Source organism: Leiobunum rupestre, chromosome 4, assembly GCF_980474605.1.
Source record: "Leiobunum rupestre chromosome 4, qqLeiRupe1.1.hap1, whole genome shotgun sequence".
In the NCBI taxonomy this organism is placed as follows: domain Eukaryota; kingdom Metazoa; phylum Arthropoda; class Arachnida; order Opiliones; family Sclerosomatidae; genus Leiobunum; species Leiobunum rupestre.
In genome coordinates, this window is record NC_143387.1 from 29,044,645 (window position 1) to 29,105,592 (window position 60,948).

Below are 60,948 nucleotides of genomic sequence, written 5' to 3' on the forward strand. Positions count from 1 at the left end.
GAGGAATTGTAAATGAACCGAGAAAAACTTGGAGCGAGCCAGGCCAATAAAGCAATTTGTTTTCCATAATTTCACGAAGGTGGCTTTGGAACTGCAGTGGGTGTCGAGCAAATATTTCGGGGAGAATCTTCTTATTGGGAAAACGGGGTCGCGACTCGAAACTAAAACCACCCTCGAATTTAAAAACAAATCGCAGCCCACGCGCGCTACAACAACGGAAAGGGAAGAACTCATTTTTTGCAGCTTTTTTATATTACTATCGCCGGAACCTACGTCAATATTACGACGCTGTGTTGATACGTTGAGAATGACTTAAATGAAAATGCAAAATCCTTGTTCCTGATACTTACACGCTAAAAAACACGCCCTTGGATTTCTATATAACTTTTTAATAATAAAATTGATTTTTCTGAATTATCTTTTTAGTAACCTTACTCTTCGCCAAAAGAATTTAATAGTTATGGTTTAGTATTCCCCCCCCCCCCTCTCCCGGTTTGGCGGTTACGTCACCGCCAAAGTCTGCATTTGTTTCTTCTCCTTTTTAGGTTTTTTCAGAGCGACTTTACAATAGGACTATATAAAATATTTCCCCTAAATTGTTTCTTTCCCGCACCACTAGAGATTTCGGAAAGAGAGTACGAAGGGGATACATTGATCCAGCACCGGCGCCATCTAGGGCCATACTTAGGAAATAATATTTGGTCTGCTACAATAATATTTTGGGAAGTGTTGGTGTAAGTCTATAATTACATACCTTTAGCGTGTCAATTAGCCATGTTTTGACAGACGTAGATTATGTTATAGCCATAATATAAGTGCCTCTAGCTGATCCTACACCTCATAGTGACGAGGTAAAATTCCAAGTGGATATTCTATAAATGGCTCCCAGTAAATACTTTACTTGCAGGATGTAATAAACTAACACGTATATGTGAAACATAATTAAAATCTCATGGTTTTAGGCTTTTGTAAACGCTTTCTTTTGCATTTAAATTAAAATATTTGAAAAACAAATGCACTTTAGTTTCAAATATTATAAAAAAATTTACTTTTTAAGTTGTCTTGATATTTGGCGAGATTTTTACTGCAAAATATTTGGCCGTACATTCTGGTCAATCAGAGTTTGAAAAGCGTTTGCAATTTGGGACCAGCAACTCTCAACGTGAACCTGTTGCCCACCGGCTCTTTATTTTAGGAAGACAAATCTATCGCGATCAGACGAGTCGATCATATTGAAAAATTGTCACCATTTCGACTATTTTAGGGGTTTTTTTTACAATTACTCAAATTTGGTTGGTGGTACCACTTTTGGGATTTAGACCAAGTTTGTTTAACGACATCTAACGGAAATTCTAGTTTGTAGTACTACGAAATTTCAAAAACTTAGTAGTTTCGTCAATTACTCTAAACTAGTTCAACATAACGCTTCTGTGATTCGAACCTAAGTTGTAAAGCGCCATCTAATGGTATGTAAAAAATGGCGAAAAACGGTTTCTTGTGTTCAATAGATACAGTAAGACTCTGGTGAATTTTTTTTTAAGTGCAATTTTGCCCTTTTTCGTTTGTACAAGCTGAAGCTTTTGTCAAAACTAGGTTTTAAATTTGTTGCCTCAAATTTATATTTGAGCTTATCTGTATTATACAACGTTTAAAAGCCGTAACAGCTTGAAAATACTGTTCTAAATTTATTTTGGTTTAGATTTTAAATGAGCAGTAAACTAAATCTCTAGTTATTTAAATGAATTTTCGTGGATAAATTTAGCTTTCAATTAAAATTACATTAATTATTTTGGTCAATGTGTGGTTGCTACCCAACAAAATTATCGGAAACAGCGTATCCAAATTTGATCAATATTGTAATAATTTTTTATCCAGATTTAATCAAAAGTTGGGCTTGTCAAACGGTGATCGATCAAAACGGGGTTTAAAATTTTGAGCAAGATTTGATTCAGATCTGATCCAATTTCTATAAAGTTTCGATATAGATATAAGAATTACGTTAAATAAGCTAAAGTAAGATTTAATTAATTTTTTCGGTTGTTATCTACAATAGCTCCAATATTATCTATTAATCGAGATATCAACCATAGCTACAACAAATTTACCACCGCATCGCCTGTAAAGCCGAGTTAATTAAAAGAAGTAGAGTATCAGTATGGTAAGGTAGAGTATATCAAAGAAAGTAATATGATGAATTTATTTTTGAATTTCAATATCAAGTGAGAAGCACTTGGCGAAATTAAACCAAATTAATAATGAGACGTAAAAAACGGAGGAACTGTTCCATCGTCGGATATTTTAAGCTTCAAACAAACTTTAATTAATTCCGACTTAGAGAAAATACAACTTAAGTTAATTAAATTTCGAATTATTTAGATTTAGTGTTATAAATTCACAGCTAAACCTCCACCAATTTAATAAAGTTAAAATGACAATTTGATCAAATTAAGATATAATTTTAATTATTAAAATATACAATGTTAAAGTAAGAGTAGGAGGATTTAGAGGTATAATGTAGCAATTGACGTTATTATTGATTAAGTTTCGTTTTATTTTTTTTATCACTGTAAAAACCTAAACTGCTATTAAGCATTTTTTCTTAAAATATGGAACCATTTAGTTAAAGATAAAACAATACTTAAAAATATTTTCAAGTAATTTGAATTGTTTACGTGGTTTCTGGAAATAAAAGTTAGTACATATTCCGATGAAAACAATGGTTTCTAATGGAAAATTAAGTAAAAATATCTAATATTCATATTGAGCATGCTTAAATTGGATCCCAATTAGACCTACTTCTGAGCATTTAGAAAAGAATAAAGAGATGATATCAAGAAGCATTTTATTTTAAGACACATCCCCCAACCTTGCACCTTAGTCTGTATTCTACCAAAAGACAGTGTTGCACTGTAACTCCGCACAAATTAAGGTATCTCCGAAACCCTTCCTCTATCTCCGAACGCCGTAAAATTATTGAGAAACCTGAACTCATTAGCTCTATCGTCAGCTACAATCATTGCGACGACGCAAAAAAATATCCTTTAGGCCTAGGCTTAGCCTAATATAGTTCTTTTGCGTCAACGGTCTTCGAATTTTGAAAGGAGTTGGTGAACGAGTTTAGGAGTTTTGGTCTAATTGTAAATATTAATTAAAATCAAGCTGGAATATTTGTGTACCTGGGTGTTCGGAGTTCCAAAATTAACTTTAAAATATTTTTTCAATCTTGAAGCTATTCGAGGCTTGAAGAATTGATATTGTAGATACACATTTTACTTTTCTCGTGAATAAAAGTTTTATCTATCTAACATTGGTGAAAGCTTATTTACGAGGTCCCTCCAAAATTTGTATTCGCTTAAGTCGTTTATTTAAGGGTGTGTGCGACAGTGTGCCCGTAACTTTTGTGGACTGAATCCTGCGACTTTGAGGAGTTTTTCTTCAAATTTTTCGATATCAAAGCTATCAAATGAGGTCTTTCTTGTTGCATTTGACTAATCCAATATTAAAATATGATTGTTAAAACGAAAGTGTTCAGACTTACCCTTGTAGCCATTATACCCGAATCACGTCTAAAAGCCCCGGTTTTTTTTTTGCCAACGAAGGGGCGTTTCAGGAGTACCATTCAAACGGGGATTGTGCAAAAAGTCATGATAATTTTACACAGCACCTTTTTCGTAGGAAATAGTTTGGCTTTTATTTGTAAAATAGGTTGTATATTTCGAAATTTAATACGAATAACCATTTTTGGGCACCAATTTCCCGCCATAAACATAACCACAACCAAATGTTGGAGACTTTTAACACATTATGTTAAAATTAGGCACTTTCGCAATTTTTCCCAAGTGAAATCTCAAAGCTACGGTGCTAGTCGGGTTAATATTTTTATCGGATTATTGATGTTAATTTCAAAAATTAATATAGTTTTCGGTACGATTATAAATTTGTTTTACATTTACGATATACATTTCAGATTGTCAATCCTCGTCTTCAATTAGACTTTGAATAAGTAAAATAAGAAGGTGCTTAAAGTTCGTAACACGGACATTTTCATTTATAGTTTTACCATGGTGCAGCGGATCCAGATTCCACAAAAGGTGTGACCTTGATTATACCGTACCATTTGCAGCGTGGCACCATACAACAAGCTGTTGAATTTTAATTAAGTGTCAACATATTTTAGGTGCTTGAGTCACCCTACCCTTGTCAGTTTGTTTGCCGGATTTTCGAATTTATTCTAAAGACGAAGAATGCGTAATGCGAAATTATTTATGGGCCTTGAAATTTGATTACTTGACGCGTCGGCAATATTATATAGGTTGATTTAAAAGGCGATAAGTAGTGACGGCGTAACGCAAATTTCATAGTATAATCTGCTGTCGCAAAAGTCACTTATCAAATTATTTAAATTGTTGGCCACACATATTTCCATCCTTGGCTTTAGAGAACTATGTCTATTGAGAGGATTACATTTATATTACATACCTACTAGCTTGACATAAATTAGAAGGAAATAATCTATTTACCTAAGAATCCAAAATTGATATTAGCAGGCGAGAATCTGCATAGCTAAGTACCTAAAATTGAGTCGAAAGTAGCCACTATTAAAGGGCTGGTTCATACTTCGCGGTAGCAAATTCCATTCAACTGAGAGCTCTCTGTAGAGCGATTTCCCAAAATACCTGACAGGGCTTCTACCGTATATATATTAGCGCTTCAGTGATAACAGCGAGAGTTTTTCAACTGTATCCAAATCAGATTAAATCCTTTTTGAAACCATCTGCAGATCACAATTACCTAGTTTACAGTAATTTGAATAAGCAGATAATAATAAAAAAAATCTTCCATTTACTTTAACCGACTTTATAATCGGTTTCTTATCCGAGATATCATATCAGAAAGTTTTACTAAAGGTAATGCTTTAAAAAATAAATAAGATAAGAAGAACATATATTATCAGATCATATTAAGAAAGGGCTGACTTATGGGAATCTAAAAAGACTGCTATGTAGTTTTGTTAACATTATCCCATTGACTTTAAATGGTAAATTTCACCTAAAATATCTCGATGTTTCGTGATAATTATACCAAGACTTGTATTTTCACAATTTGAGTGGGTGATATATCACTTCGTTTCAATAGTTGGCTCGCGGGGCATGAAGGGCTTGCCACCACCCTCCTACCTATTCAATTTAACCCGGCCACCTAAATTAATGGCATTAAAAGTCGCCAGCTGACTTGGGCTTAGAGTGGTGCCTTGGGTATCAGCCTAACTGATTATTTAAATAATAAATATATATATATATATATATATATATATATATATATATATATATATATATATATATATTAACTAATGAGTGGCGTATTAATATTCAAAATTGGATCATTTTCTTTCCGATTTCAATACTACATTCAGGAGCTTTCCCAAAGTTACATTTCGGGGATAATGAGCATTTTTCCGAGTCACCTATTTAGGTATTAACTAATTCTTAGGGATAATAACTTTAGCGTTGCTTACAGCTTCTTAACGCTGGAAAAGCAAGCGAGAAAATCAAATCAACCCAGAATCTCATAGGTTCCCTAAAACTTGCAACGCGATTGAAGGGCACGCCTGTGACAGTTTCCTTGCCCCTCTCGTGCCGGAAGGGTAAATCGATCATGATGACTGCCGACAGTTTAAAGGGGAACGGCCAAGCTTTTCCAAATATGGCCTTATTTCCGTTTCAAAAGATTAACGAGACGTTCAATATACTAACACGTACCTTTTTCTGTCTTGAAAATATAGCTTTTGGCCCAAAAAGTTGAAACGAAAAATAACGCCAGGTGTTTGGGTTTGAATTTTCGCCGCCATCTTAGGGGCTGCCGCGAAACAAATTTTTGGCGTCTCACCGACTTCTCACCAGGTGTCGCGGCCAGGCCCGTAGCCAGCGAGGGGGCCTGGCCCCCTCCAAATGTTTCTGTGCCCCCTTACAATATCGTTGTGCCCCGATTAATATCGGAAAAGATTGGGAGAAGCCAATGTAAATGCTTCTAAATCCACTAAATTTATCATGTTTAAATCATTTCTATTTCAATATTTAGGAATATTTGTTCCTAATTTTCTTTAGTTATGACATATATTAAGGCGATATATACACATTTCGAACCGGACAAACTCTCTGTAAGGCACTGAACGTGCCCCCTTAGGAATTATCTGGGCCCCCTCAACTGAAAAATCCTGGCTACGGGCCTGGTCGCAGCGGACGCACGCTTTTCGATTTCCCGAAATTTCTTTATTTTATTAAAAATTAACCACTCAATATTTTTTGATGCGGCTTTCGACATAAATTTTAGTTTTTAATGGGCTATAGGGCTATCTTACTGGTTAAAGCTTGACCGTTCCCCTTTAAATAAATATATTCTTACTTTTAATATACCGCGTAAATGTCAACACAAAAGTGGGATAAATTTCCGAGATCGAGGACAAACGCGACACCTTGTACATGGATAAATGAATGAATTTCAACAGCACGTCAAATGAATACCTATTTATTGCACGTATCCCCGCGGCATGTAAATAGTGGGTAACGGGAACGAGCGGTTACGTGTCTCGCGAAATGTTTGCGCGAAAGCGACAACCGTTAAAAGTCTAATCTCAGTAACGTATGCCGCCTTAGTGTGATTTTTTGGGTTTCTAATAATTACTACCTGATTCTTGGCGTTTCAAGCTCATTACGGCCTAGTTCTTCATTTGTTAGAAAGTGAAGCCCCTTCATGACGCAACCCCCGGGCAGGGACGGGGCATTGACGCCAACAAAAAACGAAAGGCAAATTACTTTTGAACGGAAAAAGGACGGCGAGTATAATACGAGGCTTTTGTAATGGTGTGTGTAAACAAAGTTAGAACATTTCCGAATTATATCGTGCGCCCTGAGCATGCTAATTCAGCGCACGCGAGCCGACTACAATCAAATCCAGCTGTAGCCCCCAGAGCTACCGCCGTTGGGGGGGGGGGGGGGGGGGGGGGGGGGTGGTGAAGTCGATACACCCCCCCCCCTTCCACCTCACACGTGACAATTTATGCATGAAACGTATGACAAAGCGGGTGATTGAGTCGTTTGGTTTGCACTGTTAATTTTAAATTATTTATTAATAATGCAAACAAATTAATTAAATTATTAATCATGAAAACAAATTAATTAAATTATTAATCATGAAAACAAATTAATTACATTATTAATCATGAAAACAGATTAATTAAATTATTAATCATGAAAACAGATTCATTAAATTATTAAGTGCCAACAAATTAATTAATTTCTTAATAGTGCCAACAAATTAATTAATTTCTTAATAGTGCAAACAAATTAATTAATTTCTCAATAGTACAAACAAACAATTTAATTAATTTCTAAATAGTGCAAACAAACAAATTAATTAATTTCTTAATAGTGAAAACAAACAAACAAATTAATTAATTTCTTACTAGTGCAAACAAGCAAATTAATTAATTTTTTAATAGTGCAATCAAACAAATTAATTAATTTCTTAATAGTGCAAACAAACAAATTAATTAATTTCTTACTAGTGCAAACAAATTAATTAATTTCGTATTAGTGCAAACGAATTAATTAATTTCTTAATAATGCAAACAAATTAATTAATTTCTCAATAGTGCAAACAACATAATTAATTTCTTAATAGTGCAAACAAATAAATTAATTAATTTTAGTAAAACACAGCAGGTGGCCGAGTAATTTTGTTTGTACTATCAATTAATTTTAAATTAATTAAATTATTAATATTGCAAACATTTTAATTAATTTATTAATATTGCAAACAGGTTAATTAATTTATTAATTATACCAACAGGTTAATTAATTTATTAATTATACCAACAGGTTAATTAATTTATTAATTATACCAACAGGTTAATTAATTTATTAATTATACCAACAGGTTAATTAATTTATTAATTATACCAACAGGTTAATTAATTTATTAATTATACCAACAGGTTAATTAATTTATTAATTATACCAACAGGTTAATTAATTTATTAATTATACCAACAGGTTAATTAATTTATTAATTATACCAACAGGTTAATTTATTTATTAATCATACCCACAGGTTATTTAATTTGTTAATTACTAGCTTTAATACCCGGCATCACCCACGGTCTTAAGTTTAATGAATTTGATCTGATTTGCAAAAACGCAAAACGCGTAGCAAAAACGTAACACACGTAACACGCTTAGCAAAAAGTCCTGAACTACTTAAAAATTCCAACTAAACCTCCCCTTTAAGAAATCCATTTCTTTCACACTAACTCCCCTTCTACGAATTTCACACTAACCCGTGAAAAAAGTGTAAAGGTCGGGATGGGCGCAAGGAACTCAAGAGAGGAAAACAAACCGGGCGACGCGACGTTTTAAAACCAATAACGGCGCGACCACGCTACATATTTCAAGAAATATATATCCAAATAATAAATAAGGGAAGTAAAGAGGTGCAATTCGGAACCAGCGGGGAGTCTAGCATCCACTCCTAACTTTGGTTCAGCCTGATGGCAGAAATATGAAATTCGTTGATCCATCATAAATATTGAACGAGGAGGATAATCTGGTTTACATATAGAACAAATCGATTACTCAATTACATAAAATCAGTAAAAATTCTAAATCTTAAGAAATCCATGAAATTCAAAAATTCATAAAAATCAAAAATATCAATAAAATTTTCCGAAAACATTTTTAATCTTAAAAATTCCGTAAAATTAAAAAAATAAGCGAAACTAATATTTAAAAATAAATCTTAAAGAATCCATAAATATAAAAATTTAAAAATATATCAGCAAAATCCTAAATTACTAATTGAAAATCGGGCAATGAAGAATATTTTGGATAGAATGACGGGAAAACCGAAGAAATCAGCAGAAATAAAAAACTTAAAATGTGCCAAAATAACGAAGTTTGGTATTTAATGTTTTTCGTCTAAGAATTATAAAATCCAAGTAAGCACTTAATGGTAATTGTATGTAATCGCCAACGCTGTAAGTTATAAATATGAGGAAAATGAACGTAATCGGTATATAATTATAATCATAAACATAAAAATAATCTAGGAAATCATGAGTATCAAAAAAAAATATTTAATTGATATCTAAAATTTTTAGATAAGTTTCTGAATCCTTAGAAATCGTGAAAAATCTTTTTTAATCAGCGAAACTCTTGTGAAGTCATGTTTTCAACAATGGAAAATCTTAAAGGAAAAGTCCAGGTTTGGTAAAACTTGGGTCTATTTGAAAGATCATGTAATAAACTCAAAAATATCAGTCGTAAAATTGTATCTTTTTTTAATGACGAGAAATTAATTTTTAAACGAGCCAAATTTACCGCCAAGCGATCTGCCATTTTTTGTTTCGGGGTGACGTTTTAGGACTTTAATCACGCGCTGTTCGCGCTATAACAGGCTTTAACAGCGCTCTGATCCCCGCGCGTGCTTGCTCCGCGTGCGGTCTGCGGAGGGAAGGCGAAAGAAAATGGCAGCTCGCTTGGTGGTAAATTTCGATCGTTTAAAAATTAATTTCTCGTCATTAAAAAAAGATACAATTTTACGACTGATATTTTTGAGTATATTTAAACATGATCTTTGAAATAGACCCAAGTTTTACCCAACCTGGACTTTTCCTTTAAATATTAAAGACAAAACAAAATATAAATTTGATTAAGTGTCTTTTTGAATAAACCTTTTCAGTGAACATTGAGCCACCTAAGAGAAAACTCCAGAAGTTCATTTATAACCTGGAATTTCGGCAGCTAATCAAACGATTAGCATATGAAAACCCAGTTGTTAAGTACCAGTAATGTGGCTCTATATTCACCGAAAACGCTACTTGATGAAAAACCAAGTCATAAAAATTATATCATAGGAAAAGCGATATAGCCGCGATTAAAAGGTTGATCGTTATTTAATTAATATTTAATGTTGATTAAATCCACGTTATAAGGGCAAAGCTGCGTATGAAAATTAACCTTAATAGGTCTCAACAACTCTGTCTAAACACCATTAAGCTTTGTTTTCCACGAGGAGCTGACCACTATCCGTAATCGGTGTACAAGCCAGTAGCTTTGACTGTACTCAAGTTATTACGTAATCGATTACAGATTTAGCACTAGCAAAAGCTGTACTCGCTGAAATCGGTGTACAGAATTTGAAGAAGTGGTTAGCCATGATGAACATATCAACACTTTTCATTCCAAGAATGAAATGCATCAAAGTCTAAATAGGACGCAACACTGTAAAGATAGATTTTTGTCTACATTAACCATAAATCGTCCTAAGCGTTTAAAGTAAAAAAAAATCTAACTACATAAATAGATTATACTAAAAGTGTTTCAAACTAAGTGGCGATCAATAGAACGCTAACTTCAACAACGCTCTTCTCGGCCTTTGGAGTGTCGGGTTGAAGAGCTCCGAGAAAACCTGAAGGTTAATGTTAGGTATAATTTGAAAATAACTTGAAAGAAGGACGACCTATCCGGAAACTGCCGGCTTATTCATATTTAAGTACACCACGAATCGATAAAACATTTTCATAATGAAACTAGATTTTTAATGTAGACAGCGGTATTACGGGACACTTTGCAGAAACATCGATTGATCAAAAATGAGGAGGTGTTTTTAAGGCCCGCTATGTCGGCTTGTATAATACATTGTAGCCTTTTTGTTATTTTCTCTTCTCTCGAGTTCTAGCGTGATTCGGTCGACTTATCGCGGAAATATATTTTTCCACATCATCCGGCAAACGCGGTTCGTTGAAAAAGTGTCCCCCGTATCGTCCGTGACGTTTTGGCACGCCGTTCAATAATTTTCTATGTCATTCGCGTCGAGCCACCACGCGGATATTTCGTTTCCTGTGTTTTGTTTTTTTTTGACACGAGGGGTGTGTTTTCATTTTTCGTGCGCGAACATGATTTTAAGCCGTTCGTGATTCGCGCACGATCTGGTCTACGATCTACTGACGCGTTTTGTTTCCAAGCGCTATTTCTCGCGTGCTCGATTGAAGAGACGTCTCTTCTTTCTTGGAAGCGATTTAACATTATATCGTTTCCCCGCAAATCCATTTGAATAAACCTTTAAATTCTCCGTCTGCTATTATCTATTAGAAAGACGGGGGAAAATGTCAATCGCGTGTTGACAGAAACTGTTGACGTTAGCGTGACTGTATGTAAGGAAAAATAACTCTTTCAAACAGCGAGAAATGAATTCCGTTTTTTAAATAGGCCTAATTGAAAATTAATTAATTTCTTTTAGAATATACGCGTTTATTGTTTTAGTTAAGGTTTCGGATGGCTTTCGACAGTAGATGAACCCACGAATCGCCAGGAACCGCCCTGGTTTTGTCTTTACACACGGGGCACGCGCGGTAAATCTCACCCATGACGGTGACACGGGTTTCTTATTGAACGCTTTTTCGTGTTTACGGTTTGACGTCAGGCTGCACTCAGCAATTGCCCATCGAAGTCATCGACGAGTAGGCTTTACCGATGATTGAATGTACTGAACTAGGGCTATTTTTTTCTTCAATACAGCGCTAATTGCGATACCGGTAGTTACGTTTTAAAATCTTTTCGGTGATTTTTTAAATTAAAACATAAAATCATCATTAGCAAGTTCATAAATTAGTTGAAGTAATGATTATTTTTCTGGTTGTTTGTCCCAGATCGTTTAACAGAACACTAAAAAAGCAAATTCCAAGCAATTAGTACAGTAACTTCATACGTCACGTAGCTCATCGATGACTGTTAAATGACGAGTGTTTCTATTGCCACCATTAAGTTGAAAACCAACAATTCCTTAATTCTGCGTTGCGCCATAGCTTGTACGAGATGGTAATAGTAAGAATCAGCTCCCGCAGTAGGCTCGGTAACTTTCATCGATGAAACCGATTAGTAATCACTGATACCGGTTTCTTTCTCAACACATTTTCTCCTTTCCCGTTTTGACATCATCCTACTAATCGAAGTCATCGGCTATAATGAAAGACGCCACTGTGACGTACTGTAGCGTTATCGGAAAAACATTCACGTAATAAATAAACTGTATAAAAAGTAATCTTTAGACCTGCAATAGGTTACTTCCTTCCTTAATACTGTAATATTGACCAGAGTGTTTTGTGCAGTCGAAGAATAAACATTATCTAGATCTACTCAGTGTCTACACTCTTAAAAACGTTGGGTTAAATGATTTTGGTTATTTCATTTTTTACTACTTTTTGAGTAAAAATAACCCAAATGTAATTGAAAATCTTGAAACGCAAAATTTGGGTTAAACAATATTAGGTTGTTCTAAAGATAATATAATAGCAACCCAAAATTGGGTCATACCATCAAATTTAAAGTTCCCACGCGCCAAAGACGATATGAGCATCGAAAATGTGTCCATCGATCTTGTAGTCTTTGGAAGACTGGAAATAAAAAATTTTGCGCCATTCTTGCATCGTTTCCATGAGTGCCTGAAAGGATTCTTAATTTTTGATTCTAAAGGTATAGAATATTTTTAAATTTAATTACTATTTATAATATAAATTTTACCAATACTTAATTTATTTTTATGTTGTGTTGATATTTCAGCGGAAGAACGTAATGAGCTCCCATGTTTAAATGTATTGCAAATGGCCAAGGCCTTACGATATTCTTTCAATTGTGATCAAATTTATAAATGGATGTTTTTGTGGAAACAAAATTTAATGAGTGGTCAATTTATAGGCATCTTTATATCCCCATATATAAAAAAATCTTATCAGGACATGCAGGTACAAAGAATAAAATTGGTAGGCCTATAATTTCATACTATTATACAACCAAATTTATTGTTAATTTATAACCCAAAATTTAGTCATATATTAACCATATTTTAGGAAACTTATAAATTTAACCCAAAATATCGTTATTAAAATAACCCATTTTGGGTGAAAACGAAAACCACCCAATATTTTGTTTGGTTAAATACTGACCCAATAAATGTGTAAAAAAACAACCCAATTAATTGTTAAATTATAACAAAAAATTTAGTCATATATTAACCATATTTTGGGCTAATGTTCAATCCATATTTGGGTAATTTATAAATTTAACCTAAATAGCGTTATGAAAATAACCCTTTTTGGGTGAAAACTGAAACAACCCAATATTTTGTTGGGTTAAATACTGACCCAACAATGGGTAAAAAAACAACCCAATATTTTTAAGAGTGTAATCATTATGTCGAACTAAGCTCAGTTAACTGGTTAAGCTAGAAACAATACATGGTGTCAGAATCGTGCACCCGTTTTTTCAAGTCAACGAGGTCCTGAATTTATCAAGCTATGGATGGATTAAAAGCTCCGCCAGAACTACACTTCTCCGGGAATGCCGAACAATCATGGAAGGTCTTTCTTCACCGGTTCGAGTTGTTCGAAGTGGCTACAGCATCGGGAGAAGGCAGAGCCGACGCGCAGAAACTCTCATTGCTCCTACACGCTGCTGGACAATAACTACAAATATATGCTTTTATCAACTGATAGAATAATAAGACCAGAGGCCTAGTTAGAAAAGATAGCCCCACCAAATTCATCCAGAATTGGCTAACTTTTCCTGAGTTGGGGATATTGAAACAACTTTTAGTATGAATTTTGGAAAAGCTTCACTAGCATCCTGCTCCTTTGAGCTCCAAACTCGGGAAGCTTCCACCAGCACCCTGCCCCCTTGAGTTCCCAACTCAGGAAGTCTCCGGCAGCACCCAGCCCACTTTTAGCTCCTAACTCAGGAAGTTTCCGGCCTCACCCATTCCCCTTTTAGTTCCCAACTCAAGAAATCTCTGATAACACCCTGCCCCTCGAGTTCCCAACTCAGGAAGTCTCCGGCAGCACCCAACCACCTTGAGTTCCCAACTCAGGAATTTACCGCCATCACTAAAAACCCTTGAGTTCCCAGCTCAGGAAGTTTCCGGCATCACCTAGTTTGTTTTTAGTTCCCAACTCAGAAAGTCTCCGGCAGCTCCCAGTTCCCTTTTAGTTCCCAACTAAGGAAGTTTCCGGCAGCACCCTGCTTCCTCGAGTTCCCAACTCAGAAAGTCTCCGGCAGCTCCCAGTTCCCTTTTAGTTCCCAACTAAGGAAGTTTCCGGCAGCACCCTGCTTTCTCGAGTTCCCAACTCAGGAAGTTTCCGCCATCACTAAAAACCCTTGAGTTCCCAGCTCAGGAAGTTTCCGGCATCACCTAGTTTGTTTTAAGTTCCCAACTCAGAAAGTCTCCGGCAGCTCCCAGTTCCCTTTTAGTTCCCAACTCAGTTAGTTTCCGGCATCACCCTGCTTCCTCGAGTTCCCAGCTCAGGAAGTTTCCGGCAGCACCCAACCACCTTGAGTTCCCAACTCAGGAATATCCCACCATCACTAAAAACCCCGAGTTCCCAGCTCAGGAAGTTTCCGGCATCACCTAGTTTGTTTTTAGTTCCCAACTCAGAAAGTCTCCGGCAGCTCCCAGTTCCCTTTTAGTTCCCAACTCAGGAAGTTTCCGGCAGCACCCTGCTTCCTCGAGTTCCCAACTCAGGAAGTTTACGGCAGCACCCAACCACCTTGAGTTCCCAACTCAGGAATATCCCACCATCACTAAAAACCATTGAGTTCCCAGCTCAGGAAATTTCCACCATCATTCAAACCCATTGAGTTCCCAGCTCAGGAATTTTCCGACATCACTAAAAACCCTTGAGTTCCCAGCTCAGGAAGTTTCCGGAATCACTCAATCCGTTTTGGTTCTCAACTCAAGAAATCTCTGATAACACCCTGCCCCTCGAGTTCCCAACTCAGGAAGTCTCCGGCAGCACCCAACCACCTTGAGTTCCCAACTCAGGAATTTACCGCCATCACTAAAAACCCTTGAGTTCCCAGCTCAGGAAGTTTCCGGCATCACCTAGTTTGTTTTAAGTTCCCAACTCAGAAAGTCTCCGGCAGCTCCCAGTTCCCTTTTAGTTCCCAACTCAGTTAGTTTCCGGCAGCACCCTGCTTCCTCGAGTTCCCAGCTCAGGAAGTTTACGGCAGCACCCAACCACCTTGAGTTCCCAACTCAGGAATATCCCACCATCACTAAAAACCATTGAGTTCCCAGCTCAGGAAGTTTCCGGCATCACCCAGTCCCCTTTTAGTTACCAACTCAAGAAGTTTCCGGCAGCACCCTGCTCCCTCGAGTTCCCAGCTCAGGAAATTTCCACCATCATTCAAACCCATTGAGTTCCCAGCTCAGGAATTTTCCGACATCACTAAAAACCCTTGAGTTCCCAGCTCAGGAAGTTTCCGGAATCACCCAATCCGTTTTGGTTCTCAACTCAAGAAATCTCTGATAACACCCTGCCCCTCGAGTTCCCAACTCAGGAAGTCTCCGGCAGCACCCAACCACCTTGAGTTCCCAACTCAGGAATTTACCACCATCACTAAAAACCCTTGAGTTCCCAGCTCAGGAAGTTTCCGGCATCACCTAGTTTGTTTTAAGTTCCCAACTCAGAAAGTCTCCGGCAGCTCCCAGTTCCCTTTTAGTTCCCAACTCAGTTAGTTTCCGGCAGCACCCTGCTTCCTCGAGTTCCCAACTCAGGAAGTTTACGGCAGCACCCAACCACCTTGAGTTCCCAACTCAGGAATATCCCACCATCACTAAAAACCCCGAGTTCCCAGCTCAGGAAGTCTCCGGCAGCTCCCAGTTCCCTTTTAGTTCCCAACTCAGTTAGTTTCCGGCAGCACCCTGCTTCCTCGAGTTCCCAGCTCAGGAAGTTTCCGGCAGCACCCTGCTTCCTCGAGTTCCCAACTCAGGAAGTTTACGGCAGCACCCAACCACCTTGAGTTCCCAACTCAGGAATATCCCACCATCACTAAAAACCATTGAGTTCCCAGCTCAGGAAGTTTCCGGCATCACCCAGTCCCCTTTTAGTTACCAACTCAAGAAGTTTCCGGCAGCACCCTGCTCCCTCGAGTTCCCAGCTCAGGAAATTTCCACCATCATTCAAACCCATTGAGTTCCCAGCTCAGGAATTTTCCGACATCACTAAAAACCCTTGAGTTCCCAGCTCAGGAAGTTTCCGGAATCACCCAATCCGTTTTGGTTCTCAACTCAAGAAATCTCTGATAACACCCTGCCCCTCGAGTTCCCAACTCAGGAAGTCTCCGGCAGCACCCAACCACCTTGAGTTCCCAACTCAGGAATTTACCACCATCACTAAAAACCCTTGAGTTCCCAGCTCAGGAAGTTTCCGGCATCACCTAGTTTGTTTTAAGTTCCCAACTCAGAAAGTCTCCGGCAGCTCCCAGTTCCCTTTTAGTTCCCAACTCAGTTAGTTTCCGGCAGCACCCTGCTTCCTCGAGTTCCCAACTCAGGAAGTTTACGGCAGCACCCAACCACCTTGAGTTCCCAACTCAGGAATATCCCACCATCACTAAAAACCCCGAGTTCCCAGCTCAGGAAGTTTCCGGCATCACCCTGCTTCCTCGAGTTCCCAGCTCAGGAAGTCTCCGGCAGCTCCCAGTTCCCTTTTAGTTCCCAACTCAGTTAGTTTCCGGCAGCACCCTGCTTCCTCGAGTTCCCAGCTCAGGAAGTTTCCGGCAGCACCCAACCACCTTGAGTTCCCAACTCAGGAATATCCCACCATCACTAAAAACCCCGAGTTCCCAGCTCAGGAAGTTTCCGGCATCACCTAGTTTGTTTTTAGTTCCCAACTCAGAAAGTCTCCGGCAGCTCCCAGTTCCCTTTTAGTTCCCAACTCAGGAAGTTTCCGGCAGCACCCTGCTTCCTCGAGTTCCCAACTCAGGAAGTTTACGGCAGCACCCAACCACCTTGAGTTCCCAACTCAGGAATATCCCACCATCACTAAAAACCATGGAGTTCCCAGCTCAGGAAGTTTCCGGCATCACCCAGTCCCCTTTTAGTTACCAAATCAAGAAGTTTCCGGCAGCACCCTGCTCCCTCGAGTTCCCAGCTCAGGAAATTTCCACCATCATTCAAACCCATTGAGTTCCCAGCTCAGGAATTTTCCGACATCACTAAAAACCCTTGAGTTCCCAGCTCAGGAAGTTTCCGGAATCACCCAATCCGTTTTGGTTCTCAACTCAGAAAGTCTACGGTAACACCCTGCCCCCTCGAGTTCCCAACTCAGGAAGTTTCCGGCAGCACCCAACCACCTTGAGTTCTCAACTCAAGAATCTACGGTAACACCCAACCCCCTTGAGTTCCCAGCTCAGGAATTTTCCGCCATCACTAAAAACCCTTGAGTTCCCAGCTCAGGAAGTTTCCGGCAGTTCCGAGTTCCCTTTTAGTTCCAAACTCAGGAAGTTTCCGGTAGCACCCAACCACCTTGAGTTCCCAACTCAGGAATATCCCACCATCACTAAAAACCCTTGAGTTCCCAGCTCAGGAATTTTCCGTCAACACTCTGCCCACATGATTTCTCCACTCAGGAAATTTCCAGCAGCACCCAACCCTCTTGAGTTGTCCAGTAGTGGCATTCGTTGTGTATAGGAACAGTGTAGAAGTCTATAAGGTGGTCAGTCGCATTAATGAAATGTGGACGCGTTTTCTCTGGAGCTCTTAGCAATACATGAAAGTATTTGCTGGTTTAGGACGCAAGGTCAACGTCCAGGTGATGGCTCAACGGTTTTTACGGATTGTCTTTTTCTATTTACGCAATAAGCAATCATAAAAAGAATCATGGATTATGCCAAAAAATCCGTAAGGTGTTGAAACGGATGGGGACGCAGGTCACGTTTACTTGGATAAAGTCACACACTGGGTATGTAGGGAATGAAAGGGCTGACTTTCTCGCAAAGTCAGCAACCGATCTTCCAGAGGAGAAGGAGATGAAGCCAACTAAGTTGGTGATTAAAAGGTGACTAAATGAGGTGACGACTCGAAGGTGGCAGGAGTCGTGGGAGGAAAGTGAGAAAGGTAAAGTAACTAAAAAGTACTTTCCTAAGGTTAAAAATAGTTTCAACACGAACTACTATTTGACCCAAATCCTAAGTGGACACGGTAAATTCTACTTTACCTGTACAACTTAGGGCATATTTCATCGCCCAAATGCATACGCGGTGCTCTGGAAGCAGATAAAGAGCACTATGTTCGTAATTGTCCCAAAACAAACCATTTGATAAGAAGACCACTCCAAATTCTGGATAACGAAACGATGAACGAGTTCGAACGTGTAATGCGTTACGTCGTTGTAAATTTTGACGAACTCACGAGTGAGTCACGAGTAGGTGTTGTAAGTATACGGGTGTATACTTAATTGTGTATGTTTCTTAGGAAGTGATTCCTAACTTCGTATACAGGTCGGCGGCTCAGCCGGGACAAATGATGCTAAACCCCTGTAATGCTTAGGCGGTGCACGAGGTATATAAATACTATAGTCTGATGTAGCACCGTGCCCCCTTGAGTTCCCAACTCAGGAAGTCTCCGGCAGCACCCAGTCCCATTTAGTTCCCAACTCAGGAAGTCTCCGCCAGCACCCAGTCCCATTTAGTTCCCAACTCAGGAAGTCTCCGGCAGCACCAGCCCTCATTTAGTTCCCAACTCAGGAAGTCTCCGGCAGCTTTTCTTGGTCGATTTTGGACGTCAGATCAAACCTGTTAAACCTAATGATTTTATCTTCCCACTAAAGGATTGCCCTGAATACAGAAATAATGTTTGGTTAATTATTTTTAGTTTGGTTTGATTTTTTTACGTATATCGAAGATTTATATTAATATTTCGGATAGAAATGACTGTTTCGTCCTTTACGAAAGTTCTATATTCTGGTGAACTGCAAATATTAATGAGATAGGTCTATCGTTATAATGAAGTAAAATTTTCTCGGAATTTTCAGGATTATAAGTACCTGATAGCGTACACAATTGACTCGTTTTTCACGAAATTCTGGCCTTTGAGGGTGTGCGAAGAAAACTTGACAAGTTTTGAGGGGAGTTTTAAGAACATTTATTTTTGTTATCCCCTTCGAATCTACACGCATAAATTTGGTCCTTTTAACTCAACCACTCGGAGAAGAAGGATCTGCCGGCGGCCCGTTCTTATTTTTGTCGTACTTTTAAGCTCGCGCCGCTGAAAAATCGAGGATTACAGTTAAAACTCTTTTAATTAAAAGTATCACAAAAGAGTCGCGAAACTTCCTTTTGTCGTGACTGACGAAATTTTCGCAGCCTCGCCGCTCCGATATTATAATAGCCGTCGAGGCGACCGAGAAGAAGAACCTTTTTAAAACTATCTACAACCAACCCCGCAGCGGGGGCGCGTGTAAAGGGCGGTACAGGGGCTCGCTGTCTTCCGAGGTTCGTACGGAAGCGCTTATCGCCAACGTCGCCCGTCTTCCACTTTTAATAGGCTCCGCGCTCTAGTAGCCTCGCTTTGAATACTCTAGGAGTCTCGATACCGTGACCGGGTTATTGTTGAGCCGAAGTTAGCGTACGCGCATTACCATAATAATGAGTGCAATTGGTCGCCTAACTCTCGGGGCTTATATCGAAGATACCTCGGAGCGTGTTTCTGTCCCTTTTGAGGAAAGGACGGCCGCCGTTGCTTAGTTACGGCATAAAACGCTCATATATATAGGCCTACTCTCTTCCAGCTTTATAAAACAATTCTGTTTTTCAAAGATTATCTCTCGGCAGCGTGCGTGTTACGAGAAAAGCGTGTTCGGAGCGTAATTGACAGATTATAAATCAATTGGTATATATAGTTCTTAGGTACTGGTCCGAGCTTTCCGTCGATGTGTCAACTCCTTTGTGTCTCTTTCTCTCCGTTTCTTCCCCTCGAGTTGCTCGGGTTAGAAGCGGAAAAACCGGAAGTTGAATCATAAAATGTAAGGAAACTTAATTACATCATCAATATACCTCTAAAGTTGATTCACTGGAAATGTTCGTAGTTAAAGGGTACGCCTACCTCTCTCGCGATATTAACTCGATATTGGGTCGATGAAAGAAAAAATCTATCGTAGTCGAATTATATTCATTGTGCAATCTTCGCGGCACAACAAGCTCTAAGTAGTACAGCGCTACAAGGATATGACCACGCCTCTTTTATAATAGGAAAAACGTTCTATGTTGTATAGGATAGTCACGCTCCTTGTACAATTTCCTATGATAGTCACGCGCCTTGTACAATTTCCTATGATAGTCACGCGCCCTTTGTACATTTTCATAGGATAGTCACGCCCCATTGTAAAATCTCATAGGATAGTCACGCCCAATTCTACAATTTCATAGGATAGTCTCGCCCCATTCTACAATTCCATAGGATAGTCACGCCCCATTCCACAATTTCATAGGATAGTCTCGTCCCATTGTAAAATCTCATGATAGTCACGCCCCATTCCAAAATCTCGTTATTGTAGGTTCGTTCGCTTGACTTTTCTAGGGAGGCGAATTTAATACCGAGAACATACCTGCGTAACAGATAGTCAGCACTTGCTGAGGCGCCAAAACGGTAAAAGCTAAATATAATCAATAACATAGAATAGGAAGCACTATTTCAGAATAGAAACCTTTAATAGAATAGAAAAGAAAAAATTTATAGAATAGAAACGAAAACATTTATAGAATACTAAGAATAGAAACTAAAACATTTATGGTATATAAAGTAAAACATTTTTGGAACAGAAACTAAAATATTTATGGAATAGAAACGAAAACATTTATGGAATAGAAACGAAAACATTTATGGAATAGAAACGAAAACATTTATGGAATAGAAACGAAAACATTTTTGGAATAGAAACTAAAACATTTTTGGAATAGAAACGAAAACATTTATGGAATAGAAACGAAAACATTTATGGAATAGAAACGAAAACATTTATGGAATAGAAACGAAAACATTTATGGAATAGAAACGAAAACATTTATGGAATAGAAACGAAAACATTTATGGAATAGAAACGAAAACATTTATGGAATAGAAACGAAAACATTTTTGGAATAGAAACTAAAACATTTTTGGAATAGAAACGAAAACATTTATGGAATAGAAACGAAAACATTTATGGAATAGAAACGAAAACATTTATGGAATAGAAACGAAAACATTTATGGAATAGAAACTAAAACATTTTTGGAATAGAAACGAAAACATTTTTGGAATAGAAACGAAAACATTTTTGGAATAGAAACTAAAACATTTATGGAATAGAAGCGAAAACATTTTTGGAATAGAATCAAAACATTTATGGAATAGAAACTAAAACATTTATGGAATAGAAGCGAAAACATTTTTGGAATAGAAGCGAAAACATTTTTGGAATAGAATCAAAACATTTATGGAATAGAAACTAAAATTTTTATTTATAAGAACGAAAACTTTTGAAAAATAGAAACAAAAACTTTCTTTAAGTGAGTCGAGGTCTAGAGCGAGTGAGAGAAAGATGAAGTTAGGAAGAAAGATTTCTAATCTAGCTATCAAAGTTTTCTTCCCTATTCTCTACAGGTTTTCGTTTCTATTCAATAAAATTTTAGTTCCTATTCTATAAACGTTTTCGTTATGATTATACAGAAGCTTTCGTTCTTATTAAACGAAAGTTTTAATGCTATAATTTTTGTCTTCCCTATTCTATAATTGTGCTCCCTATTCTATAATTGTGCTCCCTATTCTATAATTGTGCTCCCTATTCTATAATTGAGCTTTATATTCTATTAAGCCCTTTCTATTCTCTAATAGTGCTTTTAATTCTACAAAAGTGCTTTATATTCCACAAGAGTGCTTTATATTACACAAAAGTGCTTTATATTACACAAAAGTGCTTTATATTACACAAAAGTGCTTTCTATTCTACAAAAGTGCTTTATATTCCATAAAAGTGCTTTCTATTCTATATTATTGGTTATATTTAGTTTTTTCCCGGTTTGGCACATTATATGTTATATTTATAATTTTTCCGCTTTGGCATCTCAAAGATTATATTTAGTTTTTTCCAGTTTGGAGCCTCAAAGATTATATTTAGTTTTTTCCCCGGTTTGACACCTTATATGTTATATTTAAATTTTTCCGCTTTGGCATCTCAAAGATTATATTTAGTTTTTTCCCCGGTTTGACACCTTATATGTTATATTTAAATTTTTCCGCTTTGGCATCTCAAAGATTATATTTAGTTTTTTCCGGTTTGGCGCCTCATAATTAACGCTTGACATTATAGTATTCGCATTTATAACAGTGTGTAACCTGTTGTTTAGCCGATGCTTCAATTTCGTACAAATGGAGGGTCATGTACGTGTCGTGACAAGGGGATGTCGACGGGGCTATTAGATAAAGGATTAAGAATGTGAAATGCTTATAATCTGAAATCCCGCGAGGCTATATACCTTTTTGGGGTGTTTGAAACAGGAACTTTTAAATATATAATGGCCTTTCCTTAATGGCACCGACGCTGATTACTTAAAAGAGGTGAGAGGAAACTTAAGAATTTGTTCGACAGAAACCCCTGAATATTTCACGCTTTCGCTGGGAGCTGCGCACCGCCAAACACTCTACGGGCTACTTCCGGTAATCTTTTTCCACTTTCTTCCTGTTGTTTCCGAGTTTACCCTCTCTCTCACGTTGCTCGTTGTTTTCGCCAGAGGTGCTTTGACTTATTTAGAGTCGCTACGGCGACTTTCAGCGCCTTTAAGATGCTTTTCTATAGAAACGAATGAATTTTTAATTCGAATTCGACTAATGTTGGCCAGTTTTCAAAGACTCGCGCTAAAAGGGATAGAAAACACTTTCGTAAATAGCTTTTATAGATTTATTTCCTTATAAAATGTTTGATATTTTTGATGTACGCGAAATTTTTCTAAGTAATAAATGGAATGGGCGGTTCATTTTCTCCAACGACTGATTGCCAAATGGAACGCTAAAGTGGTGACCAATTTGGGACAGTTATTTTCTAAAATATTATCGTTACAATTTAATTTAAGAGTCATTTCTTTACAAGGATTACTATTAATTGTCCACGATTTAAATTTAAAATATGGTCGAAGCCCACATACGATTTCGGTTGAGAGGGTCGCTTTTCGATCTCCGTGTAATTAATAGTCTTAAAAATTGGGTATAAAACCCTTTTAAGGCCGACCAACATCCAGTTCGCAATTTGGAGCAAATGAATTCATCGGCAGAGGTCGTCGGCGTCCGCTATGATAAAAGGCAACTTCACGGGGGTATTTGCATATTAATTAGTCTTAATAGGCGGAAGAATTAATCCAACATGATTTTTTCCTCTCTTTTCTCTTTTAATCATTTTCTGGCATTTTGCGGCAGAATAAAGGATTTCCAGCCTGGCACGCCGGCCCCGCGAAATGGGAAGTAATTACATTATGAAACCCTATTCTTTCTCTCTATCTTAATCGCCTCAACTAAACAGGCACAGCGCTCGACCTGACTCGCGCGCGCTATTCGTCCCTTGATACTTCAGCTTCTTACTCCCCGGCGCGGTTCAGATTAACTTGATAGCGAAGGATTAAGCTTAGCGCACGCGGCTTCGAGTCGCGCCGAGATCAACTGCGAAGTGACGTCGTGTTTCTTTTCGCTTCACTCATTTCGAGAGATTGCCTCTTTTATAGGATCCGTATTTTCACCCATCGATTTTATTAGCCGGCTAATTCCAGTCGCTGAGCGCTTACTTTGATCCGTTCGACGACGTTTCGAGGGATTCGTCAATTCGAGTCGGTATCGAGGAGCGAAGCTCGGGCGTACTTCCCGAGTCGCTTCGATAACGGACTGATTCGATCGATTGTCGGAAAAGCGTGAAGAATTCGATAGAAAGGTTAATTGCGGCTACCGCCATTTGAAATTGTACTAATTCTTGGTGGTTGGCTAGGTTCTCGCGACCGTCCTTCGATCAAATGCCACCGGATGGCGCTATTAAAGGACGGGGAAAGGGTGCGACCCGCGCCCCGTTATCCACGAGAGACATCTAGCGGGCAGTCCTACCTTCCACTTTCTGATGAGTTTCCCCGCCAAAGATTGATGAAGTATTAAGAGTCTTTTAAGCCAGCGAAACTTTTAATCTTTTTTTTCCCGTCCCTCATTCCGCGCATTCCCGCTTCAAAAACTTCTCTTATCTGTCCTAGTTAAATTCGTTTTAATGGAGAAAACGTGGTTTTGGTCAGATATTCCCGCAGTGCTATAAACAGGTAAACGACACGCTAATTCGGAATTTCATTTCTGGCACACACAATTTCTCCTTTCCTCGATTTCATTTTTCCACAACGTTCTTAGCCCGTGATGGAAATTTTTCGCTTTTTAAAAAAACAAAAAGTAATACAAGAATGCTTAATTTTTCTTTAAAACGAGTTTCACGGAAAATAAATCTGAGATTGCCAAAAACGACAAATCACGTCAACTTATAATTCGAAGTTTCATTTAAATCAAGGAATACTTCTGCGTATTGTTCCATACCAGAGTGACTGAGAAAAATCATATCACCTCGGGTAGGAATCGAACCTACGACCTTTGGGTTACCGTCCCAACGCCACTACCATTGCACTACCGAGGCCACGAATAATCAGGCCTCGGACATCCAATTTAAGAATGACTCGATCTGGTTCACATTATTGACGGGATATATTTAACCCGTTGTTGACAGTGCCGTAGCATTTAACGTCAACTAATTTATAACAGGACCTTGATAGCCTGTAGTCATAACATAGAGATAATTTTATTTTATTATTACGCAGGAATTTATATAATTCGAAGTTTCATTTAAATCAAGGAATACTTCTGCGTATTGTTCCATACCAGAGTGACTGAGAAAAATCATATCACCTCGGGTAGGAATCGAACCTACGACCTTTGGGTTACCGTCCCAACGCCACTACCATTGGACTACCGAGGCCACGAATAATCAGGCCTCGGACATCCAATTTAAGAATGACTCGATCTGGTTCACATTATTGACGGGATATATTTAACCCGTTGTTGACGGTGCCGTAGCATTTAACGTCAACTAATTTATAACAGGACCTTGATAGCCTGTAGTCATAACATAGAGATAATTTTATTTTATTATTACGCAGGAATTTATATAATTCGAAGTTTCATTTAAATCAAGGAATACTTCTGCGTATTGTTCCATACCAGAGTGACTGAGAAAAATCATATCACCTCGGGTAGGAATCGAACCTACGACCTTTGGGTTACCGTCCCAACGCCACTACCATTGGACTACCGAGGCCACGAATAATCAGGCCTCGGACATCCAATTTAAGAATGACTCGATCTGGTTCACATTATTGACGGGATATATTTAACCCGTTGTTGACGGTGCCGTAGCATTTAACGTCAACTAATTTATAACAGGACCTTGATAGCCTGTAGTCATAACATAGAGATAATTTTATTTTATTATTACGCAGGAATTTATATAATTCGAAGTTTCATTTAAATCAAGGAATACTTCTGCGTATTGTTCCATACCAGAGTGACTGAGAAAAATCATATCACCTCGGGTAGGAATCGAACCTACGACCTTTGGGTTACCGTCCCAACGCCACTACCATTGGACTACCGAGGCCACGAATAATCAGGCCTCCGACATCCAATTTAAGAATGACTCGATCTGGTTCACATTATTGACGGGATATATTTAACCCGATGTTGACGGTGCCGTAGCATTTAACGTCAACTAATTTATAACAGGACCTTGATAGCCTGTAGTCAGAGATGGGCAAAAAATCATTTGGCGAATAACGAATAAATTTTTTCTTGTCAGTTGTTATTTATAAATAACGTTACAATTAATTTATTTAGAGAAAAATATTTTAAATAAATGTAGGAAAATATTTTTTAATAAAATAAGTTTATAAATAAAAAGGTCAAAATATCTGTTTTATTAAATCATTTGAAATAAATGTATTTTGCAAATAAAGAAGACTGAAATATTTTGTCATCAGATATTTCGGGTTGGCGTAGTTTACAAATAGATCGTCAAAAATAGCTTCCGTTTATTTTTTATTTTGTAGATAACGAATTATTTTTATTTGACAGGGCTAGACTCAAGGAAAATAACTGAATATATGGCCAATTTGTAAGAAAATGCAATACAAATTCCAAAGACTTAAAGTTAATTCTGGTGTCAGAGACGAAATACAATTGTCGACACCATTTTTATTTTAACAAAGAGTATCAATATTACCCAGCAATGGTGGTCACTATTTAATGGCACAGCGAAGGTACAGCAGACCGGTCGGAGGGGAGGCAGCGACATGTGAGCGAGGCCCCTTCTCACAACACACATGTTTTGCGAAGGAATAAATGAGAGGCCCGAATAAGTGCCGCAAAGTACGGGAACCCCAAAAAGTGCCGGACCTCAATAAGTGCCGCTAAGTAAGGGGACCCCTAAAAGTTCCCTTAGGTGTGGGGACCACAAAACGTGTCGCTAAGTGCGAGGCCCTAGACGCTCGCCTCGCTCGCCTGTTCTAGCGCCGGCCCTATAGCTACGCCACTGTAGCTATTAATTAATTATTTAATTAATTCTACTAATTTTTACTTGAAAGCATCATTTGCCTTTACTATATACACAAACCTTACGAAGATACGTGAATTTGGTTTTCACGCGATAATATGACATTCCAAGATTGAAATTCGTAGATCACGAGAAAAGGATTGTAGCAGTGGCGGAATAAGGGGGAGGACTGACCGCCCCGGGTGCCAGGGTAGCTAGGGGTATCATTTACCCAAGGCAAAAAGTACGGAAGGGCAGTAAATTAATAAAAACATTAATCTAATACCACCGACCCCATAATTTCCGTAGCATCGTTAAAACAGTGGCGTAACTAAGGACCTGCAGACCCCGCGAACGCGGGGGGGGGGGCGGGTTTCATTTTCACAAACTAGGGGGCCCTTTCGTTTTAAGTATTTTTACAAGAAAAACTTGTAAAAATGGAGAAAAATGGGTTACGGGACGAACAAAAGACAGGCTTTAACTAATACTGAAATTCAATCTCACTCAATATCCTACGGTAGAAATCGTAAAAAAAATATCTAAAGGTAGCTTTTGAATATAATATTTTAATTTTCAAATTTTAATAAATGAAATTCGCGGTTTTTAATTTAAATAGATATATTATATATTGCATTCCATTTACTACGACACTACTAATACTTTATAACAAATACATTTTTTTTATAAAGGGGCCTTTTGATATCCTGCGGGGGGCTCGAAATTTTTCATTACGCCACTGCCTCCAAAGCTTCTAACTGGAGGTGCTTTGTCGGTGGCATTAGCGTTAAAAGTTGCCATTATCAGGAAGTCAAATATCCCGCAACAGTTTACTCCTTATAGTGCGATAAGCATTTTTTTTAACCTTGCGTTTACTCGATTAACTAAAATCCTTATTCGTTATTTAAATTAAAGAAAATATTTCCATTTTTTATTTCGCGAAATAAATGACTGAAAATATTTCGTAAAAAAACAATTTAACAAATGAATGTTCATGAAATATTCGTAAAATATTATTTTCCAGATAATAATCGAAAATATTATGTTTTAAATTATTTATCAAATAAGACCACGGCAAAATATTTGTTTAATTGCCAAATAACTATACCTAAAATATTTAGCCCTGTCAATCGACGAATAAATATGATCAGATATTTTGTTATTTAGTAATTTATTCGTTATTCGCCAAATGATTTTTTGCCCATCTCTGCCTGTAGTCATAACATAGAGATAATTTTATTTTATTATTACGCAGGAATTTATATAATTCGAAGTTTCATTTAAATCAAGGAATACTTCTGCGTATTGTTCCATACCAGAGTGACTGAGAAAAATCATATCAACTCGGGTAGGAATCGAACCTACGACCTTTGGGTTACCGTCCCAACGCCACTACCATTGGACTACCGAGGCCACGAATAATCAGGCCTCGGACATCCAATTTAAGAATGACTCGATCTGGTTCACATTATTGACGGGATATATTTAACCCGTTGTTGACGGTGCCGTAGCATTTAACGTCAACTAATTTATAACAGGACCTTGATAGCCTGTAGTCATAACATAGAGATAATTTTATTTTATTATTACGCAGGAATTTATATAATTCGAAGTTTCATTTAAATCAAGGAATACTTCTGCGTATTGTTCCATACCAGAGTGACTGAGAAAAATCATATCACCTCGGGTAGGAATCGAACCTACGACCTTTCGGTTACCGTCCCAACGCCACTACCATTGGACTACCGAGGCCACGAATAATCAGGCCTCGGACATCCAATTTAAGAATGACTCGATCTGGTTCACATTATTGACGGGATATATTTAACCCGTTGTTGACGGTGCCATAGCATTTAACGTCAACTAATTTATAACAGGACCTTGATAGCCTGTAGTCATAACATAGAGATAATTTTATTTTATTATTACGCAGGAATTTATATAATTCGAAGTTTCATTTAAATCAAGGAATACTTCTGCGTATTGTTCCATACCAGAGTGACTGAGAAAAATCATATCACCTCGGGTAGGAATCGAACCTACGACCTTTGGGTTACCGTCCCAACGCCACTACCATTGGACTACCGAGGCCACGAATAATCAGGCCTCGGACATCCAATTTAAGAATGACTCGATGTGGTTCACATTATTGACGGGATATATTTAACCCGTTGTTGACGGTGCCGTAGCATTTAACGTCAACTAATTTATAACAGGACCTTGATAGCCTGTAGTCATAACATAGAGATAATTTTATTTTATTATTACGCAGGAATTTATATAATTCGAAGTTTCATTTAAATCAAGGAATACTTCTGCGTATTGTTCCATACCAGAGTGACTGAGAAAAATCATATCACCTCGGGTAGGAATCGAACCTACGACCTTTGGGTTACCGTCCCAACGCCACTACCATTGGACTACCGAGGCCACGAATAATCAGGCCTCGGACATCCAATTTAAGAATGACTCGATCTGGTTCACATTATTGACGGGATATATTTAACCCGTTGTTGACGGTGCCGTAGCATTTAACGTCAACTAATTTATAACAGGACCTTGATAGCCTGTAGTCATAACATAGAGATAATTTTATTTTATTATTACGCAGGAATTTATATAATTCGAAGTTTCATTTAAATCAAGGAATACTTCTGCGTATTGTTCCATACCAGAGTGACTGAGAAAAATCATATCACCTCGGGTAGGAATCGAACCTACGACCTTTGGGTTACCGTCCCAACGCCACTACCATTGGACTACCGAGGCCACGAATAATCAGGCCTCGGACATCCAATTTAAGAATGACTCGATCTGGTTCACATTATTGACGGGATATATTTAACCCGTTGTTGACGGTGCCGTAGCATTTAACGTCAACTAATTTATAACAGGACCTTGATAGCCTGTAGTCATAACATAGAGATAATTTTATTTTATTATTACGCAGGAATTTATATAATTCGAAGTTTCATTTAAATCAAGGAATACTTCTGCGTATTGTTCCATACCAGAGTGACTGAGAAAAATCATATCACCTCGGGTAGGAATCGAACCTACGACCTTTGGGTTACCGTCCCAACGCCACTACCATTGGACTACCGAGGCCACGAATAATCAGGCCTCGGACATCCAATTTAAGAATGACTCGATGTGGTTCACATTATTGACGGGATATATTTAACCCGTTGTTGACGGTGCCGTAGCATTTAACGTCAACTAATTTATAACAGGACCTTGATAGCCTGTAGTCATAACATAGAGATAATTTTATTTTATTATTACGCAGGAATTTATATAATTCGAAGTTTCATTTAAATCAAGGAATACTTCTGCGTATTGTTCCATACCAGAGTGACTGAGAAAAATCATATCACCTCGGGTAGGAATCGAACCTACGACCTTTGGGTTACCGTCCCAACGCCACTACCATTGGACTACCGAGGCCACGAATAATCAGGCCTCGGACATCCAATTTAAGAATGACTCGATCTGGTTCACATTATTGACGGGATATATTTAACCCGTTGTTGACGGTGCCGTAGCATTTAACGTCAACTAATTTATAACAGGACCTTGATAGCCTGTAGTCATAACATAGAGATAATTTTATTTTATTATTACGCAGGAATTTATATAATTCGAAGTTTCATTTAAATCAAGGAATACTTCTGCGTATTGTTCCATACCAGAGTGACTGAGAAAAATCATATCACCTCGGGTAGGAATCGAACCTACGACCTTTGGGTTACCGTCCCAACGCCACTACCATTGGACTACCGAGGCCACGAATAATCAGGCCTCGGACATCCAATTTAAGAATGACTCGATCTGGTTCACATTATTGACGGGATATATTTAACCCGTTGTTGACGGTGCCGTAGCATTTAACGTCAACTAATTTATAACAGGACCTTGATAGCCTGTAGTCATAACATAGAGATAATTTTATTTTATTATTACGCAGGAATTTATATAATTCGAAGTTTCATTTAAATCAAGGAATACTTCTGCGTATTGTTCCATACCAGAGTGACTGAGAAAAATCATATCACCTCGGGTAGGAATCGAACCTACGACCTTTGGGTTACCGTCCCAACGCCACTACCATTGGACTACCGAGGCCACGAATAATCAGGCCTCGGACATCCAATTTAAGAATGACTCGATGTGGTTCACATTATTGACGGGATATATTTAACCCGTTGTTGACGGTGCCGTAGCATTTAACGTCAACTAATTTATAACAGGACCTTGATAGCCTGTAGTCATAACATAGAGATAATTTTATTTTATTATTACGCAGGAATTTATATAATTCGAAGTTTCATTTAAATCAAGGAATACTTCTGCGTATTGTTCCATACCAGAGTGACTGAGAAAAATCATATCACCTCGGGTAGGAATCGAACCTACGACCTTTGGGTTACCGTCCCAACGCCACTACCATTGGACTACCGAGGCCACGAATAATCAGGCCTCGTACATCCAATTTAAGAATGACTCGATCTGGTTCACATTATTGACGGGATATATTTAACCCGTTGTTGACGGTGCCGTAGCATTTAACGTCAACTAATTTATAACAGGACCTTGATAGCCTGTAGTCATAACATAGAGATAATTTTATTTTATTATTACGCAGGAATTTATATAATTCGAAGTTTCATTTAAATCAAGGAATACTTCTGCGTATTGTTCCATACCAGAGTGACTGAGAAAAATCATATCACCTCGGGTAGGAATCGAACCTACGACCTTTGGGTTACCGTCCCAACGCCACTACCATTGGACTACCGAGGCCACGAATAATCAGGCCTCGGACATCCAATTTAAGAATGACTCGATCTGGTTCACATTATTTACGGGATATATTTAACCCGTTGTTGACGGTGCCGTAGCATTTAACGTCAACTAATTTATAACAGGACCTTGATAGCCTGTAGTCATAACATAGAGATAATTTTATTTTATTATTACGCAGGAATTTATATAATTCGAAGTTTCATTTAAATCAAGGAATACTTCTGCGTATTGTTCCATACCAGAGTGACTGAGAAAAATCATATCACCTCGGGTAGGAATCGAACCTACGACCTTTGGGTTACCGTCCCAACGCCACTACCATTGCACTACCGAGGCCACGAATAATCAGGCCTCGGACATCCAATTTAAGAATGACTCGATCTGGTTCACATTATAGACGGGATATATTTAACCCGTTGTTGACGGTGCCGTAGCATTTAACGTCAACTAATTTATAACAGGACCTTGATAGCCTGTAGTCATAACATAGAGATAATTTTATTTTATTATTACGCTGGAATTTATATAATTCGAAGTTTCATTTAAATCAAGGAATACTTCTGCGTATTGTTCCATACCAGAGTGACTGAGAAAAATCATATCACCTCGGGTAGGAATCGAACCTACGACCTTTGGGTTACCGTCCCAACGCCACTACCATTGCACTACCGAGGCCACGAATAATCAGGCCTCGGACATCCAATTTAAGAATGACTCGATCTGGTTCACATTATAGACGGGATATATTTAACCCGTTGTTGACGGTGCCGTAGCATTTAACGTCAACTAATTTATAACAGGACCTTGATAGCCTGTAGTCATAACATAGAGATAATTTTATTTTATTATTACGCAGGAATTTATATAATTCGAAGTTTCATTTAAATCAAGGAATACTTCTGCGTATTGTTCCATACCAGAGTGACTGAGAAAAATCATATCACCTCGGGTAGGAATCGAACCTACGACCTTTGGGTTACCGTCCCAACGCCACTACCATTGGACTACCGAGGCCACGAATAATCAGGCCTCGGACATCCAATTTAAGAATGACTCGATCTGGTTCACATTATTGACGGGATATATTTAACCCGTTGTTGACGGTGCCATAGCATTTAACGTCAACTAATTTATAACAGGACCTTGATAGCCTGTAGTCATAACATAGAGATAATTTTATTTTATTATTACGCAGGAATTTATATAATTCGAAGTTTCATTTAAATCAAGGAATACTTCTGCGTATTGTTCCATACCAGAGTGACTGAGAAAAATCATATCACCTCGGGTAGGAATCGAACCTACGACCTTTGGGTTACCGTCCCAACGCCACTACCATTGGACTACCGAGGCCACGAATAATCAGGCCTCGGACATCCAATTTAAGAATGACTCGATCTGGTTCACATTATTGACGGGATATATTTAACCCGTTGTTGACGGTGCCGTAGCATTTAACGTCAACTAATTTATAACAGGACCTTGATAGCCTGTAGTCATAACATAGAGATAATTTTATTTTATTATTACGCAGGAATTTATATAATTCGAAGTTTCATTTAAATCAAGGAATACTTCTGCGTATTGTTCCATACCAGAGTGACTGAGAAAAATCATATCACCTCGGGTAGGAATCGAACCTACGACCTTTGGGTTACCGTCCCAACGCCACTACCATTGCACTACCGAGGCCACGAATAATCAGGCCTCGGACATCCAATTTAAGAATGACTCGATCTGGTTCACATTATAGACGGGATATATTTAACCCGTTGTTGACGGTGCCGTAGCATTTAACGTCAACTAATTTATAACAGGACCTTGATAGCCTGTAGTCATAACATAGAGATAATTTTATTTTATTATTACGCAGGAATTTATATAATTCGAAGTTTCATTTAAATCAAGGAATACTTCTGCGTATTGTTCCATACCAGAGTGACTGAGAAAAATCATATCACCTCGGGTAGGAATCGAACCTACGACCTTTGGGTTACCGTCCCAACGCCACTACCATTGGATGTCCGAGGCCTGATTATTCGTGGCCTCGGTAGTCCTACCCGAGGTGATATGATTTTTCTCAGTCACTCTGGTATGGAACAATACGCAGAAGTATTCCTTGATTTAAATGAAACTTCGAATTATATAAATTCCTGCGTAATAATAAAATAAAATTATCTCCACGTCAACTTATATTTCAGGGTTTAAATCTAACTAGGTATTTTGAAACCTAGATCTTCATTATCTACAGTGTATTCGAGGGCGAAGATATATTTTTGAGTTTACAATTTTTTTAGCTGATTTTTGTTTTAAATTTATTTGGAAAAAAAAACAGTTCAAGTTTTCATCTCGCCAACTCTGGAGTAAGGTTGGGAGATAAAGGGGTTTTCCTCCGAATTCATCGGTTTCCCTTTTCCATAAAAACATGTTAAGGTTAACGGCCATAGTTAGTGCAGGGAGCTGTTGGCTCGCGTGGCACGAAGGGCTTGCCACCACCCTCCAACGCATTGTAACCCGGCTACCTGAATTACAGGCATTAAAAGTTGCTAGCAGACTTGAGCCAAAGGTGGTTTCATTGGATATTAGCCTAGCTGATAATTATTGTTTTATAATTGTTCAAATATAGGAGCAACCAATTAAAAAACAAATGCGCGCAATTATTAAGTTAAAAGAAGTTTTATATTTTTTATCATTTTCAATTTTTTATATGTGAACCCAGTTTCCAATACTAATGAGGTTGTTAGAAAAAGTTTTTACCAATAAATGTGTAGCTTCAAGACAAAATGCTTGGTTTAAAAAAATTTCACGATGAAATAATTTGACCAATTCTTGAGTTAAATCATTCTTCCTGTTAAAATTTATTATACACGTGTACAAAATTGAAAATTGTAAACAATTTGATCATTTTGAAATAATTATACATGAAATAGAACGAATTTAGAAACGCTAAAGAAGAATTTTCGAAATCATAGTAATAAGTAGTAGTATACTAAAATTGTAATTCATATATTAATAGCTTCATTTGAAAAAAATTGTCGTTGGAAATCGCTATTGAATATGCAAATGTGGACGGGAAAATATACGCTTCCTTTTCCAATGTTGGCGTGAATTGTTATTTTTGATGCATAATTCATTGATATATAAGTATATATAGATATAGCCGGTGCTCCACGACCAAATACCAATCAATATTTTTATAACCCGTTTCCTGTCTACAATCGTAGCCCCCTTTCACGCCCCTACCCTCTTGTTACTCATCTTATTAGCGCGTAAGGTCCCGAAAATAATGCCGTTAAACCGAAACTAAATTAAACCGAAAAGATTTGAAATTCGAGTTTTTTTACCATGTTATAAAAAGGCAAATTGATTATCTATTTTTATTTTGTTCCCCTATTTTCCGATTCGTACTTCTATTATTATTATTCTATTATTTCTATTGAAATAATCAAGATTTCTTGAAAACATCTGCCGTTAGTCTTTGATCTCTTCCTTCCGACGAAAGATTTTTTCCACAGTTTGTGAAGGAAGCATTTCTTTGCCTCTCTTAGATTTGTCACTCGATGTCAAGCTACTGTACGTCACGGTCCACCTCATTAAAAAAAACTTGTTAGCGACGCTTTCGGTGCTCCCGAGTTTTTACCCCAACCCTCTCTACCCCCCCCCCCCCCCCCGGTCTCGGAGTTCAAAGAATAAGCGTTATCGTAAAAATAGAAATTTCCTTCTAACTTGCACTCGGTTCCAACTACTAGTTTCCATCGTTCTTTTTAAATACATACCTTAACACTGGAGCAAGGATAATTCTACGTATGGAAAAGTATGAAAATACCAAATTTATTGTAGTAAAAATAAACAAAAAAACTTGGAATTTGAATGTTTAACTGCGTCGATTTGGTAAAATGGGTTAGGAATCGCTGCGATTCATCTTATGACGTCATAAAATGAAAAACACACATTTCGCCCCTGTGACTGCTTCGAGATTTGAAGATTAGGGTCATTATTTAAATCTACGACCATTGTTTTATAATAATAATTTATGTATATTATAATGGATATCACGAAATTTAAAGGGATATTTGGAGACTTCTACGCCGTTAAAACGCACTTTCTTAAAGGGGAACGGCCAAGCTTTAACCAGTTAGATAGCCCTATAGCCCATTAAAAACTAAAATTTATGGCGAAAACCGCATCAAAAAATATTGAGTGGTTAATTTTTAATAAAATAAAGAAATTTCGGGAAATCGAAAAGCGCGCGTCCGCCGCGACACCTGGTGAGAAACCGGTGAGACACTCCCGGCTCGATTAAAATTGAAAAAAAAAAGCTCGCGCTGCTGTAGATGCGAAAGATTTTAGTTTTTATTTTTTAATTTGCACGCGCGGCGCTTTCCAGTTATAAGAGACGGATGCACACATAGCCTTCGCACGCGAAATTTCGCTGGCAAATCGCGTCGCGTCGCGTGACTTAAATAGAATCAAAGTCATGGCGCATGGGCGCGTGCGCAAAAATTCGCAGGCGAAATCGCTTGCGAACCGTATGTGTGTTTGGGCCTTTAGAATAAATTGAGCGATTTCAAAAGTTACGCTAGTTCGCAAATCGCTCATACGGGGTTAGGGGCGCTGGCGGCAGCCCCTAAGATGGCGGCGAAAATTCAAACCCAAACACCTGGCGTTATTTTCCGTTTCAACTTTTTGGGCTAAAAGCTATTTTTTCAAGACAAAAAAGGTACGTGTTAGTATATTGAACGTCTTGTTAATGTTTTGATACGGAAATAAGGCCATATTTCGAAAAGCTTGGCTGTTCCCCTTTAAGGAGAGAAGGCCAAGGGGATAACCACTTCCTTAAATTCTGTACACTGATTACAGCGAATAAAGCCTTTGTTAGTGCTAAATCTGTAATCGATTACGTAATTACTTTAGTACAGTCAAAGCTACAGGATTGTACAAGGATTATGATCAGCCCCTCGGAGAATGGCTGAAACCATACGCTTGATTAGTGTTGGGAGCTGTTGGTTCGCGTGGCATGCAGGGCTTGCTACCACCCTCCTACGCATTGTAACCCGATCACCTGAATTAATGGCTTCAAAAGTCGCTTGATGACTTATGCCTAAGGTGGTGCCTTGGGTATTCGCCTAGCTGATAACAAGCTGACATTGGTTTAACATATGATTAAATTGATTTGGAAAATAATAGAACGCGTAACATTTGTATTTTATTTATTGAATTTTGAAATTTTTAACGTAACCAGTCTTATCATCTAGAAATTCTGGGCGTTGCGACCTTGCTCTATCTTTGGTTAGGTTCAGTAATTGGTGTCTACAACATTTTATTTATTGCTAACTCCATCAGCTCAAGCAAATATTTTGGCCCTTAATAGTTTCCAAGGGCGTAGGAACGATTGAGAAGTTGGAATGGACAAGGCAACTCAAACCCTAAGGTCCCAGGAGAGGAGCCCCAACGTTTTGGAAACCGTTTTCTTAAAGGCGAACTACATAGTTATTCGGTTTACTTTGTCTTTTACTGGTAGTTGGCTGCTTGCATAGCACATGCGTCTTGCAGCGAGCCAGCTTCCAGTGAAAGACAGAGTAAACCGAATAACTATGTAGTCGACCTTTAACAAAAAACTGCCAAGGCTGAATATCTTTTGCCTTAAGAAATTATTTAAATGAACATAAGGTGATTATCACAAATTTAACTTGGAAATTTTTAAGCATCAAATTACTGAAAACGTTCATTTTTCTCGTATGGTTCTTAACCATTATAGTTTTTTTATTAAGCCTTTAAAACCTTCAACTAATTTTAATATTAAAATTTGGATGGGACACACGCATTAGTGACCCATCCCAGTAATATATTTGACAGGGGCATTGCTCCTTTACGCCCTCTGGTAGTGTCAGCTATAAACTACATACATGGTAAGTTATATTCGGAAGCTTCTGACTCAATTTCCTAATTTTATTTCGCGCGAAGATAAAACTCGCGCTTTGATATTTCTGACCAAAGACGGTCCCCGTTCCATTCGGACTTCCTTTTCATCCGATCCAAAAGATCAAAGGAGTTGAGGTCGAGTGCGTCTTAGAGTCAATAGACGCAAACTTCTTTAAAAGGTTGCGCGCGTTTCCGTCGACTTCGGAGCGCATGTCTTATCTTGGAAGCGGGACCTGTAGATACTCGAAAGGTGTTGCAATTGCTCATTAGAAGAGCGAAGCAGCCATCTAACAAGGGCTTTTCTTTTTTGCCTCTCTCTGGCCTCTCATTACTCGCCAGGCTGCAATCTCTTTCCTTCACTTTCGTCTCGTTGAAATTCGGCGCATCTCGAGAAATTCCGACGAATACAATAAGAAAAAATCCTTTCCGGAAAAGATATAGATCAAGCATCGATTGGCCGCAAAATTTTTTTCCAACTCTCCTCTCTTGTCAATGATTTCCCAAAAACCGCGGAATGCCCCGAGGTGCCTCTTGAACCACGTCGTTGTATACTGGCGCCCTTTCAACAACCTATAGGCCGGGTTTCTTTACCGCTACTGCTTTCTAGCATTAGTCACGTAATTATTACTATACAAATATCGTTTTTGGCTAGTGTTGCTAATTTTCCGGAAAAATAAAATGCGTAAAAATTTTCAAAACTTTTTCCGCAAATCGGAAAAATTAAAAATTGAAACATAAATTACTTTTTAAGGGTTTTTAACTTTTTATCGATATAAAATGTCTAATATCAGTAAACCTACTACAAACATTAATAGTGCTACATTGTTAATCAGTTTAAACTAGTCTGGAGGTTTAGTAACCAGCTAGGCTAATAAAATGCCGCTTTATTTAAATTTGTAAATAATATATTAGACAAATCATTGAATTAAAACTTTTTAAATTGTTTTCGGAAAAATACGGAATATTTTAAGGAAAAAAGGCCTCGGTCATTTTCCGCGGAAAATTTTCCGACTTACAACACTATATTTGGCGTTTTATTTCTACTATAAAAAATATCGGTAATATCACAAGCAATTTAACACGTATTTTAGTAGATAATGATTTGCCTTTATAACCTGTAATTTTATTCGCTTGAAACATGTACCGTCTCAGGATCCCGATCAAGGGCGTATTTAAGGGGGTTGGTGGTTCAACCATACCCCATCAAAGAGGATGCATAGGTGATTTATAAATATGAATTAAGTACAATTTATACATTTAGCATACGACGAAATACCATGATTTGGGGTATGTGATAAAATTGATCCCATTTAAATCGGCCTCGGGCTTGCGAAGATATTATAGACTTCAGGTAATAGTAAGCCTTCGATTAGCACTAGCTTCCTAAACTGTTTACAAGCGAGCGCTTGAAAATTAACCACGATCTGGTCATGTGTAAATGTTTTTCACGTCACTAGCTATATATTCATTGAAAATAGAGTGCACGCGCTGGAGTAGATAAAGAACTTGGAATTTGAAGTTCACGTGCCGATAAAGTACTAAAAAGCTTAAGCTCGTGACGCGGAGAAAAACATTTGATACTTTTAATAGTTGATTTTATAAAATAAAAATTGGTCTTGCCCAACTTGTTAAAATGTTGCTCTTACGTCACGAGACACGGCTTTATTAGTATATTCTTTGCACGAGCGATTTGCACGCGCGCTATAGAAAAACCTATATTCATCTGGCGACTGTAGCGCGCTCGTAGACTTGTAAAAGTTAGAGATTGTGACGTAAGAGCCACATTAAAACAAGTAGGCCACATTACTTTATAAAAAGAACTATTTTTATATTGTTTTATTTTCTGGATAAATTAAAAAAAAATCATTGGGGAAAAATTCCGAGCTCAGCTGGTCCAATCAGTAGCTTTTAAATTAAATTAAAATGGTGGCTCTTCGATTTGTGCCCTTAAACCGTACGTTACTTAAATCCGCTCCTTTTCTTAACGATAGATGGCGTAAGACGCATTCAGAAAAAAAATCAACGAAATTATTAGCGCTGTAATTGTTTTAAATTTCACCTTCTCCATCTCGGAATGCGATAGGTGAGGAGTAGCGCTGGCTGTGTCTAAAACCTACCTTACCCAAGCAACACTTAGTGTGTTTTGAGTTTTTTTTAAATAATTTTTTATTAGTTTTTTTAGGAATATTGGATTGTTTTCGGCTATTGGTTGACGCTGAATGAAGACATTTTAATACTTGTACGTTTTATTCGGCTTAGATTTACCCAAAAATACACCAAAATCGTGTACAGAAGATGATCGCCGAAAACCTAATCCCGCGGCCTCATAGGCTACTTTAACTAATTTTTGATAAGATCAGGAATACTCCAGATTTGAATGAATTAGAGGTTAATAATGTAATAAATTTATCGGACCGGAACTTATCAAATGGTTAATTGACGTTATTATCAAAATGGTTGTCTTTTGGAATATGTGTCCAGAAAGTTGATTTATTGTATATATGTGCGCAGACTGAGGATAAGCTGAGTAAACTAGAATTAACTGATAAAGTAAAACAGGACATAAGAGATAATAAAATTAAAATGACACAACTGATACTTCATGGCTTTAAAACATTATTTTAATGTTATAAACGTTAAAATTAAAATAATGTTTTAAAGCCATGAAGTATCAGTTGTGTCATTTTAATTTTATTATCAATTTTTAACCATGGATACAAAATTCAATTTATAGGACATAAGAGGTTTAATTAAAAATAATTATTCTAAAAAATCAGTGGTTTCGAATTTGACTAAAGGTGAAAAAACAGCGTTTAATATTCTAAAAATAGATAAGACGATTAAGATTGTTCAAGCGGACAAAGGTCGAAAGATAGAGGTAATGTATGCCAAAGACTATATAGATAAAATTATTAAAATGATCCTGACGGATGATTATAAACAATTTAAAAATAATCCTACGGAAAAAAATGATAAAAAGGTTCATAATATTATAAATGAAGCTATAGAAAAAGGTGAAATTGATAGGGGAAAAAAATTCACGTTATTCCCACCGGCGATTAAAGTTCCTCACATTTATGGATTGGTGAAAATACATAAAAACGATAATCCAATTAGATTAATAGTATCGTCAATTAACAATCCGACATATACAGTAGCAAAACATATTGTTAAATTAATATCACCTTTAGTCGGAAAAAATGACTATTCATTAAAAAACTTTTTGAATTTGTGACTCAATTGAAACAGCAAGATGTTGATAGTAATGATGAAATTTGTAGCCTTGATGTTATTAATTTATATGGGAGCATACCTATCAGATTGGCATTGAATATTCTGGAAAAAAAACTGAAAGCGGACAAAACATTAAATACGATAACAACATTGAGTTACGAAACGATTTTAAAATTAGTGGAGATTGGCCTAACAGAAACTTATTTTATGTTTGAGGGGAATTTTAATAGACAAGAAAAAGGTTTAGCTATGGGAAATCCGTTGTCGGCCCCAGTAGCGAATTTAGTAATGGAATTTGTGGAAAATAGTATACTAAGAAATACTAAGATTAAAAATTCAGTGAAATGGTGGAGAAGGTTTATGGATGATGTCTTTTTGATAAAAAGTAAATTTTTAGATGAAAAGGAATTATTAAAAATTGTCAATAATATAATTAAAGAAATACAATTTACGTTTGAAGGTGAAACGAATCAATCTCTACCATTCTTGGACATACTGATAGAACATAAAGCAAATGTTTTAATATGTACCTTATATCAAAATCACACCCACGCTAAAACATTTCTGAACTATAAGTCTTCCCATAATGAAAATTAAAATTGGCGCATTAAAATCCTTTAAAAACAAAATTGAAGCAATCTCTGATGATCCGATTGGTGATAAAAATAGATTAGCAAAACCATTTAAGATAAGTGGGTACCCAGAACACCTAATTAATGGAATTGTTAATGATAATTTAGTAAAAAATAGAATGGAGAAAGAAAAAATTGATTATGTAATATCCTTACCATACATAAGTGGTTTAACCGAAAAATCTAAAAGACAATTAAAACAATTCAGTGTAAACGTAGTCTCAAAAATCTCGAATACGATAAAATCAGAATGGATAAAAACAAACCTAAAATCGAAGAATTATGTAAAACGGGTGTTATTTACGAGATAAAATGTTCATGTGAAAAAAACCTATGTTGGACAAACATAAAGACAAGCGGAACATAAAAATTGTGTAAATAAACGGGATAAAAACAATGGATTAGGCATGCGTATTAATTTAAAAAAGACCATAAAATAAATTGGGACTCGACTAAAGTACTTTGTCAAGAAGCTACATGGTTTAAAAGATGTTTTAAAGAAGCTATCTTGATAAAAGATAGAGGTTTGTTAAATTTAGATGAAGGTTCGGTTAATATTAGAGGTTGGGGGGGGGGGTTTAAATTTAAAAAATAATTGTAATCGAAAAAAAAATAGAGTAAAAACAAAAAGAAAAGTTGGCAAGCCAAAATATACCTCTCCTCGGAAGAATTGTCCCTAGCGGTATTAATTTTTCGAGATGACTTTTAAAGATATATCTCCGCAATTCCGAATTATTTACTAAAAACGTAATCCCGGTTCAATCCCGCCCGGTATAAAATTTTAATTATAATTAAAATAATTGAGACGAAACAACCGAGTATAATTTATTCAGAATATTATAATAATAATAATACATTATACAAGTTTATCAGTTAAATATAATACGAAGCCAATTTTAATGAAAGAAATATCTACAGAGGGTATTTGTATTTTTCTCGCTTACGAAATACTTGCCGCATCTTTAACGCTCATTTTATTTCAAATTAAACATCTTAATCAGTCGAGAAATCGTTTAAAATAAATAACGAAGTAATGACGACCCAGTTAAAAACCAGACCAACATAAGTGTAAGCGCACGATGTATACAACTCGATAAAAATATACGACTGAAAAAACGAAATAGAATACAAATAAAACGAAAGATATTTAAAATTAAAAAACTGATCCTAATAAAACGTAAAAATACCCTCCACATCACGCACATTCGAAATACGCAGAATTAACGTTATACTATATCCAGTTTAAAATATTAGAGTATCAAAAAATAAAAATAACGAATAAAAAAATACACAATAACAACCCAATCAATCAGACTTCAGAAACAAAACTCATAGAAAAATATTATAACGCAGTCAAGCAATCAGACTTCAGAATCAAAATAATTCATAGAAAAATATTTAGAAATCAAGCAATAGAAAATATAATATCAAGAAGCGCAACACCTTACCATTCACAAGTACGATTTTTCACGTTATTATAATGAAACCGGATAAGCTTTTGGGCATGACTTATGCTCTGAAAGGTTCCTCTAAGACTGGACGATTTTGCGGGAAAAAGGAAATAAACTTAAAAAATAGTAGAACAGAAAAAACCAACAATACCAAAGATTAGACAAAAAAGAACGTAATCGGGATCAGTTAAAAAACACAACAAAAAAGCGTATCCGAAACAAGATTTCACTTTTAAAATTTCATACGTAAAAAATGTAGACTTTAAAAACCATTAATATACTCTTCCGAGAAGCTGAGTTTATAATTTTCAAAGAAGAGTAACAGGTATCGGTGGTTCTGTGGTAGACCAATCGCCTGTCACGCAGGAGGGCTCGGGTTCGAAACCTGGGCGGCGCTTTCGTTATAAATCAACAGAGAATACGCTACATTAGAATTACTTCGATGCAATAATTTAAATGGAACACGAAATTTTGTTCTATTTAGTAACAACCAAAATTTAATACTCTGTTAATTTGTAATTTTCGATTAAGCGAAATAAGTGTCGGTGGTTCTGTGGTAGAACGTCCGCCTGCCAAACCGGAGGTCTCGGGTTCAAATCCCGCCTGATGCGATCGCAAATTGATACAATTGGTGGAAAACCTGCCATTTAGACGTTGAGACGTTTATCGTAACCCTCAGCACTCGGTCCGTCCCTAAAAGTCAATAAGAAGAAGTTGGAGAGCAAAGACGCATATGCAAATTCAACACTCACAACTGCCATTACACAAACTCTACACTCACAACCGCCATAACAAACAAACTCAACAGCAACAAATTCCCATTACAACTGAGCCGAAACCGAAACGACGGCGAGCGTTAACGAAAAAACGACTAAACCGCACCCTACACAACCGCAACTTTACCCGTTAACGCTCACCGCCAGACGGTGGTTTTGCCAACCTTTAACAACGATTTCACGACTATTGGACTTTGCCCCCGGTAACGCGTTCGCGCACACACACAGACAGACAGACACACACACAGACACGATGATTGTACAACCCCTCCAAGGGGACTTTGTCCCCTCGGAGAGGTAAAAAGTGAGGTGTTAGGTTGGAGATAATATTGTATAAAGAATGTTGTAAAAATGTATATTTTGGTTAAGCGATTTTAGTATTCGTGTATTATAAGCTGAAGAAGGACTACGGCCACCGGGAGTAGTGGCTCACTCCTGAAATCCCAGGCGTCCGGGAGGCAGAGTTTGTGGATGGCTGTGTGAGGACGACCACCAATCCCCCAACGGGTGGTCGGAATACTTCCGCCACGGGTGTCCCCACCCCTGTCCTCACGTATCACCCCGTTGGCGTGGCCGTTACAAATATATCAGACTCAAATCAGCCCTTTCTTCTTTGAATAAAAAAAGGACTACGGCCCGAAAGCTTCCCGACGATAAATACATTTTATTTTAATTTATCAAACAACTCCATGTAGTAGCAGATCTTTTAATTTTGTTTTACTAACGACGTAAGTTACTTTAACCTAGGAGCAACAAACACAAGGAGAACGCAGCTAGCCTTTAAACACGCTAACGAAGGGTTGTGTACGAATTTCATTGGACGAGCGTCACCAGCCTTAACGCTGAACGTTTTACGGGCGGGGGAGAAGACAATTTCCGAATTTTCCCCTTCCGACGGCAGCAGGCGCTAAAGCGTCTAGCCAATGAAAAACGTACGCGAGAAAATCGACGACTTTTGACGGGTTGCGTTCTCCTTGTGTGGGGTGTTGTGTTTGTTGCTCCTAGCTTTAACTATATTTTAATTTTAAAAGTATTCGGTGAAAAGTTAGGCCAGTTATCGATCATTTCCAAAGAATTAAAAATTAAGAATGTAGAGGTTAGCGGTAATAGAAAGTCTAGGGAGCTGTTGGCTCACGTGGCACAAAAAAACCCCCTACGCATTGTAACCCAGCCACCTGAATTAAAGGCAATAAAAGTCGCTAGATGACTTAGGCTTAAGGTGGTGCCTTGGGTATTATCCTAGCTGATAACTCCATCAGCTCAAGCCTTGGGTAATAGCCTAGCTGATTATTATTATTATTGTTATTATATGAATCCCGAAAGTGATTTTGCTCAAAAGCTAGAGCCAGTATAATTTTAGGCCGCGTGAGTGAACGGCAACGGAGATTCCTGTCCCTCGTTTTTGGAAGTTGTCAGTTTGGCGAGCCTTTGTGTCGTAATTGAATAGCGGCGGATCCGAGCTAAATTATGAATAATTAGGCCGAGAGATAAAGCGAGCCGTCGTCTATAATGTCTTTCGAATAAGTGTTTTCGCCAGCTTCCCGGAAATGACTTCACCTACTGGTTAGTTAAGCCTTTGATCTCGTATCGAGGGCCTTTGTCGTACGACACACGCTCATTTCCTCCCCCGATTGATACCTATTCTCTCTAAGCCCATTTCAGATTTGGAAAATCCTCGAATTTAATTCGCTCTATTCTTCGCGTCGACGAAAACGGGAAAAGGAGCTTAGATCCCCGCCTTCAGATAGCCGTCCCGTTATTTTCGCGTCTTTTACATCTCAATGGAACTTCGATTTAATATTACGGGCTGTATACCCGCCTTACCAAATCCCATTAATTCGTATTCAATGCCCAACTAAATGGAGGTCTATTTCTGCCATTAGCGGCTAAAGTAAGCGCGGTAAAACTTCAACGGAGCGGTAGAGCTTTTAAAGGGATATTCAGTTATATATTTATGGTGGATTAACGGAAGCTACGGCTATCTGGCGCTCGTTACGTCGTAGCTTCAATCAAAAAAAATTGACAAATAACCGAGTCCTACGGAACATTGTCCTCGCTAGTCCAATGGTAGAGGAGTTGAAACGGTAAGTCAATGGTTGATGGGTCGATTTCACCCTGAGGCTGTTAAAGGTTTTCGCGCTCGAGGTTGAGAGCTAACTATAGTGGGTGGGTAATTTTACTGCCGAAACTAACCCTCAAACGTTTTGAGGAGGTGATCCACCGAACGTCTCTCTTCCGCATTCTGTTAGATTAATGGATTCTCGAACGAGGGTTATAGACGTTTGGCGTTAGTTGCGGGTGAAGCTTCATTTTACACTTAACAGCGCGTTTCTCAACTTCGACACGTATACGCGCCTTAAAAATGTACATTATTAATCGGTTTCGGAATTAATAGGCTTTTGACAACATTGTAAACAACGATTAATATAACAGCGTTGGAAATAAATGTTTAACTTCTTTTCTCATTTCGCTAACGAAGGTAATTTCGATGAAATTTTTGTTCCTTCGATATATTTGGAATAAAGTGTTTGCTTTCCAAATTTAAAACGTCGGAAACAATGTCTTCGGAATGTAATTTTGCGTCCGCTTTGTTTTGTCGGCAGCGCCTACCCGCGTTTCTTGCCGAGAACTATTTTTCATCTTAGCTTTTACGTTCGCGTAGTCAAAGCCGTCAAAGCATCAAACAGGTTTCTACTTTCAACAGGTCTGATACCGGAGACTCGCGTGACGTCACTGGAAGGGAGACCTCCTCGGGGACCATTGTTTCATCGCGCCACTCGTACCAATACAGCCCAGGGAGGTTGTTCGGCGCGTAAACTGAGGGAATGTCTCGGAGAATTCATTACTATGATTATCTCGTTGTTAAAGTAGAAATAGAACGATAATTCGTCGGAGTTTCGCGATCCGGAAACGAAATTGCGAACTTTATTCACGCACGGCCCCCTCCACTCAAAGACAAAGAAAATCGTAACCATAGAGACCAGATCAATAGAGTTAGCAAAAATGAGAGAAGAGAGTCCATAGTATTCGTTTCGTCCGCCACTAGCGCCGACTAGTGATTCGAAAAGGGAACTTCTTCGCGACGAATTCCTAGCTCACCCTATCGCTGGCGAACGGTTTTCTTGGTCGAAATTGGCCATCCAAACCGACTTAAACCGGGTTTTAAGGTTCTAGCGTGGCCGTAGCTTAAATCGAGAGAATCTGATTTTAAATTCAACCTCAAACCCATTTTTAAACCGATTTGCTTTTTTCTTTCGTTTTAAAGGTTTCCAAGCTCTGTAGTCGGATTGGGGAAAAGTTATCTGCATCGTTGATGACACCTTTAAAACTTGGCTTCTACCTTTTCCACCGTAAAGTTCATGATATTCTTCCATAAGGGTCTTGAGGGAAATATTTTACTGGCAGAGCTATTCGCAGAGTGCCGTCATCACGGGAAGAAAATTTCCCCCTAGCGGCAACGTGAGAAAGCCGGCTTATAGACGTATGGTAAAACTGTAAACCAAAATTGCTGACAAGTTCGCCACTTCGGTATTTATTGTGGCGCTTTATCGAAAGCAGATTTTTATGAAATGGGAGAGCTGGTAATAATATACTAAGTATTACTAAGTAATAGTAGATGGCGCCAACCGTATTATGGAAGCGATGTGATATTACTACTAACATAAGTGTATAATATTATTCCATAAGTGTGACACTTCCTATTCTTCTCATGCAAAAGTTTTACTGAGAGCTATTCACAAGACAGACTACATTACGAGCTTCGTCGCTATTTGGCGTCCGTTCGCTAACGCGTCACACGTAGCCTTTGACAGCGCCTCGCTAGGGGGAGATTTTCTTCTTGTGATGACGTCACTCCGTTACTATATCTCAGTAAAATATTGCCTAAAAGTGACGAACTTATGGAACAATATTATAGACTTAAGCTACTAACTATATTTGCATTATAATTTCAGTTTCAAAATAATTTTTCATCAACTGGTAATGTTTTGAAACGCCTAGTATTTAAGAAATAGCCTTCCGATATTTCGCACTAATTGCGCAATAATAATGAATAAATTCGTATCACCAAGACGTTTTTCCGCGCATTTTATTCTACGAAATTTAAATGCAGTACGACTTAACGCTACAATAGCTCGAATCTTTTGAAAAAGTCTTCGCTGGTGTAATTAAGAAAATAGTCAAATTGGGAAGAGGCACTCGTGGCGCTCGTTCCATTGTCCAGCGTAGGAAACGAGGTCGTTTTATACCTCGCCCGTAAAGACCTTTCTGTTGAATTAGCCAGTTACACGCCCCGGCCCCCCTCGCGACCGACGGACGGCTAAAATTTGTCCAGGGCCGCGAAGGTACCACCCTCACGTTCCAATTAAAAGTAGCGCCTACCCCAAATTTAATTAATGAACGTACTTGACTCGGCTCTCCTCTCTTTAGACGCCAGGGATTATGGCGTTCGCCCTTTTTGTTCCGCAATCTTGGCTCGACCCCGTTGCTCCAAATGGAACGTCCCTGGTTGGCTTCCGTGCGCGCCTCTCCAATTTCTCCTTCCAAACTCAATAGGCCGTGATCAAAGGGGGGCGTCTACAATATCCATTTCTATCCATTTTATAATCGTCATATGATTACGTTAAATTACTTGCCATATGTTAATAATAATCAGCTAGGCCTTAGTCACCAAGCGACTTGTAAAACCATTAATTCAGGTGGCCGGGTTACAATGCGTATTAGGGTGGCGCGAGCCAACAGCTCCCTACACTAACTATTACAGTTAACCTCTACAAGTTTTTAAGGAAGGGGAAACCGAAGAGCTCGGGAGAAAACCCCTTAAACCAGTGGGTAGAGAACTTGCAAACTTAATGCCGAAGGAGTTATTCAGAGTTTTTCACCCAGTGCCACAAGCGGGGATCGAACCCGGCTCGTCATGCTGCGAGGCGAAAGCGCTAACTACTCCGCCACCCCACTTGATGATAATAATCAGCTAAGCTATTACACAAGGAACCAAACATGCCTAAGTCAACTATCGACTTGTGAAGTCAAATCCCCTGAGTGGCCTGATGTATTGGTACATCCGGTCACTGTCTTCATATTGACAAGCAATTGAAACTGACCATTGATCACTACTGTTGTTTTAATTTGTTTTAAATTTTTTACAAAGCGTTCTAATTTTATTACAAATAATACTGCGTATGGTCTGTATCGACTGTTATAGCTTTACATTTGTTATTTAAATTAGTTACATATTAGTTGGAAAAATTACATTTAAATAAATAAGGACCACCCTAGTCTTTAGAATAAACTGTTGAAGAGATAAATTGGGGGTCAAATTAGTTAACAAGGTAAAATCACCTATATGATATCTATATTCCCTCTTAGGACTTAAATATAAATATAGTATATTTACTTTCTGAAAGCCCTAAACTAAAAATGTGTATTTAAAAAAATTTGAAGATGGGTCTTTTTCACCGGGGAACATCGGGGAAATCGTCTTTTGGGTTAACTTCGGACGATCTATTGATCGAAACTAAAAGAATTAATTGCCGCCAATTGTGTTACATATCTGTCTACCATTTTGTAAATTCTCAAGATTGTGCCTCAAACTAAACTTTCAATATTAAAAGTTTTCTAAAATATAACGAAAAACTCATTCATATTTGTCTCATATTTTACACACCAGTTTAAAATAGGCTGACCCTGATGATAATCTTATTAATCATTTGGTAAAAAAATTATTTTTAAATATATATTTTATGATCTTCTTTATTGCTTGTTAATGCAGTTAAAATATAGACAAAATACAAAACCTTTTCTCAAGTTAACTTTCATTTCATTGCAAAATTGAAATAATGGGTAATTTTCAAGTTTTATCGATATATATTACCATACCTAAATTTACTTTAATAAATTGCAATTATAATAGGAATCCTTTGAAATCGACCACTTTCCCAAAATAGTTATCTATTTTTCACAGTTTTCGGTAATTATATAAAAAAGAATAATTTAAATTTTGTTTGTAACACGTGTGCTATAAAAATAAATAAATTTTTCAGTTTATGAACTAAAATATATTATGTTCCAGATGTAGATTTGATGTTGTACCTGAAAGTGTAGTCTTGTAAAAATATTTCGATAATTTTGGCAGACTTTCTACAGGAAACCAAACAATGTTTCAAAGCATTTTGCCAAGTGACAAAAAAATAGATTAACACTAATTTCCTTTGGAATTATAAATAAAGTGAAAATTATATTTTTAAAATGCTAAATTTGACCCTCGTGAGAAAACTGAGAGTAACTAGTTTGGTTTGTATGCAAGGTTCACATTTTTATTCGGTAACATTTTATTTGTTAAATCTGATTTATAGAGCACGTAGCACCATCTCTCGTTAGAAAAGCGTATTTTAACATAGTAGAAACATTTAAACGTACTAGTTTAACTATACATTTCATACGCTACGAACGTGTAGACATATTTTATAATTAATTGACAAATTATTTATTAAAATAAATCACTTTAGCCATAAAATATTTGAAAAACCTACCATTGGAAGAATACCAAATTGAAAATGCTCGATCAGGAGATTTTTCGTCTTAAGATGTAATAAAACCATCTGCAGTGCGGCCCGACCAAAATTTACGCTGTTAAACATTCAAATTTAAGAACGTTTTTATTTAATTTGAATTAATTACTTTAACTGAAAACTTTTAAATTAAATATTTCAGCACTCATAAAGATTTAAACTCACCTTTTGAGCTTTACTAAAAACTTGTAAAATATTTCAGTACTAATTCCTTTGTAAACTCACCCTTGGTACAATATTAAAGTTAATACGCGGAACTATCCCTTGAACGTTAATTACCGAAGACTGGCGGGTTGCCTAATAGGCGAAGAAAATTATAAATAGATATATACCCTGCACTAATGACTACCTTAAAGGGCTTATATTTAAGCGCAAGTCGTGTAAAGGCGACTTTAAAGGAGTTACCGATATGTGTAAGCATATCGAAAGATCGAGGACCTATTCTCACGAGATACATTTTTAGTCCATCTTGGTCACCAGATACGAATCGAATTAAATCTCAATGAGATTTCCAATCAATGACCATTAGCTCATCTCGTGAAATTTTCGAAGCGATGACTATTAGCTTCTCTCATATTCATTAGTTTCTTTAATGCAATTTTCCGTCGATTCGCATCGTTGCTCATTATCCGCTTTTATACAATTACAAATTGTCATTAACTTAGATTGGCTCGACATTCATAACGTGTTAAGTAACATAATTCCGTAAGTATGACACTTAGGGAAAATCGTTTTTTGTATTCTTTCTTCACGGTGCCGGCACAAAATTGCGAAATATCGCCACCCAGTAGCGACTTTGTGCACTTTACTTTTGAACATTACTATCGAATGAAATTGATATCACGTGCTTGTTCATTCTTTGACGCTGAGGTTTGCCAAAATTGAAACGCTTTGAAAATGAAAACTAATTCGGATTTTTGGCAAATAATGATATGGATTATTTAAAACATTTTTTACTCTCTGAAGGTTAAATGTTAAAAATCTGAGACCAATAAACCAACAGAAAACCACAAAACGAAAAAATTTTCGTATTATGAACTTGCTAATTCCTTTACTCATTTGTATTTGGTAAAGAAAGGTGGTAATAAGTAAAATATTCATGGACAAGTCTATAAGAGTCATACTTAATGTTGTTATGTTACTTGTGAAGGTATTAAGCTTCTATTGAGTAATTTTACTAGGCTGTTAAAAGATTCATAACTCTATTATGTCCATAGGCATTTTGAATGTTGTGAACCGATAACGTGACTCTCATTGATGGCAATATAATGTAGGCTAAATAAATTACTAAATAATTAATATATAATTTAATATTAAAAAACACATACAGAAAAAATAAGAATTTGCGGAAGATTCAAAATCTTGTTCAAAATTCCCGCCAGCATCCGAATTGAGCGGCGCCTGTTGGAAATACACGCTACTAAATGCAATTACCCAAAATATAATTCTTTTAATTCTTTGCGCTAATTTAACGTAATAAAATAAAAATTTTAATCTTTCTGTTTTTATAATTATATAAAAAAAAATGTTTCATTTCCCCCGCTAGATGGTGGGAACGTAGTGTATATCGATTTTTTTTATCTACGAGGCTGTGGGTGTGTCGCTACGTCACGGCAACATTGTGCAATTTATGCGGGCCTCCCGGTACCTCGGCCGGAATCCGGGATTTAGAATTCGGATGTGAAACGCATCGCGTGGCGGTCGCTTATTTTAGTGCCTTAATATTTCTATTAAATCATTATTTTCGTTATTAGTTAGAATCGGTACATCCCGCGTCGCCATGTCTTCCACCGGACCACCTATCGACACCAACTCCATGACACTGACCAGATACGTTCTGGCCGAACAGAAGAAAGTTCCTCAAGCAACAGGTGATCTCACTCAGCTATTAAATAGCTTATTAACCGCGATTAAAGCCGTGTCATCAGCCGTCAGGAAAGCCGGACTCGCCAAATTGTAAGTGCCATTATAACAGTTTAATTTGTATCATATTTAATCGGTTGACGATCGAGCCTTCTTTTTTAGCCAATTAAAATTAAGTAAGCATCTTCAACACTTCAACTAACTCCTTATCAAATAAAGATAACTCCAAGGGCAAAGAGAAAAAGGCCGATTTATTATCTCTTGTTGTGTGGTAATTTTATGAAATAAATACTTGAATTTCAGATATGGCATTGCCGGAGAGATCAACGTTCAAGGTGAAGAGGTCAAGAAGTTGGACACCTTAGCCAATGACCTATTTATAAATATGCTAAAGTCTTCCTACACGACGTGCTTACTCGTGTCCGAGGAAAACGAAAACGTGATCGAAGTTGAAACTGAAAAAGAAGGCAAATACATTGTCTGTTTTGATCCTTTGGATGGTTCCTCCAACATTGACTGTTTGGTATCAATTGGCTCCATCTTCGCCATTTATAAAAAGGTATTTCGTCATAGGCGTTCTCAGGTGCGAGATAAATAGGTTTCCTAGACAACGCCAAGTACTTGTCTTCTCATACGGTGGCATAATTTGCTACAGCTGTAAATCAGACTGGATTGCAGCTGTTGATACAATCCTTAATTTAAAAAATGACCATTGGTGAACGGGCAGATTTTGCGCTCTTCCAAATACATGGGTTTTGCAGTTCCTGATTCTCTAATTTGACTCTGTAAAGGCTATATATTAAAGTTGATGGAAGAACTATTTATGAGAAGAATGACCATGTTGATTTGTTCTCCAAAACTGACTGTCTTCAGAGACGATTAAAGCACACGGCAGTGCCGTTTTTCCTCGAACTCTCGTGGCCATGATTCATTCTCCCCAAGTTTAAATAAAAACATTTATTTTAATGATCAAAATAAATTATTTACTGGACTAATATTTCCCTCTGGCCTTTCCTGTAGGTATCCTCCGGGCCCCCGACGGTAACCGACGCTCTGCAAAGTGGACGTCACGTCGTAGCGGCTGGTTACGCTCTTTATGGTAGTGCCACTATGGTTGTTATTTCGATTGGCGACGAAGTCAATGGCTTTATGCTGGATCCGGTACGTTTCCCTCTAAACTACCTACCAATAATTGCAATAAGATGTTAATAATTTTATCTTCAGGCGATCGGCGAGTTCATTTTAACCGACCCTCACATGCGGGTCAAGCCCAGGGGCAAAATTTACAGTTTGAACGAAGGTTACGAAGCTCTGTGGGATCAGGCGGTGACGCAGTACGTGAAAAGTAAGAAGTTCCCCAAAGAAGGAAAGCCCTACGGCGCTCGTTACGTCGGCTCCATGGTGGCTGACGTTCACAGGACGCTCAAATATGGCGGCATTTTTATGTACCCTGCTACTACAGAATCTCCCAAAGGAAAGGTGCTATTTCAACAGCGTTTATTAATCCCCGGATTTACTCATTATGATCTTCTTAATTTCTAGCTTCGTCTGCTGTACGAATGTATCCCCATGGCCTACATCATTGAGAAAGCCGGTGGTTTGGCGTCCACTGGGAAAATCCCCATTTTGGACGTCCAACCGGAAGCGATTCACCAAAGGTGTCCGGTTTTTCTGGGCTCCACAGACGACGTCCAAGAAGTTCTTGATCTTTACAAGAAATATAATATATAACCTATTTTGAATATTGGAAACGTTTAAATATATTTGTAGTTTTATACAGAGGGTATTAAAATTATTCACTTTATATAAATAGGTCTTAGATTTCTACTTAACTTAGATTATCGGCTCTTTATTTTAAAAATAATCCCTTAACGAACAGCGAGGTGTTGGAAAAGTTCTCCTAATTTATAGTTAAGGTGACCTACGTTAATTGGGAATTTTTGAAAAATGTCTACTAGAAAAGTTTGCATAAAATATGCTGAACCGATAAGAGAATGGTGGACATGTTTTGTCGTGAAACAGTCTATATCTTTTGCTGATCTGTAATCAATAATACACATTTTGAGTCGTGTTTTGCGTCTAGAACTGAAAACAGTTAATAACAAGAGCCATTTTTTGAGGGCAGATTTTGAATATACGTTTTTGATCACCCTTGTGCGAAAGGTTTTACCTTTTGTTCCAACTTTATGCTATTATTTTGAACTTAGAAAAAAGAACTCGGCTAATGCTTTGAATTTCCAGCGAGAACAGTAGGTGTCACGTCTACCCGGTGTCACCAACGGACCCAGACATTTTCTGCTAAATCGGCTATGTTGATAAAATATTAATATTTAATGAAATATAAATGAGGGCTTTAGCCATTATTGAAATTCTACTTTAGTATCTCGTGAGAAATATTTTTCTTATCAGATCGTAAAAAAGTTGTGTACTCTAAAAAGTACCAGATGTTCAACGTGTTTTGCAGACGTTTCTTTTGTCGGAAGTTCCTCGTTAAAACTTCTTAGTCTTTATTTAACGTTTCATAGCCATGTGTAGTTTCTTTTATATCTTGGAAGATAAAAAAAAAGCGTCGACGTAAAACGAAAAACAGTTTTAGGATAAACATTACCTTAATTAGTTTAAAATTAGGTACTTCAACCTGTACAGTCCTTCCAGGCGAATATATAACGAAGCTAATGGATATCAAATCCGCCATTTTCCAAGATGACGTCAACTATAAATAATGGTTTGCCCGACGTGAACAACCAAGCCAAAAAATATCAGCCAAATTAGCTAACAAATAGGTAGGTTATCTTTTAGGAAGCGTAAACGTATTCAAAAGGATAAGGAACAGATATCACATTATACGATACATCTTGAAGGTTAGAAAAATACCAATTTAAGAGTTATTTTTCTTACTGTACCATTTACACTGCCAATGATAACAATGTTGCCGGCCGTAGTTTGTAAAAATCATTAGCGTATGAGACGTCATTGATAAAATTGAAAAATATGTAAGAAGATAAAGACTTTTTCGTTTCTGCCCTGAATCGGTTGGGATGTGTTTTTTTATTTTTAAAGGTCAATGATAACACGTTTAGAGCGTAATAGTTGCTCTTGACTCGCTTGTTTTTTATTATTATTCACTTTTAAAGCTTAGTTTTCCACTAACGCATTTCGTAATGTTCTTTTTCTCTAGGCGCGTAAGAATTTTAGGGCTCCGGAAAGTTGAGTAAAGCGCTAGATCTAAAGTTTACTTTCTACAATGTTATTTTATGATGCGTGCCAAAACAATTGTACCAAAGCTGAGAAATTCTCCGTTACACGCGCTAGTGGAAACCAAGCATTACGGCTGGTATGGCAAAAACACAATAACCTCCAAAATCTCCGTTAGGCCTAATATAATCTTTTTTGAATCGATGCTCGGCGTCGCTATAGATTGGTGATTATGAAAACCCACCCTTAGGCCTAAAAACGGACGCAATAAATATCAGTACAATATTTTTCCGTCGACGCTCACCTTCGTGGCGTTTTCGCCTTAGTGACAACCTGCCTTAATTAATTTTATTTTGAGTCGGATCGGTTTTGTTTAAACCACCCTTTAAATTTCATTGGCTACCAGATAAATAAATGACATTGCACGATGGGTAGCACCAGGATACCAAGTACCCTTTTAATTTAATTTTAACTCCGTAGAAATTTTAAAATCTGAGCTTTTGTTTGAAGGAGATGGATCGTTATATTTATAGGCCCGTACTGTACAGGAATTCAATGGCGTAACGATGGGATTTTCTTAAGAAAAAGCAAAAATGATGTAACAAGTGTTCACCAAGACTGGATTAGTCAACTTGGAAAAGTCGTCCATCTGATACGCGTTTGCCAACGTGAGATGTCACCATTAAAGTTTCTGTTCTCTTGGTTTGTGGGTAAAATGTCAACGCTCGAACTCGATTAATTTTTATATTTATCTCAATTTTCATTGGCTACCATTTACCCCGCCCATTTAGTCTATCCTTTACACGATAGGTAAAGGGTTGATTTTTAGGAAAATTTTAACTTCGATCGCTTCAGTGTCCAAGGCGCAACTCGTCTACAACGGCAGTTAAACCCTCCTTTCCTCTCATAAAAAAAATAAATTAGCTTTAAAAATAAACTTCAAATTGCAAATGGGAACGCAAAACTTATTTTAATGCTGGTCCTAAAATAATAATAATCAGCAAGGCTAATACCCAAGGTGGCCGGGTTACTACGCGTAGGAGGGTGGTGACAAGCCCTTCGTGCCACGCGAGCCAACAGCTCCCTACACGGTCAAAAAGTGGACAGTAATGTCCAGACCGTCAGGAAAAGGGTCAAAAAGAGGGTTTTGATTTCTTCGCCGTTTTGTGAAACCAGTAGTTAAACCGAGTTTCGTTTACACCACGGAATACGAAGCATCTGCTTTTCAATCAATATTATCCGAAAAACTTGAACGAGAGGTGGCTACAGGGCAGGATAAAGTGGCATCGACAACGAATATAGGCTGAAGGAAGACACTCGATAAAGCGGTAACGGATCAGTGAAAACGTCCATTGTGATCTAGAGGGAAGAAAGGGGGGGTAAAAAGCGCCAAGAAATAATAGACGCTGGCTAAAATAACCTGGAACGTATCCCATAAATCATTTTTTGCCGATGTGGTGCGTACGCTAATATAATCTACGCGAAGAAAGCAAATTCGGCTTATGACGTTAAAGAAAGTATCCTGGTGCCAAGAAAAAATAGTGATATTTCTCAGAAAATTTGTTACGCGGGGCCAAGATAGAAATCAGATTATTTTTAAAAGCCACGAACATTTTCATAGAATCATGAAATGTAGTTCCAGTTAAATTGTTCCACGGAACTAGTAGACGTGATAAGATATTCAAATTTAAGGGTGTATAAATTCAGTTTATATTTAGTTTTTTTTTTATATTCTGCTTTAGTATCTCGGGGCAAGTATTATAAAATAAGCTAGGCATCGTAAAACGGTGACGTAATGTACGGGAAAGTCTACAGGTTTTAATCGTGCTTTGCAGACATTTCCACACGCTAGCTTGGCAATGTTGAAAAGACGTTCTTTTGGTAAAACTTCAGCAGTAATACAGGGTGTTTCAAAAGGTTTTTGAAAAGTTTTAACGAGTTGTAGGGGGTGAGTTGAGAAGTATGCCTGTTTTTTTCGCATTTTCCTACGATAAGTTTAAAGAGCGCCAGGGATCATAAAAGTGTGGCCTACTAGCCTCTGGAAGTAGGCTGTAACAAGTGCAAAACCAAGCAGCAGGGACTTTAAATACTGTTAAAGATTACTTTTTAAGCTGATTACCTCGATTTGCTTACAAAGTCCTTTTTACCTATCACACGAACCCAAACCTTAATGTTCGAATTTCCCCGCTCCTTGGTTTTGCGCTTGTTGCAGCCTACTTCCAGGCGCTAGTAGGCCACACTTTGAAGCTCTCTGGCGCTCTTTTAACTCATCGTAGGAAAATGCGGAAAAAACAGGCATACTTCTCAACTCACCCCTTACAACTCCTTAAAATCTTTGCATAACCTTTTCAAACACCCTGTATATGAAGCCAAATAAGAAATTCCACTTATTTTAAGGGTGTACACACGAAGGTTCACTTCAACTCAGTGCGCTTCAGATTTCGTTCGAAATGATATTTGAAGGTGCACTTATCATATTTACTAAGCAAATCCTTCACGTGTACCATCTTAAAAAAATCGCATTAAACCATGGAAAATACTTCTTCAATATTTACTAGCTTGCTCGCCGAATTCCATTTTTAAGATATTAAGGCCAGGGCCGTGCTTAGAGGTCTCGCGGCCCCGGGCGAAATACATTCGCGAAACTGAGTGTAGCGGTCCTCCGGTATATACATCCCTATGGTAAAATTTTAGAGGCCCTGGGCGACCGCTCGGCTCGCCCCCCCCCCCCCCTAAGCACGGCCCTGATTACGGCCCTGTTTGAAACCTTTCTACATTTCTAGTTTCAACCGTGCAAAAAAGTTAATGTTCGCTTTGAGAATATAATAGAATCGTTCCTTTTGTTATTAGTTAAATGCACCGTCTCGTACGGAATTATTGAATCTGAAGTTTCAAAAGCAAACTCGACCCGAAATCCGACGTCGTCTTTGTGAAAGGTGGAAAGCGATTTGCATTCTTCTTTCTCGCAGTCAAAACAAGGAAGCTTCCACGTTCTTCGAAAGCAAAAATTAGATTTCTAAACGATGTCGTTTCAATGAGGCAATCAATTGCCCTAGAATTTCTCAATAGGGAACCGTCTGCCATTCATTCCTCGTCGGCTAATTTTCATTGAAAACTTAAATTCAAAAAAACAAACCTTTTTCCAAATATTTAAAAATTAAGCGACTAAGTTATTTAACTTCGCGAGTACTTATTGTTATAGTTATAGGAAGAATTCATATACGCTCAACACGTGGTTAAGAAATGCGATACATTTTAGCCTACTAGGCGTTATTTCTCCGTGATCACTATTTCGCTTAAAGGGGAACGGTCAAGGTTTAACCAGTTAGATAGCCCTATAGCCCATTAAAAACTAAAATTTATTGCGAGAACCGCATCAAAAAATATTAAGTAGTTAATTTTTAATAAAATAAAGAAATTTCGGGAAATCGAAAAGCGCGCGTCCATGGCGACACCTGGTGAGAAGTCAGTGAGACAGAAAAACCACGTAAAAGCGCGAAAAATTTGTTTCGCACGCGCGGCGCGTTCCAGTTATAAGAGACTTAAGCCTAAATTGCGCGATTTTAAAAGTTAGGATAGTTCGCAAATCGCTCATACGGGATTAGGGGCGCTGGCGGCAGCCCCTAAGATGGAGGCAAAACTTCAAACCCAAACACCTGGCGTTACAACGACCGTGTCTGTCTGTGGGTGGGTCTGTGGGTGGGTCTGTGGGTGTGTCTGTCTGTCAGGACTGCGAACGCGTTCGCATTTTCGGTGCAAAGTGTAATCACTGCGTACGCAGTTTCTCAAAGGGTTGGCAAAACCACCGTGTGACGGTGAGCGTTAACGGATGCATTTGCGGTTTGGTTTGGATGGTGTTTTTTCGCTCACCGTCGTGACGGTTTGGTGTATTACTTTTTTGTAATGTTTATGCGTAGGTTGTGAGTGTTGAATTTGTTGTGTTTGTGTTCTGATGGATGTGCATGTTGAGTCTGTTGTGTTTATATGGGCGTTTTCTCTCCAACTTCTTCTTAATGACTTTGGGACGGACCGAGTGCTGAGTGTAATGCTACCTCTCAACGTCCAATGGCAGGGTTTCCACCAGTTGTACACGGTATTCGTCTTAGTATCAATTTGCGATCGCATCGGGCGGGATTTGAACCCGAGACCTCCTGATTGACAGGCGGACGTTCTACCACAGAACCACCGACACTTGTTACGCCTTATTGAAAATTAGACCTTCAGCTTTATCGGAAGCGTATTTAATAGAGTACGAAATTTTGGTTTAATTGAAATAGAATTGAAATTGAAATTATTGCATCGAAGAAATTCTAATTTAGCGTTTCTCTATTGATTAAAAACAAATGCGCCACCCAGGTTTCGAACCCAGACCATTCGGCTTGGCAGTCGAGCGCTCTACCACAGAACCACCGATAGCTGCTTAGATTCACTGAAATTAAGACAGGCATCGTAAGCATAATAGGTAATAAAGTCTTTTTTTATTAATGAATTTATGAAGGCCTAATCTGGTATTTTTTAAAGGTTAAATCTTGTTTTAGCGCAGTCAGCCGAGATTAGAGGGTTAAAGGGTAGACCCTGTGGGTGGTCCACTTTCTTAACGACCTATATATAGTTCTGTTAATTCAAAGGAGATAATTTAACGTTAATTGCTTTAAGAGCTGGCGGTTTGTCAAGTGGCTCTCTGTGCTTTGTTGATGGTAAGGTTTTTGCTTCTTGTAAATACATTTGGTGTGGATATTTGGATATCTACGATTTCTAACGCAGTCAATGATTTCTTGGGTGTGCGAGTCATTATATGATATTGGAAATTGGACGGCATTGGTCTTTTTCATGTGGTATGCGTCACAACGTCAACAGGAAGTGAACGAGTCGTCCACTACCAGATATCTACGGTATCTTCATCAAGGGCGAGTGTTGAAATAAAATGAGCGTTAAAGATGCGGCAAGTATTTCGTAAGCGAGTAATTCCAAAAAGCCTCTGTAGATATTTCTTTCATTAAAATTTGCTTCGTATTATATTTAACTGATAAACTTGTTCTGTAAAAGGGTTTAATTCAATTGTGCATTGTTATAGTACGTCTAACTTACTGTTGTAACTACTTAACTTATGATATTCTGAATAAATTAAAATTGGTCGTTTCGTCTCAATTATTTTAATTATAATTAAAATTTTATACCGGGCGGGATAGAAATGGGTTAATATTTTTAACAAATAACTCTAAATTGCGGAGATATATCTTTAAGGGTTATCTCGAGAAATTAATACCACTAGGGACAATTCTTCCGAGGAGAGGTATATTTTGGCTTGCCAACTTGTTTGTTTCAACTTTTTTGGCCTAAAGCTATTTTTTCAAGACAAAAAAAGGTAGGTGTTAGTATATTGAACGTCTTGTTGATCTTTTGATACGGAAATAAGGCCATATTTCGAAAAGCTTGGCCGTTCCCCTTTAAGCACTCGAATCATTAACTTTATTCTGGGCGCGTTAAAAATAAAACGCGAATAATCCGTTTTAATATTTAAACTTGGCGAGGAACGGTTCGAAATCTCAGTCCATTTATTTTCGGCTAAAGCTAACAAATGCTGAAAGAAGCGTTTTCTTCTAGCTCGTAGAGCAAATCTCATTTTCTCCGCCAGCAAATCGCGATGACTAAGAGGTATTCTCGCTTTCGTTGTAAGTTTTCATCTCGCGAAGATGGTCGTCCCCTCGGTGCCCTGGTAGAGCCCTCGTTGGTTCCAGCCGGGCCCTCATTGGTTCCAGCCGGTCCCTCGACGGTTCTCGCATTGTTCCGAGACACCTTTGGAGGCGAATCTTTTCTTTCCGGAGATCTTTCCGAGTTCCGGCTTCCTTTTAAGAAATAATAAGACGCTGTTTGTTTTAATGAAAGATGTATTCCAGGAACGGATAGCCGTCGTCGCTCGGGAGTATTCATTACGGAGGCGCGCCTCTAAAAAGGGCCAATTCGTTCGCTCGGACGCGCTTTCTACTTAAAGGTCCGGAATGAGCGGAGCCTGCAATCATTGATAACCCAGCTTTGACCCCGAGA

General features: G+C 37.8%; 1 protein-coding gene and 15 non-coding genes across 16 annotated transcripts; 1 reads left to right on the top strand and 15 right to left on the bottom strand.

The window, feature by feature from the left end:
• Window positions 1-24,777: 24,777 nt before the first annotated feature.
• TRNAT-GGU (transfer RNA threonine (anticodon GGU)) lies at window positions 24,778-24,850 on the bottom strand. The gene has a single exon. It is a non-coding gene; the product is annotated as a tRNA-Thr (tRNA).
• Window positions 24,851-25,116: 266 nt separating this feature from the next.
• TRNAT-GGU (transfer RNA threonine (anticodon GGU)) lies at window positions 25,117-25,189 on the bottom strand. The gene has a single exon. It is a non-coding gene; the product is annotated as a tRNA-Thr (tRNA).
• Window positions 25,190-25,455: 266 nt separating this feature from the next.
• Window positions 25,456-25,528, bottom strand: TRNAT-GGU (transfer RNA threonine (anticodon GGU)). Its single transcript has one exon. It is a non-coding gene; the product is annotated as a tRNA-Thr (tRNA).
• A 2,606-nt stretch (window positions 25,529-28,134) lies between these two features.
• Window positions 28,135-28,207, bottom strand: TRNAT-GGU (transfer RNA threonine (anticodon GGU)). Its single transcript has one exon. It is a non-coding gene; the product is annotated as a tRNA-Thr (tRNA).
• A 266-nt stretch (window positions 28,208-28,473) lies between these two features.
• Window positions 28,474-28,546, bottom strand: TRNAT-GGU (transfer RNA threonine (anticodon GGU)). The gene has a single exon. It is a non-coding gene; the product is annotated as a tRNA-Thr (tRNA).
• Window positions 28,547-28,812: 266 nt separating this feature from the next.
• Window positions 28,813-28,885, bottom strand: TRNAT-GGU (transfer RNA threonine (anticodon GGU)). The gene has a single exon. It is a non-coding gene; the product is annotated as a tRNA-Thr (tRNA).
• Window positions 28,886-29,151: 266 nt separating this feature from the next.
• Window positions 29,152-29,224, bottom strand: TRNAT-GGU (transfer RNA threonine (anticodon GGU)). Its single transcript has one exon. It is a non-coding gene; the product is annotated as a tRNA-Thr (tRNA).
• Window positions 29,225-29,490: 266 nt separating this feature from the next.
• TRNAT-GGU (transfer RNA threonine (anticodon GGU)) lies at window positions 29,491-29,563 on the bottom strand. The gene has a single exon. It is a non-coding gene; the product is annotated as a tRNA-Thr (tRNA).
• Window positions 29,564-29,829: 266 nt separating this feature from the next.
• Window positions 29,830-29,902, bottom strand: TRNAT-GGU (transfer RNA threonine (anticodon GGU)). The gene has a single exon. It is a non-coding gene; the product is annotated as a tRNA-Thr (tRNA).
• A 266-nt stretch (window positions 29,903-30,168) lies between these two features.
• Window positions 30,169-30,241, bottom strand: TRNAT-GGU (transfer RNA threonine (anticodon GGU)). The gene has a single exon. It is a non-coding gene; the product is annotated as a tRNA-Thr (tRNA).
• A 266-nt stretch (window positions 30,242-30,507) lies between these two features.
• Window positions 30,508-30,580, bottom strand: TRNAT-GGU (transfer RNA threonine (anticodon GGU)). The gene has a single exon. It is a non-coding gene; the product is annotated as a tRNA-Thr (tRNA).
• A 266-nt stretch (window positions 30,581-30,846) lies between these two features.
• On the bottom strand, window positions 30,847-30,919 carry TRNAT-GGU (transfer RNA threonine (anticodon GGU)). The gene has a single exon. It is a non-coding gene; the product is annotated as a tRNA-Thr (tRNA).
• A 266-nt stretch (window positions 30,920-31,185) lies between these two features.
• TRNAT-GGU (transfer RNA threonine (anticodon GGU)) lies at window positions 31,186-31,258 on the bottom strand. Its single transcript has one exon. It is a non-coding gene; the product is annotated as a tRNA-Thr (tRNA).
• A 944-nt stretch (window positions 31,259-32,202) lies between these two features.
• On the bottom strand, window positions 32,203-32,275 carry TRNAT-GGU (transfer RNA threonine (anticodon GGU)). Its single transcript has one exon. It is a non-coding gene; the product is annotated as a tRNA-Thr (tRNA).
• Window positions 32,276-32,541: 266 nt separating this feature from the next.
• Window positions 32,542-32,614, bottom strand: TRNAT-GGU (transfer RNA threonine (anticodon GGU)). The gene has a single exon. It is a non-coding gene; the product is annotated as a tRNA-Thr (tRNA).
• Window positions 32,615-51,483: 18,869 nt separating this feature from the next.
• fbp (fructose-1,6-bisphosphatase) lies at window positions 51,484-53,518 on the top strand. The gene is made up of 5 exons (XM_090172301.1): window positions 51,484-51,801; window positions 52,012-52,267; window positions 52,729-52,869; window positions 52,933-53,187; window positions 53,251-53,518. Exons 1-5 carry the CDS (start codon window positions 51,626-51,628, stop codon window positions 53,437-53,439), a joined length of 1,017 nt encoding a protein of 338 aa, XP_090028427.1. The 5' UTR covers window positions 51,484-51,625; the 3' UTR covers window positions 53,440-53,518.
• The last annotated feature ends 7,430 nt before the right edge of the window (window positions 53,519-60,948 follow it).

Bases quoted from the DNA above. Each gene is read 5' to 3' on its own strand.
- fbp (XM_090172301.1), top strand. From the start codon at position 51,626: ATGTCTTCCACCGGACCACCTATCGACACCAACTCCATGACACTGACC. The intron at 51,802-52,011 runs GTAAGTGCCATT...CTTGAATTTCAG, and splicing joins AAAGCCGGACTCGCCAAATT to ATATGGCATTGCCGGAGAGA. The intron at 53,188-53,250 runs GTGCTATTTCAA...CTTAATTTCTAG, and splicing joins CAGAATCTCCCAAAGGAAAG to CTTCGTCTGCTGTACGAATG.